We start from the raw sequence: 65,715 nt of genomic DNA on the forward strand, positions 1-65,715 counted from the left end.
TAAAGGATTCTATGATTCTATGAAACCAGTTTAGTCTCTGATAAACGCAACCAACAGCATGGCCTGCAAGGACTTCAGAAACAAGATGATTGTTTCAGAAATGTCTTTTAATATTTTTTAAGAATTAAGAGAACACCCTTTGCTCTCTCGTGTCTCTATGGCTAGGCAAGGAGAAAAATATACAATGTAATTAAGGAAGTCATCAAGTTTGTGCATCTGTAGCTGACGGAAAAGAAACAGATCCACTGTTTCAAGCAAGGGTAAGATTTCCACACCGAATGTGATTAGCCATGTACAATGACATCATAGCATCACTAAGGTAAGAAGAGTTCTATCATTTTGGCAAGAATATCTTTAGTACAGGACCCCACCAATCTGGGCAAATCCATAGCTTCCCCTGTAGATCTACAAGACAAGAAAGTCAGCAGTGCTGGACTGACACAGGTTAAAGTGGTCTCAGAACTGAATCCCACGTTTACCGAACAGCTGGATTTTCAGTCATGAATTCATCCGTGTTCGCCCATAAATCCCTTCTTGGGCTCTAGCTGTATTTTTTAAAACTCTTGATTCAGATTAGTGGGCAACAAATTTGTGGCCCAGAGCTGTATTCAGATTTAACAAACATTTGATCTGGATTTGATTGCCAGATATTTTGCTGGGAAATGGAGGAAAGCTTTGGAAACAGGTGGAAAAATTATGCTGAGATGGTAAGTTTGAACTTGCAATGGGCTTTCTGTTTAGGAACGGTTAAAACCTGATGAAAACCATCCTCTCCACTCATACGCTGTAAAATCTGAAAGGGGAAAAAGAGATGGGCTGTTCAGATGTATTTTTCAGACTGCTCTTCAAGGCTTGCAGAACTGGTGCCAGGATTTTGGAGCTTGCTACCTGGGTGAGACTTGGGGGGAAGGGCCCCCAGTAACCATTCTGAAGTGTGATCTAGATTCTGGGTTCCGAGTCCTAACTTCTCTCAGTGCAATGAAATCTACCAGACATTTATTTCTTTATGAAACACACATTTACATCAGAACTACTAAGAAGTTAAAATAATTGAATTCTCACTGAATTTTACACATAGTAGAAATATTTGGATAATTTAATTTCCAATAGCTGTCAATAAGTAAACATTAAACTTGCATTGCAGTGAACAGACTTACTGCAATACCTGACTCAGCTGACATTTCAGTGATCTTTACATTCATGTATACACATTGTAAATTTAAGTGGTAGGTAAATTCACGTCATTTCTATAAATACTTCTGAAAAACTTTGACAATACAAAGAAAAATCCTCGAGAGTTATTTCACAGGAGGATATTGTATGCCAGTAAGAAAGGTAATTGCTGCTGGTAATTTCACTTTGCATATTCTATAATAACGTTGTTATGTAACCCAATACAAAAAGGCAGTGAGAGAATAACCATCCCTCTCTCCCCTCTTCCATCAAAATGATCCACCAGTTCTTGTTGCTGACCCATGGCACTGTGATTTCTAAAGGCAATACATTCAAGATAAAATGCATAAAGGCATTAAAAATTTTATGTTAAAAGCAGGGAAGACAGAACAATGAAAAAAACTTAGCAAAGTGGTATATGTCATCTTAAAAAAATGGAAAAAAAAACCATAAAATGCAAATGCCTTTCAAGGAGACTGTGCCTTTATGCAGAGCACAAAGCTGTATTTTTCACATCAGTATTAAATTTTAACAATGTCAATAACATGCTGGCACAGGCAGTAGGAGCCAATACTCCATGCAGGTTTCCAAAAATATTAATACTTAGACAACAAGACTTAGACACTCATTTCTTGAAAGCAACTTCAAGACTAACATGAATAAGGACCATCTAGGTGTGGGTCACTCTTCTTCAACTGTACAGCCGTCAGTAGGCAGGGTCAAACTTGATGACTTAGCACACAGACAAAATTTTATTACTCTTGTTTTAAAAGTAGGGCACATCTCCAACGTCATACGACTAGCAAAACTATACTTCAAATTTTAAGACAAAGCTTAGCATGCTTGAATTTAAAAGGAAAGAAACAAGAACAAGCAGAAAGGACAACAGAAGAGCAGCTTCTCATCATCTCTGTCTCTTAGAAGGTCTCCTGCTATGATAGACACAGAAGTTCCAACTTACCACAGCAAAAGAAATGAAAAAAGCCTCCTAAAAAATTAATGCTTTTCCCTGTTTCCCATCAAGTCTGTGTTTCTTCGTACCCCTTCCGCATTCTGTGCTTCCAAAGGCCAAGGAATGTCTGTCTGGTTGTCTGTCTAGACTACCCAAGTGAGCTGTGAACTCCTCACACCCCAGAGTGATTGTCCTCACATGGTGCTCACTGCTAATGAGTGTGGCTGCTCCACATCAGCAGCCCTGTGCCACGTGTCATTACAAAGGTATCCAAAACCCAGCAGCAAACATCTAATAACAGTGTGCATATAACACAGTGCATTCGCAAATGCTCATAGCTTCTCAAGTATCTGCTAGGAATGATAATAATCAGCAGTGAGTAAACCAGTAGCTGTAATAATTAGCTCGCCTATCTAGAAGAAAGATTACAGAGGTAGCCTCTGCTGTCGAACTGAGCAAGGCTAAAATCAAAAGTTATTTCCAACACGATCGCAGATGTTAAGAGGAAAGGTTGCTGTGAAATTGCTTTGTACGTGACAGTGCGAGCAGGCCAGTAATACCATGTCCATTAGCACACTCTTAGTAGTATTTCTGCATTTCTTTCAGACTGTATCCAGGTGTTTTTTTCTTGTCAGAGCATACTCTGAAGGCTCCCTTGAGGTCAGAGAGAGTCTTGCTAAAAGCACATTTAGCACATATGGGAATTTAGTAACGGCTCATTTGTGCCCTTTGAAGGCTATGGTCAGAGGCCTTTGGATCCAAGGCACTGCATCTGTGTGCATTCATAATTGATTATTACATTCAGTGTGCTCCACAATGTGTGGCACAGATAAGCACACATGTGTACCCACACCTTGAAAGACTGGTTTAGATAAATAATACTTCATGCTCTGGGAGGAGATGCAGGTATTGATTGCTGCTACTTGAGGAGCAGACAAACTATTTGTTTAAATGATGTTTTGTCACTTGAAGAACCTAGAAAGAAGTCTTTTGTGAAGGTTAGCAATTGCTTGCAACAGGTTAAAAATTTACTGCACAAAGTTCTCTATGTTGAGAAGGCTAATTCAATCACCTGCAATGACATTGTTTCATCTGACATGCATTATTTTGCAAAAAAAAATCCCTCATTTACTGAAAAAATTAGAAAGGTTCAGCTGTATCAAGGACTACAAAAACTATTCCTTATAGCAAAGTCAAGATATTTTATTTCACTTCTTTCTACTTGGAGTGGGCTGTCCCTGCTGGGACGCTGGGTGCCCAACAGAGCTTCTCTGTCACTCCTTCCTCAGCTGGACAGGGGACAGAAAATAGAACAAAAGGCTTGTGGGTGGAGATAAGGACAGGGAGAGATCACTCACCAGTTACCACCACAGGCTAAACAGATTCAGCTTGGAGAAATTAGTTTAATTTATTACCAATAAAATCATAGTAGGGTAATGAGAGATAAACCAAACCTTAAAGCACCTTCCCCCAACCCCTCCCTTCTTCCCAGGCTTAACTTCACTCCCAGTTTCCTCCCACTGAGTGGCGCAGGGGATGGGACATGGGGGTTGCAGTCGGTTCATCACCGTTGTCTCTGCTGCTCCTCCCTCCTCAGGATGAGGACTCCACACAGGATACAGTCCTCCATGAACTTCTCTAATGTGAGTCCTTCCCACAGACTGCAGTTCTTCATGAACTCCAGCTTGGGTCCCTTCCATGGGGTGTGGTCCTTCAGGAACATACTCATCCACTGTGTGTCCCCCATAGAGTCCCAGGTCCTGCTACCAAACCTGCTCCAGCGTGGGCTCCTCCCTTCATGGGACCACAGGTCCTGTCAGGAGCCTGCTCCAGCATGGGCTTCCCATGGGGTCACAGCCTGCTTAGAGTATCCTCCTGCTCCTGCGTGGGGTCCTCCATGGGCTGCAGGTGGATATCTGCTTGGTGACAGCCTGCCTCACCATGGTCTTCACCATGGGCTGCAGGAGAATCTCTGCTCTACTGCCTGCAGCACCTCTTCCCCCTCCTTCCTCACTGACCTTGGTGTTTGCAGAGTTGTTCCTTTCACATATTCTCACTCATCTCCAGCTACAGTTGTTGTTGCACTGGTTTTTCTTTCCCCCTTCATGAATACATGTCACAGATGTGCTACCACCACTGCCAGCAGAAGGCCCACCTTGGAGCCATCTGGCATTGACGCTGTCAGACACAGGGGAAGCTTGTGGCAGCTTCTCACAGAAGCCACCCTTGTAGCCTCCCACCCACTGCCAAAACCTTGCCACACTAACCCAATACACTACTTAGATATTTTTTTTTTTAAATACAACAAAGTATTTGCCAAGGTTTAAGTATGTCCACATCACTGTCCATTGTCATATCAGGATACTTCACCTGGTTACATTTATAAGGGAAAATCAATTTGGATACCACATTCCCACTTGAAATTAGGATGTGATAACTGCCAATATAAAAAGTAAAAAGCATTTCTGCTTCTTCCAGCTTTACTCTGCATGTGACAGAGCACTGGGGATGCCAGCTGCATGGTCTATACTGCCTGTTTCACCTCATCTTATGATACTCCAACATCATCTGGAGTAAGTCTCTATCCAGACTGTGCCAGAGGGCCAAGATGATGAGGAAAACTGAAGCTGACAAGGAAGCAGGCATGCATGGAAATGAAGAAGAGGGAAAACAAAACACAGTCAATGCATTTTTTTCTGCTACTGCTTTGAGAACTACTTGTTGCACCATCATAGACCTCATCAGTAGGAACAAAAGTCTCCTAATCCAGCCACATAACACACACTTTCTTAAATTCATTGTGCACATAAAATTTCACTGGCTTTGTAGAGCACCCTCTAATTTTAAATGCATTAATACCAGAACAACAACACATGTCTGTTTATGGTATTCATTCCTACCAATTGCCCAGCAGCATAGCACAGTCAAGACTCAGCTACAAAGGAATATGTCATTAGAAATTGAGGTACAATAAAGTTAAAAGACATCACTTTATTTATAAAAGATTTACCTAATAATTTATGAACATAATTTTTCATGTCTTTTAAAGATATTAAAAACCAAATCCAACAAAATCCACATCCTGTGGCAGTAGACATTTTGCAGCTAAGGAAAAGAGCAAAAACACTTCAGGGAAGAAAAGTGGAGGGAGAAAATTACATACAATTATATCACAATGCAGCACCTCTTTATCTTTCCAAAGGCAGAAAAGTGAACTTATGCACCTAGAACTACACCCTGATAGGATCTATTAGTCTCCAGATCTATATTTTGCATCCCCAATATTTTCCTTTGTTAAGCATGATTTCAGGATTAATAACTGTCCTTTCTTTCATCTTCAGGTTCACACATACTTTTCCATTTTTGTAGTTCCTGAGAACCATTTATCTTCCATACTTCAGCAAAGGACTTCAGTTTTTTTCTGCAGGGGGAAAAAATATTAGAGTCAAAATATGGACACATTTTTAAATGAAGCACATCAAACCTTGAAGAGCCCTACAGTCATCTGCAACATTTGATACAGAGTAAAAAATAGCAGTTTGCAGAGCTCAAATGTTATGTGGTCTTTAAACAATTCGTTAACATTTTCCAATGTATGTATCACAGCTCTGGGACAGTCAACAATTTAATTTTATAACTAACTTACAGAAGCGTGGAAAAAATGAAATAAAACACTGAGCAAGAGGAAATTATTAGAGGAAACACATAGCATTGTAGTTTGTACTGTTTAATTTTCAGCACTGAGTTCCTACAAATTTACATTTATAGAACCATGAACAGGTAATGCTTTTTCAAAATAAATGACTCTGCATATCTTTTTTTTTTTTTTTTTTAAATTTAAGAAGGACTCCTAAGAGTTGTGACAAATAACAAGACATTTAAAATGGCTTAACACACATTCCCAATGACAAAGATGTCAAGACTGGATGGAATTATCCAGTGGATTTTCTTAAATAATATGAAAGTGATTTAAAAAAATAAGACAAGGCAGCAGGCCTGGGGATACTGTGACAGCACAAGCATACTGCTAGGAGCAGGTCTGAGTTTGATTCCCAAGACCATAGTATTTTTTTATATCCTACCACAGATATACCATAAAACTTGTTCATGTCTGTTTTAGGAAAAAGGTGTAGAAATTATATTTGATGTTTAGATCACACAATTGCAGTAAGCAAAAATAAATAGGAATGCACAAAAGAAAATATTTCCATAATGACCTACACAGGAGAACTGTAAGAATTAAGAATTACATAAAACCATAAGTTGTGCACTGTGAAATCATCAGACACATCTAATTTTTTTTTTTTCTGACTTGAGCTACAGGTTTATATAGGTATATGATGTTCCCTCCAAAGTCCATGCAGGAGGTCTGTGAGGAAGGAATAGTCAAACCCAGTGAATCAGCAGTGGCTGTGTGGTGGATGTCCCTTGTCCCTGCATAGCACTGCCTCTCATCCAAGGGGGAGGAAAATGTGTCCAACTGCAGAGGGGGTAGGTGGGTTTGGCAGGCAGGGGGGAAGTCCCAAGGTTCCTCTAACAACTGACAGAATCAAAAGCCTTCTCCTCTTGCTCCCACCCCTTCCTTCTTTCCTTACAGCCTCAGTGACAACTCAGGATAAAGGACTCACCACAGCTTTAACCATTTTTTCCTTTTTCTCTTCAAGAATACAAGGAAATTGCATACCAAAAGCTAAAATACAGATCATAGATTACATATTCAAAAGCTGATAAATGGGAGACAATTAAGTCCCATAATTAAGATTGCCCAGTCAGCCCTCACTCTACTTCTCTATAGGCACTGTAAATCAGTCGTTTAACCACATCATCACACACTATTTTTATTGCTTACAGGTTTTGTATGCAGTTAACTCTATTTTTAGCAATAGAGGCATGCTAGAACTCTCCTTCTGCTCTGTCCAAACAATATGCTAGCATTATTTTCTTAGAAAGGAGGATAAACTAAAGGGACAATTATTTCACATCATAATTTATTGTACAGTAGCTCTGGCCTTCCAGCTGATACTGTCACCTTTCTGAACAACATTTTTTTCCTGATTATAGAGCCCCTTGTATCCTATAACAACAGAGTTAAGAAATGGCTAGTAATTTGTTGTTTTACTTTTGTCAGTTATGGACAATTAGTTCCAATTTACATAAGCTACCACATTGTTTTTCCCATAAACTGTCATGTACCTTCAACAGAATGTTTTTATTTTGCTTTCTTAAAAGGAAATAAAAACTGGTGTTAAGCGCTAAGCACCATTAAGTTTCAAAATAACTGCTTGTACCTACAAGTAATTAGTATTTCAAATTTTCTCACATAAAATAATTCTTTCAGGATTAGCTACAGCCATCAGACAGCAAAGATATGATTTATTATATTCCTAAAGGGCTATCTGAATTTTGCTGATAGGACAGGCACTGAAAATAATAACAACAACAACAAAAAATCAGTGGAAATGAATATGAATACTAGCACATAATTATATCTAAACTGTTTACATAATGTTACAGGTCTTATTAAGATGATGCTATTTGAGACAAATGGAAATTTCCATAACTAGTCTAACATTGAAATCCTCAGACTTTCAGTAAATTTTTTTGTTTGGGGGGCCAAAGTATATTATAAAAACATATATTTACATTAAATCAGAAGAAGAGTATCTTCATCCTCTTCCACACTTCCATTGTATTTTGTATGCAAATACAATTTCAAGTTCCAAAGTGAAGAATATACTTTCTAAATTAAACCTGTTCATATTTTCACTATCCCCAGTAAGAACAGAAGTAGGTATTAGAGTGTAGCTATATTTCAAATTCGTCTTCCTGAAAACAGTGAAATACAAACTTTCTACTATTTTCCATAAGAAAATAAAAAATAGTTTATTCCTAATGTTCGCTCAGTGTGCTTTTTATTTTTTCCAATCTTGTTTCAGGTGGCAGCAATTAAACAGTGACATAAGAGCTAATTATAAAATCTAAAGCTTTGATTAAAATAGCACAATTTCCTAATCTTTTTTTCCAAAGTTTTGTTTCACTCTCTGTTCCCTGAAGGGTAGAATGATATCTGAAGTAGTTTTTACTATTCTTTTTAATGCACATTGCATGAAATGCTTTTCAAGTCATAGCTGAAGTTTCACTGGGGGGTCTAAAAAAAAAAACCAAACCAAAACAATCACAATTGCTCTGACCTTTTCATATTCACTGTTCTCTCTAACTCCTTTGATTTGTGAGCTGCCTTCTTCAAGATTTCTTCAGGAATATCTGCCAGTTTGGCAACATTTAGCCCATAACTCCTTGCAGAGACTCCTTTAGTTATTTGATAAAGAAAAGTGATAAATTCAGGTTTCTCTTCATCTCCATATCCTGGAAAAAAAAAAAAAAAAAATAAAATTCATGCTTCTTTGGTGATTTATTCCACTGAAGAAATATGAAATAAAAATCATTCCTTGAGATCACATTTTACTTGCCCATTTTGAGACTGACAAACTCTTTACTATATTTTTACCTGTTGTCTCACAAATATTCTTCTGAAAACTAAGCAGCCACAGTGTAAATAGAAGGCCTTTGCATTTGTAAATAATTGTTTAAATGAGAGGAAACAGACTGTAAGTCATTTTTCACCATGAAGGGTGATCATCACTGCAGCTAGAGCTGCTCAACATAACCATTATCAAACTAGAAAAAGAGCTAAGCAGTAAGCTGATAAAATTTACTGAAAATACTAATTCAGACAAATGGTGGCAAGAAGAAATATTGTAACTCTTCTGCTTGGTAAGACCAGAACTGAATCAGATTGTTATAAACAATAAAGAAAATTAAAACAACCTGCATGGCATAGGAAGGATGAACAAAGATTATTCCTTTACCTCTTCTATTTCAAGCACTGGGACCATCAAGTGAAGCTACATATTGTTTCAAAACAGTTTCAAATTAAACAAGAGGAGGTGGTTCTTCACACAACTGTGTTAGAATTTTGGAGCTCCTTGACATAGTAGGATGAAGATGCTAAAAGTACACAAAGATACTCAGGAGAACTAGACAACCTTGTTGAAATGAAATGTGTCAGAGACAGGAAAACCAGAAAACACATCTAGTTCCTGAGGCCCTCTAAACAGCAAATGTTTGCACAGTGAGATCTTTTAGAAAAAGAGCTGCCATGTGTTTAATCCCTAATCCCTTCTCCCTAATCCTTGGTATTTGGCTTCTGCAAAAATTTGGATGCTGGGCTAGGTGAGCCTTTTATCTTATATTAAAGAGAAATGATGGTTCAGTTTACAGGCCCCCCAGAATGTGTGTATAGGCTGACACTCCAGTGAGTTTGGATGTATTGCTTTCATGCTGAAGTTTAAAGTACCCTAACACTTTTACAATTTCTGCCTGTATCTTTAGTGCCAGAAACTCAGACAGATTTATACACTACCTTTTTGTTGAGCACTTTCCTCCTCATTGACCAAGAAAGCCATGTGGTAATTACCAACTTTTTCTGGATACATCTTCTCTAGCTCACAAACTGAGGGATAGTGAGTGACAAACAGTGTCAGTGACTTCACCTACAACAATGAAATGGACACATATGAATTTTTGGCTTCAATTTTTTTTTTTTTTTAAGCACAGCAACATAGAATTGCTTTGTTAATCTCTTAACTATATCCCGTTGCTCTGAGTTTGGACATGCCACATTTCCATAAAGAAATACACACCATGTCAAAGTCAGCCTACCATCATAGAGGCTTAAAAAGCATTCACAAGCCACGTGCCTCATTGAACACTTACATCCTTAATAAAATGTTCAAGTGTAGCATAAGCAATAGCAATTCCATCGTGTGTGCTGGTTCCTCTTCCCAATTCATCCAAAATTACTAGGGATCTTGAAGTTGCTTTTCTTATGATCTCAGCAGTATCTGTCAGTTCTTCCATAAAAGTACTTCGTCCTTTGTAAATGTTGTCTGCCGCACCCATTCTGCATTCGGACACAAATCAGGTCAATTTATGAAGTTAAAATAAATGCCAGATAATGCTGAAAAACAAATCACCATAATAAAAACATTTTGTTACAAATCTCCTGTTGCTCCAAGAAAAGCAGGAAAACCCAGGCAGAACATTCACCTTTCAGAACAAGCTACTGCTTAGGAAAAAAAATCAAAGTAATTACACAGATACACAATCTTAGCAGCATGCTTAAACATGATTTTCAGAGGAAGATTTCTTTCCTTATCCTTTTATATAACTGTCTGTGAACATACTGCCCTCCACCCAGGTGAGGTTCTCCTCTGCTCCGCAAACATACACAAATTCCTTCCTGTTTCATACAAGCCTTTAACCAGTGTTCCAGTTTCATGCAACCTTCAATCCTCAAATTCTACCTCAAACTGTGAAATTGCAGTTTTCGTCTCAGAAACATGTTAGTAATTCACCCTGCTTTCCTATTCTTCTGCAACTTTCCTTATGTATTCGATAATACACTTTCCACTTTCTGTATTTGCTTTTCAATTACATTAATCACATCACAATATCACTTCTGAGACAGCCTATTGCTTGCAAGTCACTGAATAGGACTGGAAAAATGGATTTTTTCACTCCCATCAGCCAATAATACAGTTACATACAGGCCACACTGATTTAAGGAAAACTGACTCATGGGCTTAGCGTATTATGTTTTGAAGTAGAACAGCTGGCCAGAGCAGCATTTAAAGCCAATCAAACCCTTTAAAGAGAATCCCAATATAGCTTTTATTTTCTCTGTCTTTTCCTGCATCTCTAATATAATTTTGTTGTCTACAGGAGCACTTGCAAGGTATCATTTTATGAGGACCTTATCATTGTCAAGAGTAACTGAGTACCACTATCAAAACCTAGCAGGTCAGACTCAGTACCATTCTAGGGTTCCTGCCCTCCAAATTTGGTATGCTGGCATGCATAACTTCACAATGTGCAAATACTCAACTATAAGTGAGCCAGTTTGTGTTGGAGATGGGTGTTATGATACGATGATCAAACTAAGTGATTTTATTTCATTGAGTGTGTGCTTGCTCACACACACAGCAGGTGTGCTCCCACACACTCTGGAAGAGATTTTGAACATAAGCCAATTAAACTTTACACGAATCCCACTGAATTAAATATATAATTCGGAATATTGAGGCATTGTGAAATTGACATTTTATTAAGCCACTTACTACTGTAATCCTTTTCAATTCCCTTTATCTCAATATTGGGCAGATTTACAAAGAACAATATAACATATCTATTTTTAACACTATTAACAGCAAATAAGTTTACCAAAATGACAAATATTTTTCATGTCTGAACAAGCTCTGGCTCCATAATGGGCAACTTTAACCTTAGTTTCAGACCCTAGGATTATTAGTACTACAATTTTATAATTTTTATTTGGCTTTTCATTACAGAGACACAACAGGCTGTCTGTGCTGCACCTATGATGATTACACTGAGAGTTCTCAGTTCTATTTTTCTCTTGGATTGCATCATTTCCATAGAGCCCTCAAGATCATTTAGTCATTTTGGACCTAATTTGCATTCATGAAAATAATTTTCACAACTTCCTCACTGAATGCTCAAGATACAAACAAAAATGAATATTATCTTTCTCTTGCTGCTAACAACAGCTGCAATAGAAGCCTTTCTTTTCATCATCTTAAAACATTCAAATATGACTCAGGCTTATCTACAGATTAAAAAAAAACCCCAACATGTATTTGTAAATGACATAAAACCCCTTAAATGTCATTGTTCTTTCAGCCTCTGTCCTTGACAATAGAAGAATCTTTTTTTTTAAGCTTACATGATAAGCAATGTTATCCCAGAAAAAAGACTAACTGTTTTGATGTAGATAACTGCATTTATAAAGCCAACAGTTAATATGCAGCAAGGTATTGCTCCCTAACTATATGCTATATTACTCCTGATACAATGAAGTTTTGGAGTCAAAACATGTACTGCTTAAACAATTATTTTTCTTCAAAACAAGGAAGATAAATTCCACTAAACTTCTACAACATCCAGTTGCTTTGAACTTACATTTTAATATACCTTGCCTCCTAAATATTTTTATACATAAAAACATTTAACTTTTTCCTGTAATATTCTGTCCACGAGTAGCGTGCAGACATCCAATGTGAAAAGTGCCTCTTTAGTGCTGTCAAGAGATCCATCACACCTCAGAATATGCAATATGGCTGGAAACCACTTGTTATGTCTCTGACAGCCAACCAAATTTCATAAAATTAAAAGCTCTTCATCTTACAATTTTCAAGACATTTATTATGTAAATTAAAAAAGAAAAAAATTAAAAGGAGGCATTATCTCTTTTCAGTGCTAGGTTTCAGGTGGTAAAGATTCCTGTCAATAGCTTCAGAAAAAAAAATTTGGAATGTTTTCATAAATTAATTTTTGCAGGGTAAGTTAGATGATATGCAGCAGTAGTTAGCTTTATGTAAACCAGCTAGCACTATATGCTTAGCCTACAGGTGACCCTTCAGAGAAAGAGACACAGATTTCCTAATTTTGCCATAGCAGCATCCAAATGGTTGTTTTATAAACGTGCTCTCCAGAGTCAGTCCATGCAGACAGTACCAGCCTTTCTAATGCAACTGTTCATCATCCTGGGAAGGTATCCTATGATATTTTGTCCTATAAAGCTCTATAAAAGTGGTGAAAATTTTTAATGATAGAAGCTTTGATACTACTCAAAACCACTAGAATTAAATAGCATAACTTTTTCCCCTTTATCTCAAGAATTTTTATGTAGTCAGTATCCATTTAAACTTGCTCTCAACAGGCATAAACTAATAGCACTAAACTGTGTGGCCCGATACGTTACCTAGAAGTCTGGTGCTTTCAAGTGTTTGATTAGCTAGTCACATCTGAAGGCTATGACCATGAAAAATGGCCAAACCATGACCATATTTTCATGAACCATGAAAAATCTGTATGTAAGGAGGAAATTCAAATTGAAGCCACCGAACGCTGCTTGGCAACCTGTTATTGCTGCTTTCAAAAAACAGTTTCCTGGAGGAGGGGCCAGACTTGCAGACTTGATGACTAACACTGGTATAAGAACAACAGAATAGTCTAAGACATTGTTTTGGAGTGGAGCAGAGAGGCCTCCAGAAAAACACAGCTCCCCTATGCTGCTAGCAGTGCAGAGGTGAAAGTGATGACATGTAGATTAAAGCAGAAATTGTTCCAGTATGATAGAAAGCAGTGAAAAAAATTCACAAGGAAAACAAAACAACACCACACCCAAACACTGAAATCCAGAAGCTTCTAGATAAAGCTTTTTCCATGCTACCTTTCAAAAGAAGTTATCCAACATGCTGTTAGTTGGGCTGGTTATAAAATTAAGAGCACTGTGTGGACCATAGGTATCTTATTTTTATGTTATTGCGAATCTCTTACGTTGCTTCTGAAAATGATCAAGCAGCCCAAGAGGTATCAAAAAGCAACTACATAGCACCAAATGAATCCTAGAAAACAAAGACTGCAAAACCACTCCCTAAGGCCTTATTTTCACACAGCTGTCAACATCCTGATGTTTTTTATTCATTCCTATTTTTAAAAAAAAACTTAATGTGAAAAAAACTTAAATTTAAGATTTTTCACCTTGATTTTGGAAACATATACTTTACTTTAAAAGTTCACCTCGAATACCTCCCAGAGAAATGAAATCTAGTGCCTGTTACAGAAGAATAAAACTAATTAGTATAGCATCTCTACACACTGCCTTTGTGGTTCTCAAGAGGAGGCATTTAGGTTTCCAGGTATGGTTTGTATTCCCAGGAATTAGAGTTGAAGCCAGACTTCATCTCAGAATGTACTCATAGTGAAATCATTCATTCATCAAGAACAATTAACATTAAAAGAAAATTACTCTCTTCTCTGAGATTATCTTAAACGTCAGTTGTAGAATACCACCCTCTCAACACCAACAGACATTCCTTCTGTGATTCAAAGAGAGCACTGAGAAAAACACAAATAAATTCATAATGTGACTTTACATTTCTACTCATTCCCTCTCACACAAAACCCTTCAAAATGTCATTTCAAAGATCACTGTATTTGAACAGGAGTTATTTAAATTAGTTTACAGAATGAAAGTATTAGATGGGCTCTTGCCTTACAGTTTATCCCTTTTCCTGCACAGGACCCTTCTCTAGAACATTTTTCTTCCATCCACACCATATCATTAATTTTTTTTTAAAGATCTTTGTATTTTTTTAAAAGGTATCTTTTCTTTTTTTTTTTTTTTCCAGAAGACTCTCCTCCCAACTGAAGTCTCATGTGGTTTCTGCAGAGAACCAATAGTTGCAAAAGTCTGAGTATTAACTGAAGATTATGTTAACTAGCACAAGAAAACTTGATATTGATCGTGGCATGTATGGAAAAACACAAGTGTAATTTCTTTTCCACACTTAGGTAAATCTTCTCCCATTGGACTAGGTTATTGACTGTCTTTTAGGTACTTAGCAAACAAGACTTCCTGAGACTTCACAGGTTACAAATCAAAAGCATTTTACAAATTGGAGTGACAGAAAATGAAAACAGGAATCCTAAATGGAGACTTTACAGACTGACTACTGCATGTCCTCTCCTACAGTGGTCCCAGGAACCCAAACACTTTTAACCAGAACAGTCGGTTTTGCCCACAGAAGAGATTTGAAACCCTGTGTATTTTAGGAACACTCCGACTGCTAATAAGAATTTCACAGTGGGTGGCATAAAAGTAGCCCAGCTTGGATGTTTTAACTTCTGGCTACTTCCCAAATACAATGAAAATTTATCAAGTAATTCTTTAGAAGACAGCATCTACAAATTTATAACAGTTCACTGTCAAGAAACTAATGCTTCACACTCCTCCACAGAGATCTGGCAAAGCACTGACTTCACTTCCATCAAGCTCTTACTGATTCAACCCAAAAACTGACAATAAGAAAATTAATTTACAGAAAATGCAATTAGAGAATTTTCAAAATTAACCATTATTATAAGTATGACAAAAAGCATTGTTATCAGCATAGTTGTTATTTTGCATTATTCATGGGCCACTTCTAAGCAGTAAACATGTGCAAAGATACATGGGTGATGATGACAGGAAATCAGATGTTCATCATACTAACCTATTTACAGTCACCATGCATACACATGCTCAACCATTTCTACAACTGCTTATCTGCACATTTTAAATGAAGAAATACGGATGGTATGGCACCCAATTTAGAAGAACAGTTGTCGAAAAGCCTGGCAGAATGCATTACCCATTTAATGTAAAATACACTTTTATTTTGTAAATTATTGTAGACATATGATATTCTCAGTCATGGAGAAATTAATGGAATTAGTAAAATTTAAGGTCACTAGAAATACTTTGCATTATCCTTGAAAAAAAAAAAAAAGCATGTACGAAGCAATTTTAATACTCAGCTTCACAGTGGTTTTTGTTTGTTTGTTTGTTTTCTCTTTTCCTCCATTTTCCGTATCACTAGGTAATTGAAATAGCCAAAACAAGTAATCACTTAAATCCTCATTACCATATAGACTCGGCCAACAGAGGCATGCTGCACACATGAACATCCCAGTATGTTAAAAGAAACATATACAAAAAGATTAGCTTTCAAGATGTGAACTGCATTGATTCTTTGCTGAAAGACAGAATAAAGAAAAACATCCATGGTTTGCAGTGAACATGCAGTATTTTAGAAGCTTCACCTTGACTGACAGAACACATAAGTCCGAGTTCAGAAGATGAAACACCAGTCTAGTCAATACAGTCACTCAGTGGCCAGAAGTTACCAATATCCTCTCATTCCTGAAGCTTTATATGGCAACAAATTCAGTTGTTCTTCCAGAGGCTTATGTTACATTGCCCAGTGAAGAACACCTGAGAAAGTTCTTTTCTGAAATTTAGCAATGTAACATAAGAACTCCTTAAAAATACTTGCCATGTCACATAGGGCAAATACATTGCTCACTGTTAAAATAATCCAGCGGATTTCTGGTTTATTCTAAAATTTCCCATTGTATTTTAAAACTGGACCTGCTCAAGTTCAAGTTCCAGTTCTTCCCTCCTGTGCTACTCAGAACCCTATAGCAGCTGGCTGTCAGGGCACGAGGGCTGAGCTCTCAGAGGAGCAGGAGAAGGACAACCCCTTAAATTCTGTGTTCAAACATGCAAAGGTTTTTATAATTAATGTATTAGTAGATTGCCTTCCACACGTCCCTCAGCTTTTACATTTATTCAAAACGAAGAACTAAGCATTTCTTTTTGTTGCCCTCAATGAGAAAGCTCTGATTTGTTCTTGTACAGAGGCACCAGACTGAGGTTTCTATTGCAGCCTCTCCTGACCAAGAGGTCTGACAAAATAGGCAATGCACACCAGAAGGCCAGTACTCGAGGAAGTTTATGAAGGGTCCATTAGGCAACTGAAACTCCAAACACATTTTCACCCTGATTTCACTGCAAGAAACCATTAACACTGTATAAATGTTATTGATCATGAAGAGAAAAAAATGATTATGAGTACAATCATTTTGCTGAGGGATAAATTATAAACTATCTAGGGTGTTCATGTGCAAGCCATCAATATTAGCCAGAAGAAGCTGAAAAAAATTAAGACAAAGAAAAACCCAACCCTAAAACATGTACAGGTCTACACTTACTACTCTTGGATTTCAGCGAGGGAACTCAAGGTAATTAAGTTAATGTGCATATGTAGCTGAAGGATTGAGGCCAAGGAGGATTAAGGAGCAGAAACTATAGCAACAGACTAGGGACAATAGCTGAAGCATTCAGCGCAAGTGAACTTTTCCCCTTTAAACCTGTGGATGCTACAGAAAATCCAATTCAAACTGTGACTAGGTTAAATCATAGCATGGAAGAGTTTTAGAAAGGTGAATACCACCATTCAGTGTCAGAGTTTCAACTTTGCTATAAAATAGCTGACAGGCAAATTTTCTTCCCCCACCATACATCAGTATGATGAAAGTCTTCCAATCCCTTTCAGGAGTACTGCAATACGCAGCAGAAACTGTTTCACAGATCTCACTGTATATATATAACAGTGACTTTTATTGACTTTTAAAGTCATGAATCCATTTATTAATTTTTAATTTTACTCATTGATTCATTTATGATTTAAGTCTGTTTTAAATCTCTGCAAACAGCTGTCCATACATACAGATTTTATCAAATAACATGTATATAAACCAAAGACTGTTTTGTTCAATAGTACATTATTACATGCATATGAGATACAAACCTAACACTGCACATGCATGTTACTCTGAAATGAACGAAGACATAGAAATAAAGTAGCTACAAATATATACAAGGCATAGTTTAACTGATATCTACAGAGCTACGTAACACTGTCAGAAATAGTTGCAGTTCAAAATGCATCGTGATATGTCCAAACTTTTGTAGAAAAACAGAACAAAATAATTTTCAATTTAACAACACTAATTACAAACTTTTACTTATTCTCTTCTTTTTCAAAAAGATCTCCATGTGATAAAAAATAGAATTTAATGCAATTAATTTAATACATCACCCTATTTCCCCCTGAAAGCTGGCATTAATTTACACCCACAGATGTAATTATAAGACTGAAAGCATAAATTAAAGGCTTAACTATTTTTTTTTTATTCTAGCAATAAACAAAAATACAATTAAGGAAGAACAAAATGAACAGATTATTGTGCCATAAAGAAGTTACATTTCTGAAAATTACATTTGGATTTTTGACAATTAACAAGTTCTGTTTGTTTGACTGTTGCTGCATTCCAGAGCAATACAAACATCCCTCATTTAGTGTATCCATATATGAAGTTCTTATGTGGACTTGGCAGTCACTTGGGAATGCTTTGTATGAATGGTTCCTTACTTTTCTGCACAATACATAAATTAATGTGTACAGTAAAACCAGCAAGCATTACTATATATGTATGAAATAAACATAATGTTAAAAAGTGCCGTTACTTTTAAATTTTCTGACTAACTTTCAGCCTACCAGCAGAGGCAAACTGAGAGAATCCAGTTTTTTTTTTTTTTTTCCAAAGGAAAACCTAAATTACTTAAAAGTAAACATTTATTTTCAGATATAAGTAACTAAAAAAGCCTCAACCTAACAAGGAATCAACCAAAGTTTTATCCAAAGCCAGGTGATGTATAGACAAGTCGCTCTGCTAAAATAAACTCCTCCACAGTTTCTGTTCAGCACTCAATCTCCCTGTGGTTTCTGTACTACACAGGACGCCTGCAGACTGCCCTGACAAACACTGCTGTCACCTCAAGACTAGAATTTCATAGCCTAGATTCTCGTGATAAAGGTATGAAGAAGCTGGCTAGCTGAATCTTCATGCAGGTTTTCTGATTTAACTGGTATTTCTAGGACAGACAGGAAGACTAATCTTCATAATCCTATCCTGTAAGCCTCAAAGAAATCAATAAAGCTTACTAAAGCAATAAATGGAAGGAAGGAATTTTGTTTGATAACTGGTCTTTTGAGTTATGAACAACAAAGTTTGATTGTGATATAAAAATGAGAGGCTAGATGCTATTCTGGCAAAATACTTTGTTATTCTTTGTCATAAAAGACAATTACTTACTAAGTACGTGAATGCACAAAACCTGTGCCAGTCCAGCCCAATGATCTAAACTGATTTTGAAGGTTGTGGTCAGCACAAGAATTCTGGAAAATGCACGGAAACCCTAAAACGGTAATGATGCAGTAACTTCAGGGAAAGATTCTTCAGTAGATTTTAAAAAAAAAAAAAAAAAAAAAAAAAGTTGGTGATTATGTAATCTGTCATGTATAATTCCAATTAACTTACATTTTGTTTAAGATTTATTATGAAACAAAATCAATGTAGATCTCCTCAAGGGGTGAAAAGCAATGCTATCACACCCAACCCATGAAACACAAGACTAACAATAAGATGTGACAGACCCAGTATAAAAGCTCTTCAAGTCCCTTCTGCACACTAGTAACCATCTTGAAGTATCATCAGCATGCTGCCCGCTCAGCAACCAAGGTTATATACACTGAGTAGCTTTGGATGGAGGATGTCTGTTTCTTTATTGTGCTTGGTGAAATGACTACATAGGAAGAGACTTCTAATGATGAACTCTTCTAAACCATTTTCAGACAAGTGAGTTCCTGGGCAGCATCTTTACAAATACAGCTTCTCTGTGAACTGAGCAAGGTGTAAGTAGTAAAGAATAGAACAAGCTGCATTGTGGTCATAAACTGCCCTCTTTTTCAACTTGAGCTCACATACTGCTGTGCAAATAGCACTGTTTCTGCAGTGAAGCTCTGAAGTAATAGTGCTTGTTACTTACTGTCTCAATACAAATGTTTTCCTGCTCTGTCCTGCTCTTGTGCAGTTCCCTTCTACCAACCATTTGCTAAAACTGGAATGAAACTATGTGCAATATTATTTGCCTACTACAAAAAGCTGAGAAGTTTTTTGCCACCAGCAGTTATATCAATGGAACATTAATTGCCATTAATATTTATGAGCACTACCTTGTTTTTATTCTTAAGATTTCAGATTTCAATTTATTGTGAAAAGCACTTGGAAAACATCTTTCACTCAACTTCCACTCTGATAGAAACATTCTCTTTTTCCCACTTTACATATCCATCCTGTGCTTTCTGATTTTCTCAAGATTTCTTACTAAACGCACTCTAAGAAGGCTTGGAATATTTTAATTTGCTAAAGTAAACTATGCAATTTTAAATACATTTCAAATTTGAATGATGGTGACATTCCAGTGAAACAAAGAAAAAAAACAAACACCCAAAATTGAGTGCCCAAATGTTTGCAGGTATTAACACAATATTTGCTTTCCATCATGATTTTTAATCATGGTGAAATTTGTAATGATGCCATAAATATGTACATTTTATCCAGTTAAAAAAAAACCACTGTGTTTGCCTTGAAAGAAAATGGTGTGGTTTGTCTACTAGTTCCTTTCGGCTCCACACACTCTTAAAAAACAGTAATATCATTTTGTCAAGTTGTCAGAATTAAATTGCTATTGAAGCACTTGGGGAGGTAACATCAGCAATCTAGTGTGAGATGCAATCTTTTTAAAAATCAACTCCACCATTTAGTGATCAGATAATCAGACATTTTGAATAAAACATACAGAAAAAAACCATTGTGGTATGTCTGATGCACAGCCTTTAAAGAAACACAGGTTAATAAGGGCTGAGTTCTGAGGGTTTTTAGTTTACTTTGAAGAAATCCTTCATCCCTAAATTGTCCTCTAAGCTTTAAGAGCATTTCTTTCCAGATTATCATCTCACATCTTCTAGACCATACCAAAACACAAGGTAAGCATTAGTGACCTTAGAGCAACTTCAGGTATTCCTAAAGGTCCCTTGTATCAAATGTAAGAATTTGCCACAATTAGTCATAGTTCTGCCTTTGTGATATATACTGGTAGTATAAACTTGTTCTTTTATACAGGAGAGGAATATGCCGGTGAGAAGCTGACCTGTTAGTGTTTCCACCTTGGCAGAGGAATAACCATGCTCTGCTGTGCACAGTAAGAGGACTTCACAGGAAGACCATATTATGTACACACTCTCCTCAGTCCTCTGCATCTCCAGTTTGTGCTCTGCAGCTGGTCATCATGCCATTGACAGTACAAGAGATTTTTTTCTGGCATAAGGAAAACAAAATAAATGAAAAAGTAGAGTACACCAATGGGAAAAAGATCTCTTGCACACCCCCTGCAGAAACAGAGATACCTGCAGTCCTTGCAGGGGTTATGGGAAACAGGCCAAGGGCTCCATGCATCCTGCATTCTTGTACAAGCCTAGAGAGGCACAGCAACAAACTTTCCCCTCTGTGTGAAAATGACCTTATAGGCCACAAACTTTCTGGCCCATGAATCCTGTCAGGTGACAACAACCAAGACAGAAATAACATGAGTGAAAGGATCCATGACAGCTGTGATAATTTAGTATAAGAAATGTGACTTTGGGATATGTAAATGCCCTTTCCTCTTCCATCTTCGTGGAGCTGATTGCACATGACTGATGTGGGTCTTTCTGCTCACAGGACAGTGGAAATAAGGAGTGCCAGTCAGATCAGTCAAGCAGGCATTAAAATACTGGGGGTTTTTTTGATAGAACATCAACCTCTCTCCCCATGTAAGTGTGCAGCTCTCACAAGTGGAACGGACCACACTGGATTTGTGCATTTCAGGATCAGATGAAGATAACACCTGAACAATGGCAGAGCAGATGCTAAGAGGCAGCAAGGGGAGTACAGCCACCAGCTGGCAGAACAGCATGATGTTACCCACTCAGAGGGACTCTATGATGAAATGCCTTGGCCTTGAAAGCAGCTTCCTACTGACAAAAAGAGACAATCTCACCAGTCTCATCACATTAAGCCAGGTATATGTATAAATAATGCCATCTCTTCTTTAAACTGGAATGCATAAGTTGACTGTCTGCCCTGTGCACAGGGTTGAAAATACACATGGTCACTTTGTCTGATGAACTGAGAAGATAGAATAAGCTTCCTTTCTATTTCATCTATTCTCCTTCTTCAAAGAGAAGGAAGAATTATCCAGTGGGCACTAGCAGGGTGCCTTGAAGACAGAGTGCCACTCTGTCAGAAGAAAGCGGGCTCAACCAGAATAAAAAAGCAAGGGTGGAGTGACATGCTGATCTGAGACTGATGGGTGGAACCTTGCTCACTGACACCCCCATGGCAAACTGAGTAATGGATGCACCTGTGAAGTCTTCTCAAGGGTAGATACAGTTTGTTTGTAGGTGTTTTGCTAGACTCCAGAAATGGGCATGTGAAGGGGTAAGCAGGGTCCAGTCTACTGCATCACCACAAGCAACAGCCATGAGGACACAGCTGATGGTCACATGGGTAGGCCCTGAAATGCAATTTTCAACAGTAGGAGCTGATTGTCAGTTGGCAGGTCTCTCAGTAGCACTGTCATCCCCTGTAGCAATCAAAATTCCTTCCCTTTACTGAACCATTGCTAACTCAGAGTCACCACTCCTTGGCAAGGTTCATGGCTGGAACTGGGTCTTGGCTGCTGGTCTTGAAACAAAATCACCTAAGGCCAGTGGCAAGGAGGATGAAAATCCCTCATTATTTCAGTGCTGGATGAGGCTGGCAGCTCTCAAACAATGCAGAAAACACCCTTTCCTTTCCTCTGCCTCCTCCCTCCCCTTATACACCTAAAGATCACAAAAGCTGAATTTAATTTCCTGTGTATGAAAGGCAATGAGGTAGGTCTTTGTGCTGGGATCTGAAGACTGTCTTCAGAGACACCTTTAAGAAGCACAGGCTGAACCTGATGCACTCTTTCAGTTTCCACATCTGGGAATACAAGCAGACCACATGCACACCAGGGACACGTGCAAGTATCTCAGCAGGACACGCAGCTTATGCTGAATCAACCAGAAGCATCAGGTCAGTGCATGATGGGAACAACTTAAAATCAGAGGGCCTAATTTGTACAGCTCTACAACTTTGTTACGTCAAACACACCTGTAAGGATCAGCTGCCTGAAGATTTTTGCTCTCTCGTTTTAATTGAATAAGAACTATTACTTATGTTGAAACTCATGATAGAAGGAAGACAGACAAGAAAATACTAAAGCAGCTATGTAACTTGAACTCTGAAAGAGATAAATTCAGGATTCCACTTGTGGCCAGGTCTGTCTGAAAGACCCTATATATAGACATCTAATACAAGCTTGTAATACAAAAACTATAGACTCTGCAGTTAGGACTGCCCTCCATGTTAAAAGTACATTAAAATCATCTGTTATCAAGATAATATGTAGGACAAAATTCTGTACACCTAAACACAGACCATGCAATGTGCAGAGACTATACCAAGACAATTGCCTTGAAGGGCAGGGAACTGCATGTCTTACATGAAGTGAAAGAATCAAACTTAGAATTTATACTAAGAAACCATAAACAGCAAGGTAACTCTTTCAAGAGAGATGAAGTGCGTAAGAAGATAACCTACACGTATTTACTGGTGTTTCTATTTATTCCTTCAACCTTTAAGCACGTGGCATGCTCAGCGTACTGTATTAGTTCGGACAACTGAACCTGCACCACACTATTGTATACCAAATTTGTTTGAAGGTGTAAGACCTCACTGGAAGTTCCATATCACCATATTGTGACTGTGCATAGTAATGTCTGACCACTGAAGTGGAACAGCTTTTATTGCAGCACAAGAGAAAGTCAGGCAGGTAAGTGCTCTAGGAAGTAAATTCTTCATCTCTTTGTTATTACCTGGAGTTGATAGGAATAGGTTCCTTCACAGTATTCTTTCTAAGGGTAGCTTGTGATTTGAACAATTTCATTCTTAACATCTTGAATACAAGGCATTCAGTAATTTGAACTACTAATTAGCTGTTTATTTGAACATATTTTACCTTCTGGTTGTTCTAATATTGTCTCTCTCTATCTCAAGTTTAAAAATTGATCTTCCTGAAGAGCTACTGGTGACCTACAGGAAGAAGGCTGAAGTCTTCTACCTGTAAGAAATTATATCAATAATTGATTTTAAGTGGGACTTCTTTAAAGATCAGCAGTCCTGAGCCACTAAACATCACCTCTTCTGAACACATGATCAGATCAAGAGCATTTCTTTCATAGTTCCTCCATATGTGTGTCCACACTTGCTTTGTCTTTCTGCACAAACACAAAGGGAAACTTTATATTCACCTCAATGTCTGAATATCTGTATTAGAAGAAATAGCAGAAACAGAAGTTTAACTGAAAGAAAAAATCGAACCCCTTTACTGCAAGGAATAACTTAGACAGAAATTTTCAAACATCAGATAATTACTCAAATTCCCATTAAACATCAATACAGATTGGGTGCTGACCTTTCCAAAACTCTCTTAAAATTCTTAAGTATAATGACACTAAGTTAAATTCTCTAAGCACAAGTTGCATGACAATGTTATCCCCTACTGAAGAAGGAACAAAAAAAAAAAAAAAAAAAAGATGAAAATATCAACCAGCAGAACATCCTCAAAATATTGTGTACTCCCATGACTTTACACAGACATCCCTTAATTAACGGGCAAAGCATACAGTCTCAAAAGTAGTTACTATTTTTTGTACAAAAATGTTTTATACATACACTGACTCAAAAAAAAAGAACTTAAGTATGGAATTTCAAGTGAGAAATTTAAAATACATTAATAATACAATATAGAAATCTACTCACAAAATGATCTTAAATAAATATACAGAAATACAGAGAATGATTTAATATCATTTTAGCTGATATGAAGCTGGCACCACCTAACAATAAATCAAACTTTTTACTTATTTCACAACTTCTAGCACACCCTTCCCAGGATTGGGAACAAAGAATAGCAATGGAAATAGCAAGGTAGTTATTACACATCATAAATGGTGAGACTGGGAGAGTCCACAGGAGCATTCAGAGACTTCCTTAAGAAGTGATTAAAACAAGAAGCATACTGTAGGAAGTTACTCTTGCTTCTTCCTCCTCCCTCCCAAGTTTTCCATTTACAGACTTGTAACAGAGTATCTGGGCTTTGGGGCATTATTTAATGCAAGATTCTCTGCCTTTCCCCCTCTTTAAGGTGAGGTCATCACCACTACTCTGAAATGTCTGGATTAGCTTTAGCACTGTATTGTGTCTATACACACAGTAATAAAGATGAATCATTCCTATTTTTACTGTACCTGTAAACCAAACAACTGCACCTTTAAAAATGTTCTAATATAATGTAGTATTTAAAGTCAATTTAGATAAGCTATAATACACAAATACTAAATATATCCAAAGGAATAACCACAGTAGCAACCTTTCAATTTCCATGGAAACCCTACTCAGAACACCAGATACAAACCCTAGACAAACCTTAATGTCTTAAACCTATATAAATTCACACTTCAAAGATGCAGTCTACAAACAAAAAAGAGACTGCAGTATGAAGTACCAATATTTAAAAAAATTTAGCAAGCAACAGAACTGCTGATGCTCCTGATGCACAGAACTCTTCACAGAGTCAGCCCATAAAGCATCCCTCACAGCAGGGTTGCTATGCTAATAGCAGCATACAGAAAACAACACACCATGGCAGTGATGAAAATAACTTGGAAACTGACATCTTCCCATAGAATGTTTTTAAAAGGTTAAAAATATACCAAAGCTCCCAACAACAAAAAAATGACAAAATTTAAAAATTGCTTTTTCCAGCAAGACACTTGTGGCCTGGTGTGATGGTGCAGAAAGGACATCTGCACAGCTGTTATCCTATTAAAAAAAAAAAAAGCATAACAACCCACAAAAAAAGCCCCCCAGACAAAATACAGAGGAAGAAAACCCAACAAAAAGGCAAAATAGAGGGCCAGTTAAGGGACAATCTCTGATCTCTTCAAGCTCACTCCCTATCAGAAGGAAGTTCTTGGCCAAAGGTTAGACTTTAGAAATGCACATTCAGCCAAGAAGAGCATTAAAGAACAACGTAAGACATGCCATGCGGCAGCTGATTTTATTGTTTTTCTCCTCCAAACAGGCATTAAAAAACTGTTACAAAGGTAACTTCCTAGGACTAAGAAATACCCTGCCTATAACACCACATTAACCTGACTACCTGGATTTGGTACTTTAAGACCTTTTCCAGAACCCTGAAAAAAAAACACAAGCCCATAAACCCCTAACACTACTTCCTGGACAGTCTCTGTACACCTTGAACCTCTGAGTTGCAGAATCTTGTAAGTCACTCCTCTTCTCATTGGAGAGGGTGAAGTTCATGATTTGTAGAAGGTGAAAATGAAGCAGGAACTAGGTGGAGGCCAGGCTGGGTAGTAAAGACCACTTTGTGGCTACTGCCAATCAAACAGCAGGACAGAAAAGAGCACTGACAACTCACCCACTCGGGGAGCATGGGTGTCATTACTTGGATGTGTAGATTAAGGAAAGCCCCAGTGTTCCACAGGTTGAAGCAAAATCATGATGCAAGTATTCTGCTAAACATTTATGAGGAAAGCTATGACTGGGTCAAGATCCAATATCCTGTAACCACATCACAAACAGCTAATGCCTGTTCCAACAGTACAATCCAGTCCCTCAAATTACACTGCACAGAAGACAGTTTACAGACAGGATGCACAGAAAAGCAGTTCCACTGACACTCTCCTACAAATTGAAGGGGCCATCCTGGATTTCTGAAGGAATGCAATACATAAACTCAGGGATTTTTGGTTCCCGTCAACCTTTTAACTAATGCGTGACTGCTTCTATCTCAAGAACATATTTTCCTTTTCTCCTGGAATAATATTGAGCCAATTAGTTGACTCTTAGTTGCCACTGCACTCACATGAATTTAAGTAATTCTTTAGTATATCCACCTTGTGTTTGACACATTTCATATCAAATGAACTATCACAGAACGGTTTGGGTTGGAAGGGACTTTAAAAATACTCTAGTACCAAAACCCTTGCCACAGGCAGGGACACCTCCAAATAGACCAGGTTGTACAAAGCCCCATCCAATCTGGCCTTAATACTTCCAGGGAGGAGGCATCAACATTTCCTCTGAGCTTCAAAATCTTACTCAGATTGGGTAGGGGGGCATAGGAGGGAAGAAATCAGTCCTCTCTGTTAGAATGTGACTGGGCTGCAAATTAAGTGGTCTAAAAACTGACAGCCAGTTAATACTGTAGACATAATCTACATCTGTCTAGCTTGAAATCTAAAAGTCTAAGTTTCACCTTCAACCACACTACCTTAGCAGAACAGATGTGAAAAGAAGCCATAATGTGGAGAAAAGCTAAATGGAATCAGAGATATCCACTGATGAGCAGGTGGAACTCAGATACATCAGTTTCTGTTTTCACACTATGGAGGACAGAAACCAACTGGTTCACTTTCTAGGGGGCACACAATAAATTGGCACTCCCATTGACCGTGTCACTCCATTTTCTTTACCAAAAAAAAAAAAATCCTGTTGCAATGACAGTCAAATAATAGCTGAGGAAAGCGGGTACTAAGCTTGAGGGTAACAGACTTATATGTGCATGGTTATCAAGTCAGTGTGGACACAACTGAAGTACTCTTCAGTTCACCTACAAAACACAGAGGAATACAGAAATAATCTTCAAATTGTCAGTAACACTGTAAAGGGTTTTTTTTTTTATGTAAAGTAAATCAGGTCTTGTATATCTCCATGTCCCCTGGAGAAATGCTCATCCAATCAGCCAGTCAATTACTTTCAACACAGGGTAGTCAGCTCCAATTAATTTTGGAAAGATAATACAAATTGTTTTCTAATTTGTTCAACTGCTTAGCACTGAAGTGCATCAAAGCACGATTTCATTCGTTCCTGTCCTGACAGTGAGGCATAAGAACACAACGTCTTTGTATGACAAAGCAATCTCTGATGAGCAATATTCAGATTCTCAGCTAAAAGTTAACTCTGAAATGCACACTGCCATCACAGAACTAGAATTACAGGAAAGACAGTTCTACCATGGGTACATTACTGTTGTGGAAATCATTATAATCATGAATAATTATCCTTCTCAAAAGCTACCCGGAACACAGAACTTTCACTGATCAAAAAACAGATTAAAGAAAAAGGGGAAAAAACAGCTGGAAAATCCTTGGTAATATTAGATCACAAAATACAAAAGTTTTGACTGTTGATAATCTTGTTGATAGTGCACTATCAGCACTATCTTAAAAATGAGACTACATGAAATGAAATGCCATTATTCATTCTTTAAAAGCCATCGAGTAAAGTGTTTTCAAGATTGATAGTACAGGAAGGATAGTAAACAGAATATATGCAGCCCCAAATTCTTGGTCTCAGACATTCTGAGTATACACAACTGCACTGCACATCAGAAACAGTAACATGATTTTTAGAAGTGACAGCACTCATTTTAAGGGAAGTATAATTTCACTATCACCCAGCAGAATAAATTTGGCTGAGATGTCCATTCAGGCAGATGGACTTGGATATCTGGATCTTAATCAAGACAGACACATTAACATTCTTATCCTTTAAAGATTCAAAGATTCCAAACCAAGTCCTACAGCTTACCAGAAAAATAAGAATCAAAACCTAACCACCAATGCATGTGTTTAAAGTGAAAAAGGAAACTTCAAGTATAAATTTTAAAGTCCTACATGAAAACTGAAATTATATTTTGATACACACACACACTCTGCCCAATAATATTTTTGCAAACACACAGCAAGCTTTGAAAGGTTACCTGGTAAAAATACCATCCACAATACCAATTGTTGACTCCTCTGCAGGAACGTAAGAGCCAATTTGTGCCATGACTGTGATCAATGCAACTTGCTTTATATAGGAGCTCTTTCCTCCCATGTTGGGTCCAGTTATTATCATCACCCTTTCACCATCTCCCTGGAAACAAAACAGTTGTCAAATACGTTGTCCCACACATAGTGCTTTTGTAAGACAGTCAGGTATGTGTATGTGTTTAGAGGGATATAGGACATGTCCTCAGGACTAAACATTGTGTTTCTATGTGAACAGCTTCCTTCATTCTTGGAGTTCATTGTGTTCACTTGACATTATGAAGACTCAGATGTAAATCTTCCCAATACCTCTCCAGGTTGGTGAGAGAGAAGCAACACAATCCGGACAGGGTGAGGGAGAACCTTCCCTTTCCTCCTTCAAGGAGCCAAGAAAACACTCCAAGAACTTTCTGTTCAATTTTATTTGGAAAAAGGGAGAAGTTTATAAGCTTTCAACATAGCCAGTACTGTCTTTAGTTTGGTTGTGATACAGATTCCTCTCCAGTTGGAGTTTTCACTGCCAAATGAGGAGAAGATTTGGCAGACAAAGACCTGACCTAGATTTTATATCTATTCAAAATTGCTTGCCTTGGTACAGCATACGCACATTCGAAGAGACTGGCTACAACAAGAAATTAAGACATTGCTGAGTCTGGCCATACCTGACTGCAGCACAGATACTGCAAGCACACTGTATCCAGCCTCTAATCAGTGCATCTAACCACTGAAAGCATATGGAAAATGAAATCAGATGTGAGAGCTCGTCTCTGCTCTAAGACCCTCTATGGTACTGCTACAAGTCTATGGCTCCAGAATAAAACTGTTCCTCTGGTGCAAGACAACTACTAACACAAAATTAAAACTCATCAGTGAATCTATAAAGCTTCCCCATAGCCTGAATCAAGACTAGGAAATTAAGTTATGCAACGACTTCAGGCAACTAGACTTCTTTCTACTGGGTACAATACAGTGAAATTCAACAACTGATGAACTACCCAGAAGTCAGCATATTGCACTGCCCCATGGGAGGGGCATGAAAGAAAAGATAAATTGTACATAATGAACACTAGCCATGCTACTTAGGAAACCTGGAACTGATGAGGCACTGTGACAACACCACCAACAAAAAAATCTCCACAGAACAAACCTCACGATCTTTAAATATTCATTTTTCCACTGGGCTTTCATTGTGTTAACAGGGAGGCAACTAAAATTCAGATAGGACTGTCACACGCCATAATCCAGATCATATAGAACACACATGCCATCAGTATTTACTATATGTAAAAAGCTGTTTAGCTTCTGCCAAGATACATCTGCAGCAACCCTGGCCATAAGAAAATCATAATAAAGGCAAAATCCAGAAAATGCCAGTATCAGGAATAAAGGATGGATGTAATAAAATGAGTACGATTATATGGTAACAAAATTCATAACATTCTGGTCCCACAGGTATAGTTTCAATACTGCTACTAAAACCTTATCAGGACCACCATTTGGCTCAACACAACAGAATTTATAGATACTTTAAACCAGAATGAATTAACCTGTTAAAATTCACAAATTTCTTGCATGTGTTGAGGTTCCCTCCAGGGTCCCTCCAACCATGCTGTTAGACTGGTGGCTCGTTTGCAAAGCCAGCTTTCAGAAAGAACATATGCTGTAACATCAGACCAAAGAACCCATCTGCCTTCACAATTGCATGCAACCATAAGCTAACATCTTACTGGAATTCATGGCTGAAGTTAAAAGTACTAAAAGAATCCATGAATATTTGCAGAGGAGAGAGGGAATGAAAGAATAAGGCATTTATTTCAGGGCACTGCAAGAAAGCTTTTCCTAAAGTTAGATATGCAACAACATTTCAGCTGAAAACATGACAGGAAATGCATTTTCCAGCTGATTCAAACATATCACTTTAATACTGGAGGCATTTTAATAAACTGGGTTCCCATCCACTTCTCAAAAAAGAGCTAACTCAAACCAGCAGTAGATGCAAAAGTGATTCTACCATGACTACTTGGTTTTGTAATATTCAGTATTTAGAAAGTCAGCATAAGAATGGGACTAGCAAAGGAAAGTGCATGGTGATTACTGAATGAAATGCTGAATTTTTTGCAAATGCCATCTGTCACTTGTTTGGAGTTGACAAACAATTTTGAAAACATTCCCTGAAATATTGCACAATATCTGTATCATTGTTCAGTATAGAACAACACTTAAAAATATCTCCCCCAAAATAAAATTTGAATAGTGCTTATCACAGCAATGCTCCACACTGACATCTGTTTCAGATCTTTCCTCTATTTACTGTATGAAAAGGCAGTTAAATATTTCAGGTTGCAAAGCTGCAAACGTGTCTTTTATATCCATTAAGAACAGATGTGTAGTATTTAAAAACATATCATAGAATCACAGAGCATTTTGGGTTGGAAGGGACCACTGAAGGGCATCTAGTCCAACCCTCATACAATGGACATCTTCAGATGGGTAGAGCAGGCTGCTTAGAACCCTCTCCAGCCTACCCTAGAATGTTTCCAGGGATGGGGCATCTACCACCTCTCTGGGCAACCTGTGCAAGTGTTTTAAAACCCTTAGTGTAAAACATTTATACCTCATATATTAGTCTAAATTTTCCCTATTTTAGTCTAAAACCATCACCCCATATCCTATCGCAAGAGGTCCTGCTAAAAAGATTGTGCCCACCTTTCTTACAGGTCTCCTTTAAGTACTGAAAGGCCACAATAAGGTGTCCCCAGAGCCTCTTCTCTGGGCTGAATGACCCCAAATCTCTTCTCAACTCTTTTTCATAGCAGAGGTGTTCCATTCCTCTGATCATTTTTATGGCCCACCTCTGGACCTGCTCCAAGGGTCCATCCATGTCTTTCCTGCACTGAGGACTCCAAAGCTGGACACAGGACTCCAAGTGGGGTCTCACCAGAGCAGAGGGTCAGAATCACCTCCCTTGGCCTGTTGGCCACATGTTTTTTGATGCAGCCCAGCATGTGGTTGGTCTGTGTTCTGGGCTGTGAACACCTGTTGCCGGCTCGTGTCCAGCTTCTCACCCCCGAGGCTCCCCAAGGCCTTCACTGCAGGGCTGCTCTCAACTCCTTCATCCTCCAGCCTGTATTGGTATTGGGTATTGCCCGAACACAGATGCAGGACCTTGCACTTGGCCTTGTTGAACCTCATGAGGTTCATACAGGCCCAGTTCTCGAGCTTGTCCAGGTCCCTCTAGATGGTATCCTGTCCCTCAAGTATGTCAAACACTCAGCTTAGTGTCATCTGCAGACTTGCTGAAGGTGCACTTGATCTCACTGTCTGTGCTATTGGTGAAGATATTAAACTTTAACACTGGTCCTAGTATGAACTCCTGAGGGACATCACTTGTCACCAGCCTCCATCTGGACATTGAGCCATTGACTGCTACACCCTGGATGTGACCACCCAAACAATTCCTTATTCACTGAACAGTCCACCCATCATATTGATCTCCCTTCAATTTAGACAGAAGGATGCTGTGGGGGAGAGTGTCAAAGGCCTTACAGATGTCTAGATAGATGACACCCATAGCTCTTCCCTCGTCCACTGATGCAGTCACGTCATCACAGAAGGCTACTAAATAGGCATCAGGTAGATAGACTGGTAGAATCAGAATCCTTTTGGATGGAGGAGACCTTTAAGATGATCAAGTCCAACCACTTACTCAGCACTGCAAAGCCACTCTAAACCAAGTCCCTCAGCACAGATGTCTAGATAGATGACACCCATAGCTCTTCCCTCGTCCACTGATGCAGTCACGTCATCACAGAAGGCTACTAAATAGGCATCAGGTAGATAGACTGGTAGAATCAGAATCCTTTTGGATGGAGGAGACCTTTAAGATGATCAAGTCCAACCACTTACTCAGCACTGCAAAGCCACTCTAAACCAAGTCCCTCAGCACCACATCTACACATCTTTTAAATACTTCCAGGAATGGTGACTCCACCATTTTCATGGGCAGCCTGCTCCAGGGCTTGACAGACCTTTCTGTGAAGAAATTTCTCCTAATATCCAACCTCTGCCTCCCCTGGCACAACTAAAGCATATTTCCTCTTGTGCTATCACTTGTTAATCAGAAACAGAGACCGACCCCCACCTGGCTCCAACCTCCTTTAACGAAGTTGTAGAGGGTGATAAAGTCTCCACTCAGCCTCCTTTTCTCCACACTAAACAACCCCTATCCCCTCAGCTGCTCCTTGAAAAACTTATTCTTTAAACCCTTCACCATCTTCACTGCCCTTCTCTGGACATACTCCAGCACCTCAATGTCCTTCCTGGAGTGAGTGGTCCAAAACCCAACTCAGTTCTGAGATGTGGCCTCATGTATTTAACACAAAATGCCTAAAGGACATTAATTTAATGGAAAGATTTTAGTTCTTCAGGAAAAAAAAAAAGGAGGAAACAAAAAAAAATATGCTAAATGCCCAATATATTTAACAGAAATAAAGCTGCCTCCAAGTCTGTTTTGTCAGATTATGGAAGGCTGCATGAAATTAATACTTCCAGAAAGAAAGGAGACTACACAGTAGAGAAATACCTGAATAAAATCTGAGCTATCCTAGAATTAATCTGAAAAACTCATTTTGTAGCATGTTACACAGAAAATTAAGTTGTTGCTATTTTGTACATTAAAAAACCTCCACAAATCTGAGACAAAGTTATGACAAAATACTACTCCTTCTGATGACACTGTTAAAAAAATCCTTTACTTATTAATTTGTTTTTCAAAATTAGCCATTTAAGTTTCATGTTCCTAATTTTGGGATCACTTCTATTTTTTATGCCACAAAGAGAACATCTGGCTGCAAGGTATCAGAAAAAGGACAATACCAACATGGTCACATTGAGCAACAGCTCTTTGAAATGCAATCAAGCAGACAGTTGTATCATTAAATTATTTATTTTAACTTCCTGGCCAAGAAACAAATGCCAGATTCCTCCTCTTGAATTATTTTGAAGCTCAAATAGTATCTCAATACTTACTGAAAGGTTAGTGGTATTTGGAACATACTGATCCTGCTCCCCCAGCAGTACATCAATCACAGGGTGCCTCCCATTTTTTATAATTATTTCTTGACGACTATCTTGCAGAATCGGTCTGCGAAAAGAGACATTCATTTAAATGTTTAAACTCTTTAAGAACTACAAAATGAACAAACAATACAAAACTCCCAAACTGGAGGGGGTAGCAGAATGTGCACCACTGTACCAACTTCTGCAAAGTGCCACCTTTCAAAGATACATTTCATATTCTCAAAATGATCTTGCTGGCAAACTGCCCCACGCTGTTACTGCATTAAGTGTTAACTGGAGCATGGGGAGTACAGAACATTGTCCAACTAAGTATATTACAACTGGTGACACATTAAACCACACAAACCAAAGACTACAGTATGACAGAGCTGTAACTCTCCTATTAACTTTAGCAGCTCTCATGACCTGACAGCCACTCCCAAACATATGTTACAGCCAAACAGATACAAAGCTCCTTCTATAGACAGTTACTAAGTTGAAACACTGAAAGGACAGCACCTTTTCAAAAATTACTATGTAAACCAGATCAATACTACTTACTTACTTCTCTCACCTCCAAACTATGTAAAAAGTTTTGTCTCAAATGCTTCCACCTTAGCTACAAACTTGTTTACGTATCTACTAATATAACATGTATAATTCTGTGCTACATATCTCCATGTCTGAAAAGCTCCATCTCAAAGAGCTGTATTTTTTTCACAGAATAACAAAATGCAGAAAGAGCATGTTCCACTGAATTATGGCTATGGTTTCTTTTTGTTCTATGCAACCTAGGTTTGCTTTTTCACCATAAACTGCAGTGCAGCATTCAATGGAGAGGTAAATGTTGTTTCACATCTCAGCAACATTTTCCTACACTAGCAGTACAATCACTGAAGTAAGAGCAGCAACTTAAGAAAGTGGCAGCAGCTGAGCAAAAGACAATACTGGAATAAAGCCACTGAATTTTTTGACTGGAAATTAACTAGCACATTGTGTGGACTTTAGTGGGAAAACAAGATGTGAGGATTGTGATTTTTCTTGGGCTGAAGAATGAGGATGCAATTTGAAAGGAAAATGGAGAAAAAATTAAATGGCCTATTAGGAATACAAGACACTGGGGGAACCAATGCAAGCTGATAATGGTGTGGGTTTTTTAGCATTAAGGGTATTTCCATCAGTAGTACAGCTGAAATGAAACTAATAGAGACAGAGATTTAGGCCTTGGGGACAAAGAAAATAAACTTCACTCTCCACCTGCTGGATGGGAAAGTTGTTTGGAGCTGTAATACGATGGTCCATAAAGGGAGGAGCACATACCTAGAAGCACTTCCTCCTCCACCTCTCTACTTTGCATGCAAGAGAGGGAGATGACAGCTGAACTGTCCTTTTGCTATTTTATAATTCTGCCCTCCTCTTTGGAAATAATTCCCTTTTTCTAACTGCTTAAGCCTCCTTTCACTTAACTGTAAGACAGGATGTGGCTTCAGGATGCCATGAGCTTTGCTGACCAACTGACCTGTTTTCAGACAATGGGGCCCACAAAAGGAGGGCCTCAGCCACACTCATTCAAAAGGTCTTCTCTGCCCTTTGTTCCCAGAATCAGACAATCATCTGTCATGCAGTAGGAGAATAATAATTTTTTACAAAATCTAAATTGCCCTGGAATGCATAACATGTCCTTTAGTCAGGTACTACCTTTTCAACAGCATTCCTAAAACAAACTCACAGTCTGCCAAGTAGATACTCAAACGTCAGGTAATGATCTCTGGATTACCTAACCATCATCTTTAGGTATCTAACTGCTGCCTGAAAGCCCTGATGTTGTGCACCTTCCATGTAAAGGATGTGTCTCCCAATACAGGGGTCCTGAGACACCTCCAAACTGTAAGAAGTGCTTACCTCTCTTCAACAACTGTGTGGAGCACCTGTTCTCCTGACTTCATGACTCATTTACATGCTTCAGGTAGGGTGGTATAAAACAATCCTCACTTCATCAAGAAACATTAATCTGAATTACTTAAATTAGTAACATTGCAGTCTCATCTTTCCTTTAGTAGCCCACCAAAATTAATTATTGACATCTTACTTGCAGCTGAAGATTCACTGAGAAGCCTCTTCCCTGCCAGTTTATAAGCTCTAAGCCACTCTTTAGAATTCAGCAAATTATTTAAACACTGCACAGTGATTTAATCAGATTTCAATTTGTTTCTCATCTGAGTATAGAGAAATAAGTGAGCAATTACATTCAAAGAGATCTTGGTACAGGCACACAAGATCCCAAGAGTCAAGAAGTGATCAATATTATCTTTAATGCTGTATAAAAACAGAAGCACATGTAAGTTGATTTCCCTTCATCTATACAGATTTAATACACGTCTTGCCTTATTTCCACAGCTTCCAAATGTTACTGATTCATATGGTTATTCCTAATCAATTGTCTGAGCACTTACAGTCTGACCCCACAATGACAACATTTAAAAAGTTACACACAGCACTTTTCAAAAGAGAGTATGTGGACTGTTTGGCAGTGGGAATGGCTGAGGACTGAAAATCAACAGCCCTTGCATGGGTGCCTACCTTAGACATCAGAAACAGTAAGTGGTGGCCCTTGGACAGCACTTAGCAAGCTCAAGAAGTGGCTCAGTGAGTGTCCAGCTCCCCTGGGGACAGAGGTATGGAGGAAGGTACCCAGTGAGACTGACTGTGTGGGTGCAAGAGACATGGTCTCGTAAGGGGAGGAAGACCTGAGTTGCAGGGTGTAGAGGGTCAGGAGCTAGCTATGGATCACCCTCTGGCAAGGCAGGATTTGGTGGTTCATGTCTCTCCAACAAAGACAGCAGGGGTAACAGCCTCAGCACCACCAGAGTCTCAGGCAGTGGTGCCCAGTGTGCACGTGTGGGTCTTGGCAGAGGGAGATGCCCAGCTCATCAGATCCAACACATGATCCTAGGTGAGGCATCATCACTGTCCTGGAAGCTGGCACTAACAGTTACCTATTATTTACCTGAAATACATCTTTGAAACATACCTCATGCATCTTAGAATCCTAGATATTAAAAAATACAAATTCAGACCTTTCTGAAGAAAGAAAGGAAAAAAAAAAAAGAGGAGAAAAAGAATTTCCACGCAAAGTCTAGCATAGTTTACATATATGTGAGGTATCACATACTAGACTCAGGTCAAACAATAGATAAACTTAATGTGTCCAATCTGAACTGCAATGTTTACAGATTTGCATCAGACAGAAGTGTTGCTTTGGAAAATCAGATTAAGTTGAAACTACTGTAAACAGTTTTAATAATGCATTTTATCATAACAGACATTAAAATCAAATTTACTTTAAATACTCTCTTACGATTCCCTATAAAATCCTAAGTAAAAATTAAGAATTTATTACCTGCAATAGTCTCCTTGTTTGGCCACCTGGGCCAATGAGAACAGACAGTCGACAGTTGCTAGGTGACCGATTGCTTTAGACACAGGGTGATAATGTTCACTAAAATGGCTATAGAAAAACAGGGAAAAATAATAGGAGGAAGAAAAAAAGAATAATTTCATACAGATACAAATGTACTGTCAAAATATACCCCATGAATGTTTCTTACAGGGCTCCAATGGTCTTTAAATTACTCTGAATTCAAACCTCCCAGTAGTGCATTAAGTTTCAATAGGAGGACGCCATCGTAATCAACATGGACTTCATGCTCCCACTGTAACAGTGAATTATTTTTAAGCACAAAAAAAGCCGTCAAAATTAAATTCATTAGGTAGTACATAAAGGGTCTACAGTTGATACCTGCTGCCTAAATGAGGTCTATAAAAATGCCACTGTTTATCACAGTGGCAACTGCATCCCAACTTCCAATTCACTTCAACTGTAAGTTACAGTAAAAAACAAAAAAACACACAAAAACCTAAAATGTGGTATCTACAACAGAAAATTCAAGAATTCATTTCCCATTTTTAGTATTGCTTCCCCCAGTACAACAATGACATTACCCAATTTTCCGTAGAATCCTTGAGAATTAATTTTTTTCCTCTCCCTCAAAGATACAACACAGAATATAAAACCAGCAGGGGACCAAAATTTAACAAATAAAAAGATAGATGAACTGATGAAGAAAAAAAGCACTTCCTTCCTACACAGGTCTTTCCCTGTTGTATGCTGCTACCCTACAACACTACTGAAAACAGCAAAGTGAACAGGAAAAGCAGCATATCTAAGTGAAGAAAAGTTAAAATAGGTCTGCTCAAAACTTCATAGCTCGTATAGGGATAACAAATTATTTAACAGAACTATTTTTAGAGTATTGCAAAGGCACCACATCTGCAGAAGCGTGAGCTGGAATACTTCTCTAGTTTCTACCAAATACACAGAATTGCTGGATTCCTACTAAAAGTCAAACCTTGGCATCAGGTATGTCCAGTGACACAACTTCAGAAGAAACGTTTTAAGTTTTTGTAGAGGGAGGAAAGGCATAAGTGAAATGGAGCCAAATACAATTGTGTGACATGGAGGACAATTTCAGTAGGTTTGTAACTCATGGAAATAAAATAACCAGATACCTGAAAAATTAAAGGTATTCAGAAATTTGAGTAGTATTTTTTTTTAAACTCCCTTTTTAAAGATTCTTTGGCTAAACAGTCAAATAACTCCATTCAAAACTCTGATCTGAGACAAAGAAATCTCCCATGCCTGTTGTAAGGGACAATAACATTCCCATTACTTTCTAGCAGACTCACAGTCAGTCACAGGGTTAGCATATAAAATACAAGGCTGTGGAGAATCATACTCAAGTGTGATTCTCCACAGCACCCTGAAAATTCCTCACTCAAAAACTGTAAGTTAGACTGCAGTTGTGCTTAATTTATTAGTATGTAGTAATGGCACACTTAACAGTAAAGCCATACTCTATTTCAATTAATGTGAAAAGTGAATTTGTTTAGCTTGTATAATTTTTTTTTTTTCATTTCACTTATATTGTACTTCAATAACAAAACTACTAGATTCAGTTTCACCCATTTGCAGTCAGTCGTACTTTCAGGTTGTTAATGATGTGAAAATTTCAAATTCTGAGAGCTACTGTATATATTTATTAGTGTATTTTCATCAGAATTTTAACATCTAGAGGAATCACTGCTGGTCTCAGGACAGTCTGCAAAGGTCTTGCCTTCAAGTGCTTTAAACTGAAGAACAGTATTTTAACGGATTATCTTTACAGTTGTGGGCAACTGAATTAGAAACTTTTTTTTTTAAGAGAAACATCTTTTTTTTGTTCCATTCTTATAGCAAAAAAAAAAAAAAAAATCAATGACAAACCAAACAGACCAAACAATGATAAAAACTGACTCTCTTTTCTAAACTCACTCTAAAAAGTTTAGCCATTCAGCACTGCAGTCAAGGACTAGCTGCTCCCGGAGCTGATTCAGATGTCTGTAATTTTCTATAATAAAAGGAGCGTGGAAACGGCTGACAGCTTTTGTGCTGGAAGAGAGAGAAAAGCCAAATAGGAAATCAAGGTTACTAAGCAATCAGTTACACCATGTACATGCAAAATTGAATTAGTTTTCTTACTCTCTATAAGTCTTGAAAATGGATGTTAAAAAACATATGTTCTTTTAATGTGTTATCAAACTCTGTTGATACCAATGATCTTTATTGTGAGTAGAGTGATTGGTGACTGCACCACTGCTCATTCAGAAGACTTTTGAAATGTTTTTCACAATGTAGCATATATGACTGAAGTTTATATATTTCTCAAAATTCTGTTCAGCAATATGCTGCACAAATGGATGACTTTTCTGCGACTGATTACATATACAATGGACTCCAAGAAAAAATTTTCACTTTAAACAGAAAAACTTCATGATAAGACTGAGATAAATTTAGTAAGCACAGACTATCTTGCTTGTTTCCATTTGAGGCATTTTCATTAAAGGCTCACTTTGGCACTCCAAGGCATTCTTTTACAAAATCCAGATTAGCTGTAATTTGCTTTTTATTATCTTAACTCTGTGTCTAATCTGTACACTTTTAGTATCAAATTCTTGCATAGGGGAATAGAACATCACTTCAGAGTTCACCTTGATTATGCCTGTTTCTGGTGTGAGGTATCTGTGCTCATGCATTTTACACAGGGCCTTGTAAAGGACACAGCATTTACATGGACTCTACACACTGTAATATTAAGATATCCAACTCACTTAATAACAAGACACATGATTGAAAAGAAAAAAGAGCCCACTATGTAAATCAGTCCATCTCTGTTCACCTACTGGAAAAGTATTCAAAACTGTCTAAAATCATATAGCACTAAGTACCAAAGCAAGCAACACTTGTTGGTATAAGTAAATAAAATGACATTTTAAATACACCAAGTTTATTGATGAGTACAAACAGATATCTGTACAGCTACCTTTACCCTTCTGAATAAAATAAGAACAGTCAAAATTCTGCAAAAGATTTGCATGTACCAACTATAGGCACAACTGAATCAAGACCACAGTTTTGACACCAGTACACCTACTTTGAAAGATTAAGCAAGTAATACAGTGCATCAAGTATCTAAGACATAAAAAACCAAAATACTTTATGATATCAACTTTTTTTTCAGTTAGATTTTGTTTGCTTTTAAATAAAACTTCTTATGGCAATAAATCAGCATAATAATTTCGGTTCATTGGCTTTCAGTTTAAAAAAAATGAACACCAACACATGATGCAATAAGTATACATAATTATTTGTAATATAAAAATTCTCTCTTTTTTTTTCCTTACATATTAAAATAAAACAAACTTCAAAGACATTTTACATACCTACTAATCATGACCCAGTCAGATGGCACAGATGATTTATGGGAATTCTTGACTTCAATCAGAAACTAAAATAAACAGAAATGCGATATTACACATCATGGGAAGTTAGGCAGACCACAGAACAATAAACACCAGGTATCAACAAATCTTTATACATCAGAGGAAAATGATATTCAGCCTAAAGAGACTGAGCAGACCAGAAACTAATGCCCTTTTTCCCCCAGAAATGAGGATTATGGCTTACGTGTTTTCCATCAAAAGAGCAACTCCTATCCTGAGCTGTTCTTGTGCCTTACCATGTTGCTGCCCTATCTCTTCTCTTCTATTCCTCCATGCACTAACACTCTCTCCTCAGCTCCTTCTTATCAAGCCACAACCAGACTAAGGACATAGCACTGCAGTTCTTAATTCACCTAAGATGCTTTTCAAATATTTGGTACTGCAGAAACCCTGAAATAGTATAGCAACACACGAAATGAGATGATGTCTTAAACTGGGTAGAAGCAGAGATCTGCAAAGATTTGAAAGGAAGCCATCTGCTGCTGCCGCTACTGGTATTGATGATGTGTTGGTATTACAGTTTTTTCTGAAGTTCAGCTCAAAACAATTAAACATGCTGTGTTTATGAAAGGAAGATACAAAATAGTACCACATTTGTGTCTATGCTGGATACCCAACTGAGCTCAAAACAGTCTAGATTAACACAGCCAGTTCAGTTTCTTGGTTTGTTTGCGTGGTTAGTGAGAAACAAGCAGAGAGGGTGCAATCTTCTTCAGAACAACAAAAGCATTTGTTTTTCCAGATCTTAGCCCTAATAGATAAATAATTGCAGTATTAAATAATCTAGGACTAAAGTACTGTTTATGCAATGCAAGAAGCAAATATTTACCAAACATAGCAATTTCTCTCTAAATCTTGACTGCAATGCTATTATTACATGGACAGCTTTCTGTCCTGTTTAGCGCACACTATGAATTACATGAGAGGTCTGGAAACAAAAGACAAGATACATCCGGGTGTAACCTCACATTTTGGGAGGGATACATGTCAACTGGATCTTCACCAGAACTCTTAATAGGAATTTAATAAATTTAAGTTAACAAACTACAGGGTGAGTCTGAAAATCCAACCACATATTCAGAATCATGGGTTTAGGGCACACACAGAGGATCAAGTAGTTTTGGGGGGGTTTTTTTGTTGTTGTTTTTTTTTTTTTTTTCCTTGAAGAGTTTTCTGGCAGCTTCCTTCTCTTTCAGAACTAGCAAACCATAAACGTGCTTCTGCTTAGGTCTGTTGTAGTATTCAAACACTTCTTCACAACTACCAGAGCACTTGAGGAACATAAGAAGAATATACCACACAGATCTGAGGAAGAGCTGAACTCAAAGAGACTCTTGTTACGACTCTGCTCTGGTCTTCCCACACAATTCCCTTTCCATTACTTCCATTCCTTTAGAGCCTTCCTTTCCTCACTGATCATCTTCTCTGACCCCTCTTTGCACTGCCTCTTTTAATGACTCTGAGACACCCATATCAGATGTAATTAAATTACAGCTGTCCCTGACCTCTGCAGCTACTTTCACAAATATACCAAAATAGATCTCTCTGCCTCCAATGGTTTCCAAGCCATTCCCTGCTACAAAGGCTTCCTCTCTTAAAAGCATGTGAAGTGACTGCTGGTTTCTAAAACTCTCCTGTCCAGTTCACATCTGACTACTTCCTCAGATGCTTTCCTCTCTTGGATCAGTTCTGTTCTCCTTTGTTTCACACAGGCATCATCATCCACCTCTTACTCCAGCCTCTGTAAGAGAAACCTTTCAAGTCATGGTTCTTCCCTTTCTGACACACTACTCAAGCACACACTTCCATGTTTCCTCTCGTATTTCAGCATCCAAGTTAACAGCCTGCCCAACACTTTAGCCACGTTTCCTCTTCTCAGCTTCACCATCAAAAGAAGTATCTTCCTGACAGCAAATGCTGCTACCTCTAATTCACCCCTTCTCACGTTCTCTCTCACTTTCAGCATTGCCCGTCTGTTCCCTGCCGTGTCTTTTGGGTCTTTCTTAGCTTCCTAAGTCCTCAATGTGACAGTGACCTGCTTCCAGATCTTTCACTCCCTGTCCTCGCTGATACATCTCTATTACTCTCAACTCTCATTCAGTTTCCTGACTCCTTTCTTTTCCAAATTTTCAATAGAGTTTTTCCTGGGCTTCCTACTCTCAGTTCCCAAAGGACAATGCTAAACAATGATACCTCACTGCTCTTTTCAATTCCCCCACAAATCTGGCAGGACCTGTCATGTGCTGGTTTTTTTGCACTAAACTTCTCAGCTTGCTGGAGTATGGCCTGCCCACACTTTCACAGCATCCAGCAAACAAAAGCTCCACTCTGCAGTTACCGTTTCTGAGAATTAAAAGTAAAATAACATCTATCACTCTTTAATGCTGTTCCTTTTCTCTCCCATCTTTCAAATTACAGTCTTAATCAGTACTTACAAATCATTTTACCATCCTTTAAATTAATCTAATGCTATGCTTCCTGGTTCTCTGAGAGTATTACAGCACTTAAAAGCCACATAATTAACCTTGGAAGCATGCGGTTGTTTTTACATATACAAAAAAGCAAAGCATTACTGAACCAAATTCAACTGCACTAATGCATTTTTATTATTTAAATCACCAATATAATAGACTTAACAAAAAAAAAAGTGACACTGTCACAAAATTGTTCTTTAAAGTTGTACAAAAGATGGTAGTCAAGATGCGTCAATGACCTCATCAAGTATCATACTAAGCAAAGCGAGTTCTGGTTAAGCCCAGCCTCCAAGCTACCTTGTAGACAAGCAAAGGTACAGTCATACACAACAGATAGCATATTACCTCTTGTCCAGAAACTGTCACATACTCTGCTGAAGGATTCTTAATCTCTTTACGAATATCTGGCAGATGCAATTGGATTTTAGAAAGCACATCCTGGATCTCCTCCTTTTTCTTTCTGATAACAGGGAAGTCGGTAAGGTCCTTGAACAACTGGGTTTTGTCTCCAGTCCTGCCCATGAGAAGCATAAGACAAAATAACTGTAAGACTAAAGATACATTCTCCAATTCTACAGTCTGCATTCGTATTTTTATTTGTTATTCTCATTTAACACCAGCTTTATTCTCCTCTAAATACAACTTTTCTGTTACTTGGTCATAGTACAGTGCATTTACTGAAAGCTGTCATACACACTACAAAAATAGAAAGGCACTTTGTATATGAACTCTAAGAGGCTACACCAAGACAAAAGCCCCTCTCTAATGTGCTCAAAACCAATCTACTCCTGTTCTTTTCCACCCTATCACATCACACTCATTCTTTTATACCAAGCCCTGCTGACTTTTTTTTTTGTCATCTCTGAATGTGCATCCTGCAGCCCTGTTTGTTCTCCCTTGGTTGAGTAGAACAAGAAAAGGAAGCACAGGAAAGACCATTCCCTTCTGTCTCAATTCATATTTCTGAAATGTAATTAATGCCCCAACCTGGAGCAACTTGAGTGCCAACATCATTTTTATCACGAGCTTTACATCATTTTTGCAAAACATGGACACAGATTGTACAATTTTTTCACATATTTAGAATTTGGGCAGATTTTCACAAGGACTGCAAAGAAAAATCTCTTCCACAAGGCCTTCATCAAAGCAGAATGTCATCAGGCATAAAAGATGCCTCAGAGTAGCTTCCTTCTTTTATCAAGAAAAGATAAACCAGAGCATTTTTTAATACATGCAAAACAATGCTCTTTTCTAGTCTCTATGTCAGACAATGACAATATTGTTTTGGCTGCACTATCACAGCTCAGGATTGAAACCTGAAACAGACTTTAAAATGTTTAAAATTGAGGAGCTGAAAAAACTATTAAAAATATGGTTGTCATCAAAAATAACAAAAATTTGGCTTATCCTAATAAGTATCAGGCAAACAATAAAAAGTAGTGCAATCAGCCCTAAGGTAATAGGAATATACATTTGTATTTTAGATAAAATACAAACCTACCAGTTAATTACATAATTACCCTGAAATCTAATATTTGTAGAGCAAGTAATTAGCAAACTGAAAGTAATAAAACATGGAAGTAATAAAAAGTCTAATATTCTATCTACTCCAATACCCCTTTGCCGGAGAATAAAACTACAACTGGAGCCAGTGACCAGACAGGTGACACAAAGCTGTGTTTTGATTTTGCTTTACATGGATATAGTTCTTATGTAAGTGGCAGTAAAGATGCCATTTTAAAATACAATATTAATTTTTAGAAACGATTTTGTGCTAATTAGACCTGTTTCCATGGGAATGCAAGGAAAAAAAGATCGCTAGTAGCCAGCAGCTGACTGTGAAGACTGTCACTGCTATGTGATGCCTACCAAAAATTTTAAAGTTGACAGTTTTTAGAAAAAAAAATAAATCTCAAAGTCCCCTGGAGCAGAGGGATACTTTTGAAAATCACTACAGGATTTTATCCATATCACATAATAAAACTAACACATGATGCAGGATACGTATCTGTGCACAAGTGTATGTGTGCACGTATGTATGCGAGTAGTTGTCGTGATTTCTATTAAAGAAAGGTTTTAGAGTACAAACAATGTTGCCACACAACTCTGAGATACATAAAGGCCAAAATGGAAGCTATTTTAGTCATCCTGAATAAATACAAATAAAACATATATATTCTACAGATCAGTGATGGTATCTTCTACTTATAGTATCATATCTTATTTTATTTACTATTCTAGCCATCAACACAGTGACAGAAAAAAAATATAAATCTGTATTTTAAACCTGCCTACAGTATATTTGATATAATTGAGCTACAGTCTGTTTTGTCATAACTTGCCACAATTATAATTGTATACCATGTGTCAGTACAAATCTCATAATCCCACCTGTAGGATTATGGGCATAGTGAACTTTTTTACCATTCACAGTGTCTAAATTTATACACCTTGCATCTGTCTCTAACTTAAACACAAATAAAGTTCTAGGCTTTAATTTGTAAATTTTTAAAATTTTATATCTCAGCTGGAGAAATAAATTTATAAATAAATTGTATGTTTATTTTCAGTCTGATTTGGAAATAAAAGACCAAGACTATGCTGCCCCAAAATAACCTAACGTTAAACTACATACCACATCTTTCATCGAAGAATCTCTAGGTATATGACAGTCAATTATATCTCATAATGTTACAAGAGGAAATGTTGAAAGTTAAATGAAACTTGTTCCAATCAGGGAACTTTAAGATGATTGATACTGATACTGACTGATACTGATTTGGTGTTCAGGATGTCCTTTCAACATGTTGTGTATTAAATTACACTGAAAGGACCCAAAAAATCTGCAAAGTCCTCAGAAAAGTTGGCTGTGCAAGCTAAACTGTCTCTATGCCTACTACCATGAGGGAGTCTTTTTTAGAAGATTTTATACTCCTTTTCCAGTGTAAGAGAGTGACTTTTCCTGGCCACAAGGTATTATTCTAAATCCTGTCCCAAAAGTGTTTTACATATCTGTCCCTTACTGAACTTATGTTTTTGCTATACTATGCTGCATCTTAAGCCTCCTGTCCCCTCTTCCTCCATTTAAAGCTAGGGATAACAATGGGAGCAGAAGTTCTTCAGAAAAAACTGTACACAACAAATTATTTAAAGACATTCTCCCTTACAGTGCATATATAGTTCCAATTTAGCATCTTCTTTCACCTACCTTTTTTTTTCTAAGGAAAAGGATAGAATTTTTTTTGAAGGAAGGGATAGAATTAAGATAAAAAAGGGCAGATGGCTACCATACTTTCAGCTCTCCATGACTGCAGGAAGGCAATTGCAAAGAAAACCATGATCACACACACAGCCTTAAGTGGGTGCTCATTTAGTCATTCTCTAAAGGGAGTCCATGAACAGGGCCACTAACCCTGGAAATGCTCTGATGGGGTACAAATCACACAGTCTACATAGAATCTTCAAAGCTATTAAGCATCTTATTCTCTCTCATTAGTGAACACATAAAAAGTTTTTTCTTGACAAGGGTGGGGGCTCTTAAAGCTTTGATTAAGTTTCAGAAAGACAGTAAAAGGCATACTCCTGAAAACAAAGCAGCCACTCTGCTAAAGGTCAAGTCTCTCTTCAAAAAGAATAGCTTGTCTGTTTAAAAAAATCAAAAAGCTGTTAAACAAATTAACATGAGCAAAACGTATTTTGCTCTACATTCATTCTCCAAAAGAGCTGAAAAATCTTCAAAAAAATTATTCAGCCTGAGGCAGAAACTCACTAGGCAAAATACTTGCTTTCCTAGTTTAACTTTAAAAAAAGAATATAAGCTGCAGAAAACAACCATCTCTGCTTTAACTATAAGCCACCTATACATCCCTAAATATAATACTAAGATGTATTAGAACAAATCACACAATTTGGATAACTAAGTTTGTTTAGACAGCCTATGAGGCACAGAAGATTAATCAGTTTCCACTACTTACTTGGCTGCTTCTTCATTAAGGATCTTTAAATAATGTTTTACTGGGGAGAGAAGTTCTGGGATTTCCAACAGTGCATTTTGTAATAGAGGAGTTTTCACATGAGAATGTATGGCTGGAACAAGAGCTTGAATTTCCGAGTGCAGGCGAGACAAGGTGCTGACTATCAAGAAGAACTCTTGGGTTGAGCACTGAGAAGGGAAGCAGTGTCTAAATTATGACAATGTATAATATTTTCATTAAATCCTACAGTCTTTTTTGCTTTTTGAAAATGCAACAAAACACAGTCAAAATGTATGGCATGTAACACAACTGCATGATTTCATCACACTGACAAGGTTAATAAAGCATACTAATTGTTTTAACCATTGCTGTTAGGCATCAGTTGAGACCTGATCTCCAATATCCCTGTTGCTGGATAAAAAACACGTGCAGTAGACAAACAGCAGAACAAAAATGGGCTAATAATGTGCAAACAGCAAAACTGCATGTCGAGTAACTTTATGCGTTCCACAACTTGTCCATACAAGCCTGTGCATCTGTGTGCTGTTACCTGAATCCCCAGGCTGCTGTTTTGGCAAGAAAGGGTTTGAAAAGACAAGGTCAGGCACAGAAAGGGAGAGTCTTGGAACAAGAACACAGGAAAGAAAAGGAAAAAAAAACACCAAACCACAACCCACAGGAACAGAAAATCAGCAGTCACTGCTTAAACTGCTCGTAACTACTGCCAGCTTCAGCCTTTGGCTGGTTACCCCCGAGGCCTGTGTGATGAGGAGACTAAAAAGAAAACACTAACGTGGTCTTTGTCTTTCATCCTCTCCTCACTACTACAGCATAATGAAAGAGATTTTTCTATCTCTTTTAGGTAGTTAGCCAGGGTATCATTGAAAGGGAACCTCACAGATTAGAGCCAACAGCACACAGAGCTTTTAGAGCTTGCTTCATGAAATCCACAGAGAAGAAGCATATTAGTTCCCTTAAGGCAGCTTCTCACCAATGACTTGTAAAAGAATCTCTTCTTTCTTTTCTAACTTTTCTGATTTTTTTTAATTTTTCCATTAATACTACTTCTGATGTGGCTCAAGTATTTTCCTGTTAGATTCTATACATTCTCCTGCATTAGGAAGGTGTGTTACCTTAGATCATTTTAAAGAATTAGGACTTTGCAAGCAGTTAACCACCTAACAAAACAATCCACCTCCTGCCACACTCCTAGTCCCCTCCTCTCAGCTGACCCATTCAACTCTCAGCTACCTAAAGCACTCACAGCCCATCTATAAATTCGGTAGTACCAATTCTCTCTGAAATGGTCCTAACAGAAATAAGTTTGTGCTAAGCATATTAGCACACCAAATGGAAACCCAGTCCTATGAGACACTTCATGCCTTCAAATGCTGCTGGATTCAGTGGCACTCTAGGACATTTCCATTTCAGAAGGTTTGATAAAATCTACCTATAAATAATTATGCTGATATTTTTTCATATTTTACTGATCTGTAGAAACATTCCTTCCTTAGTTTTCTGAAATTCTCCTATTGGTCAACTGTCAGCACTGAAAAAAAACAGTTCATTTTCTTCATCTGAGGATGCCATGAGGTGGGTATGATATACTGAATGATTTTACTATCATATCATGTTCTTTGTATTTTATTTCATAAAATACATCTACACTTTAATTGTGTCATGCCTTCTCTTTCAGTTTCTCCCCAGCAGTAAATTTGTTTCTCTTTACTTCCCACACCCTTATGCAAGAACTAAGACAATTCTCTCATCTATTGCGCTGCAGTTATTTCTCCCAAATAAATTCTGTACCTGAACACAGAAACAAGTATTAATGAAAATGCTGGGATCAGAAAGGAACATTTTCTCTCCCCACATATGTAAATTCCAAATTGAGTTCACCCTGTAATGCCTACTAACCCTTCAGAACATGAAGATTGTCGAAATGCAACCTTCTGAAAATCATAAAAATTAAATTAAGGTACACTCCAGGTACAGCCTCATCCCTCTCCTCATTAAATATGCCACTACTGTGACCAGGGGTGGAAGGGTGGCCTCCACACTGTGGGAACACAAAGTATAACAAAGACACATCAACTCCTGCAGCCTTGGCAGGGTACTACAGACACAGGAAGTTCTAAGTTACTGACAAGAATAAGGCTAAAAAGAAAATATTTTATGTTAATCATTGTGTTCACTGATTTGCTCTACCATAAAGGCTACATTAACAAAAATCTAAGAAAAATCATTCCTTGCTGTTGAAAATGCATTCAATAACAAGTAAATGTAATTGAGGTGTCACAAAGCCAGTATCTGTTACACACTCTCCAACTAACCTGAAGCATGTCTGTGTACTGAAGAACTGAACTTGTAACACCAAAGAGGCGAGGCTGGTAGATACTTGGCTAAAGCAATATGCAACTTCACCACGGTACTTCATGGGATTCAGGAAAGCCAGCGAGATTATATTCTGAATGTGTCCGGACAACCTAAGTTCATCTTTGTTTCAGATCCATGTAAGTTAGGAATAGAAGACACCCACTAGGTTGTTTCTCTGCAAATGCTTGATATTTCTGCCTGAATTCTCTTTTTTCTACTCTCAGGACCTTATATTTCAAGAAACTATGTGCTCACCACTTCCTTTCAGAAACTAATGCATAATGCAAAATCCCCATGTTAAAGTTTTTTTCAGAGAGCTTAAATTTCCCTTCCATTAAATTTATACAGAAATCTCTAGTGTCACTGTTTTACACTAACTCAACTCCTCCTTTACTGTTAACACTCTTCAAACATCTCTAAACCTCCTGTTCTCCTTTAATAATCAATTTAACCAAACTATAATCTTTTAATCTTTCTTGATAAACAATGCATTATTCAGCCTCATAAAAACTTTTTTTCTCCTATGCACTTATTGCAATTTATCAACTTCTCTATGAGAATCTGGAACTTACTCTGTCTTGTAAAAGTTCTGACAACAAAGTAAAACAAAATAATAAGGCAGTAAATCTGTCAATGGCATTTGAAGTCAAAACACAAAAGAAAGGTCCGAAAGACCAAATAAATGATAATCCATCATTTTGACTCAATGTCAAAGTAAAATACAGTATGACTGACTGCATCATCATCATCATCAACCTTGATGCAGATAAAGGACAGAATTCTGCAAGACTTCCCTTGACTACAAATGTACTCAGGGAGGCACAGGCTGAGGACCTGCCACATGAAATTGCAAAGTAGGTTCCTGACAGACAGCATTAAGCAATTAATAGGAAAACCATGTCCAGAAAAGAAGAATGTGCAAATATAGACAGTAAGAAACACATCAGTTGAACACGTGGTGTTAAAAGAACAATTTCTAAAAACTGTTCTATAAAAAAGAAACCAAATAGGGACCTAATTAGTACACTATGTATCTGAGTGTGGGAACAGGAAAACGTTTTAAGAATATGTAAGCACATCTGTCTGAGTTGTTCTTTAGTAAGGGTGGTGAGGCTGGTGAAGGTGAGGCACACATGACACCCAAGCAGGCTTGGGCATGAACAAAAGATGCTGTGAACAACCATGAAAGTTACCATGAGATTTCTCAAAGGATGCTTAATGAACATGCTGAAGCTTCTCACAGCAACTGATAGCCTACACAGCACAGTAGTCATATAATGAGTTAAAACCTATTTGATTCTACTATGAGCTACAGTCTACAGTACCTCTGGAGAACAGGGAATTCAGTGTGCTCTATTGCAAACAACTTTGTTAAACACAGCATTCCCAAGAAAGAGGGGAAGCATACCCTTTTTGTGCTTATTCAGAATATTAGACTTTCCCCTGGTTTGATTTCTGTACCACTGTAGGACTTTGCATCTAAAATTTAATGGCTCCACCACAAAAATTATTTACTAAGCAAACAGATAACTTGGAACAGATGCATAAAAATAACTCTGAAACTCTGGGCTCCATTAAAGTGGGACTAATTCCATTTAAATCCTAAGTAACCTGACAAAAGATATGTAACTGTGCTATAAATTAGAAGCTTTTAAAATACAGTAGAAATTGTTTACACAGAGCAGGATTAATTGTCTCGTGTTCACAGCAGATTCTCACAAGCTTATTCAATGCTATATATGAAGTCTAATTTTGAAATGCCATCAACGACAGCTACAGCTTCTCTGGCACTAGAAAAATAACCTCAGAGTTGACAACAATGCCAAACAATAGTTTCAACCAGCAGTTTATCAAACTGTATTGAAAATGGTAAGGCAGACACTGAGAAGAATGCACAAAGATTCAGGTCTTTATGGCAGATCTAACACCCTTTCAAACAACACTGAAAGCAACTTAACCTTGTTTCCATTAGTGAAATTCGTTCCAGGAGATCTGAATGGGAGCCACACAGAACCACAGCTGACAGGCATTGACTGCTCCAAGTTAAAAGCATTTAAAATTTAAAAAGAAAAGAGAGTTGTAAAGGAGCATACATTTATCACTCCTTTCAACTGTAATAGTTACCTTTATGTTTTCAGTATAGTCAGCATACTATTTTTGATTTAGGAAAAATGAGGTATGTAAGGTTACTATGTCCCCTTGTTATGACATTACTTACATTAATCAGCTTAGCAGGGAACAATTTGCCCAAATCAGCATTTAGTGTTGCAAATCTAAAAATATCTGTGATGCAAATTCTTTGAAAGATTAAAAGTATAGTATATGTAAGTAGGAAAGAATATGTAAGTATTAAAAGTATGGCATATATGCAAGAAGTACATACTGCTATCATAGAAGAAAAATATATATAAATAAAGATTGGTGTTAGCTGAAGTCAGAAATGTATTCTGCTATGGGGAGAATTTATTTTAAACATTCTATACAAACAGTAACTGATTTCCTGAGCATATAATACAGATACTGATTTAACAAGAGAAAAAAACAAAAAGCAGAAATATAACATTTTTCTCCAAATCTTCTGAAAATTGCATCATGTTCAGTGAAGTATCAAACATACTTTCCAGGTAAGGGCACGTTTGCAGTGTCTTTCTGGTTGACAAGCTCATGTGAAAGATTTTAAGCACTTCACACTCAGCTGAGCAGTACCCTTCTCTGAGGAGTCTGAGCAGGACAATGAAACACTCACTGGAAAACTGAAAGGCAAATCCCATAACACCCTCTTTGAAGCAACTGCCAGCTTTATTTTGCACAGGTAAGCAGCCTGGTAACTGGGCAGCACAGTTTTAGAGACTCATCCAGAACTGAACAGTTTTTCTCAACTGCAGTAATTTGTGAGGAACTCTGAACAACAGAGAGCCCATGGCTGAAGTCAGGAGAAGAACAAACTGAAATGACATTTTACTACATGCCCTGGTAAGGTTTGATTATTGATCTCTCTCCTTGTGTAGAAGTTCAGTTAAAAAGCTTCACTTTAATCTGTTCTGTAAATTTGATGGCCATTTGTTATGATGATTCCTGCCCACTTTGGTGACTGAGCTTTAGTAAAAAAATAATGTTTATTGATCAAAGGGTACAAATAAGATAAACATTTATGGATTGAACCTGTATAAATATTTATCTTCTGAAACACACTGCATGAAACCAGGCATAAAACCAGCCAGCAACATCAGCATAGCCCTGCAGGACATGTTTCTGAAAGTACTGATGGCATGTTTACTCTGTGCTAGTGTTTAGACCTATTCAGGCATAAGTCTCTTGACTGCTCTCTTGCCATTCTGTGCACTCCAAGGCAAGGCTAAGCAGTCAGCACTTTAACCAATACAAAAAAAGTAAGGTACTGCCATTCATATTTCCCACTGTACTGAGAAGCAGATTACAGAAGGAAATGCATGTGGCTTAAATTTTGATCTATTATTTAGTGGCTCTTCCAGGGGCTAGATGGCATGGTTGAACTGGTTATGGAAAGCATTGAGTCAATGTGTGTCCCAACAAGATCTCACTCTGCATCACTATTAAGAAAAAACTCTTGACAGTTCCCTGCCTCTCAGCTTCCTTTTGAGGTCAGCTTCTGAAACTACTAAGAAGTCTTCAAACAGCTCATCTCCAGCCATAGTGAAGAGTGAGGCTATTCTGCTGTTGACAACATTTCTGCCTGGCACAGTACCAGGTGCTGGAGCTGCAAGATCTGAGAAGAACAACAACTATTCCTTGTATTAATTTCACTTTCCATAGCAACAGTAACATTGCTCTTGTCTCAACCATTCCCATAATCCTTTATCAGGCCAGGGCAAACTCAGAGATGGAAATACGACCTCCAAGGTAATACCTAATTCCCACCACAAGAATGGTGCTCTAATTCCAGCTTGCTTGTACCTGGGGGTAGAACAGCAATGATTTTTATTGGCTTGGCTTTGGGGAAATGGGAACTTATGGAGGGTCAGATTAAAAACTGCCAATCTGAATGATGCTGCCAATTAAGACTCAATAGCAAACCTACTGGGGAAAAAAAAAAAAACAAACCGAACCATACACAACCACAAACCACACACAACCCACAAGAATTAACAGTCAGACCAGGAAAAGAAACAATGATAATATTTACCAGAAAAGTTCCCACAAGGATAATTTACCTTGCAAAGTCAGTTTCAAAACAGAGCAGTTTTTTGCCTTAATTTTTTCTACTCCTCTAGAGGTTACTGATGCAAAGTGCATTGCACAACAGAAGTTCTGCAGTGGCTGATCTGAATGAAAGATGTTCAGAACAACTGAGGCAATCCAGCCACCTCTGTGCAGTTCAGAGGTTTCACTTCATGAAAGTTACCTCCTCAAATACTAATATCACTGAAATCTAAAGGGCCTGAAGAATGAAATCCTTGATGCCTTCACGAATTACTCCTGTGGCTGACACTAAAGCACACTCCTTTACTTAAGCCATCAGTATGGTCCACTCGGAGTTTTGGATCCCTTAATGTAAATGAAATTGCAAGGAACCTCATTTTGAACATGTGGGAGATGAACATCTGGAATTAAACAGAACTGGAAAAGCTTCTAAAGTGAGAACTGAAATCGTGGGATTCACTGTATATTCTAAAAAAATAAATATTCATGAAAAACAGGTAATCCATGTTCTTGAACATTTATTTGCTTTGCAGGGAGCTCTCTCTTCAGGTTCCATATTCCCTATCTGTCCAGACTGAAGAGTATGTCTCCCACAGTTTGCTTTCAATTCTCTATTTAAAACAGCCCTGTCTTTCAGGGGCACTATTATCTCCAAGTCCTAGAGGCCTTTAGGGATTACTCACTGCTTTGGGTACTCTCCAGAGTGTTCTGCAATGGATGATAAACTAATTTTTTCCAGGGGAAGCTAATTCATCAAAAGGTAAGTGTATGCTTGCAGCTTTTCCTCCTCATTTACCTTTCTTAAGGATTTTGCTGCAGTACTACTCTCCTGCAACTGCTTTCCAACATCGGGTTCACTAAACATATATCTTAAAAGTACCATGGCTTTTGTTAAGACAAACTATGTTGTCATCACATTTTAAAAATCACATGAAAATCCAGGGTCTCTGAATGTTTCCAATTAAATGCCAAATTTAAGGCTGAAAAAGGTAAGCAGTCCTACAACAGGAACACTTGAAGAAACAGACACACAGTGCCAAAAGGAAAAAAAAAAAAAAAAAAAAGAAGCACAGGATTGCCAGGACGTTGTGAAATAGAGATGTATCCCTACAGCCTTTATTACATATTCCTCAACCTGAAATGAGTCAAGCCATTAAAAAGTGAATTATCTAATTCCTGGACAGTTGTTTTGGCCAAACAATTGTATCATGTGGATATGATACCTTTTAGAAGATGGGGAAGTTTGTGCACATTTCCTCTTTTTATAAACTTCACTATGGCTGGACCTCTGTATTAGTTCTCTCTGAAATAGCAAGTCCTTCCATGTGCCTAGCACTGCAACACATTAGGGCTTCAAAAATTATACATTAATAGAGTTTCATATTTTCAGACAGAGGAAACCTCTGTGCTGTGCCATCCAAAGAAATTACAACTTTTCTCTCCTCCTACCCACCTATTCCTTTATCTAAAACAAACTGTCAAAACCTCTAAATATAACAGTGAAATAGAAGAACATGAAGTACTGCACAGGTGCTATTAGCACATTAATCTGCTTCAACTAAGAACTGTCAGTGCCTCATTACAAGTAATTCTTATTAAAATGTGCAAGTGAGATCCAAATTACAGAATTTATAAACAAATTAACATTCATTTGAAAACAGATAACTACAGCCAAGTGGATTCTCTTGCAAGGGTGGTTTTAGATAAGTGTACAGAATACAATGTTTTGTTTTCAAGGGAAACAATTTATGGCACAAGGACCTATTGCACCATTCCATCTCACTGAATCCAGCCACTAAATCATGAGTGCCATAGATGTTCCTCCTGTTAACATTAGCAATACAACGTACATATTCTAGAACCCTTCTCAGAAATTTCTGCTGTCAGTACATCACTGGTAACAAGTAAAAGAAGATTATACCATAAGACAAAAACCATTTTTACCAACTGGCATCCCTTTATTATGTCAGGCTCGGTCTTGCTAAGAATATAATATTTTTAAATAAACATCCAAAAGGTACGTTAAGACAGAACAATGCTATTTAAAAAAATAATAAATTAGGGTAAATATGGGTATACCTTTTTGTGAAAAACACTGCAGAGGCCTCTCTCTATGTCTGGTAGCTTACAAAGAAGATTTCGAATCTGATCAAACACACTGGATTCTGACAGGAGAATTTCAGAAACAGCATCAAGCCGGGCATTTATTTCACTGTAAAAGAATAATCAGAAGATCAATAAATAAAACTTGTATTTCTCTGGAGGAGAAGGCATGTATCTAGTGAACTTTTTCCGTTAGTTTATTTTGGGTTTGTTGTGGGTTTTTTTTGGTTTTGTTTTTTTAAACTTTGACTAAGGACACATTGTTATGAGTAGGTAGGTAGAAGAATTAAGAAACGCAGAGTCTTGGGCTTTCATTCAAGATGCAAGCATGATCCTGGATATAAGCTCTTTATCCCACCTCTATGCTCAAAACAGCCAATTACACATTTCAGTGTCCATGTCTACATGTTTTTCTAGTGACACGTAATATAAGCAACGTTGAATCCTGAATATCCAACCCTAAATTTGCAGACAAGTACCTGGAGGAGGATGCAATGTACTTTATTCCATCACAGTATAGATATTGGTCACCATTTTGCCCTTCTACTTTTGAATCAGAATCATGTTGGGGTTGTGGCTTTTTTTTTATTCCTCCTCAAAACCTGTAACATTACTGTCTGTATTTCAGAGCTGAATTCAATCAATGATGAAACACTTTTTATGTGAAGAAACAACTCCATAGTTATTTACACCTTCCTTACCACCATATTGTTACACTGTCAGAAAAGAGCTATAGAATGGAGAACCTACTATCAAGATTCACCTTGAACTACACTGCTGCTAACAGCACAGCTACAACTTCCAACACATCCCTGAACAGGCTGTAGATTGCAGGGCTAAGGAAAACTCAATTTCTGGTATTTGTGCAACCAAATTGTGTCAATGCTGCATCTTAAGAAAAGACTGAGGTTAGGGGTAGCTCTGTGGGTGTATCCATATAGGCTAGAAGTTTATCCTCAGCAGCTAGTGAACTAGTCACCAGCATGAACTAGGCATGAACTGTCAGTGCATGCAGCCCAAAGGAAACAGAGCAGAAGGGAGCTAGCCCACTGTGAGACAGCTACGAAAGAGACCTGTCGAAGCTGAACACCACAACTGCTCTGAATGTAGTTTTTCCATGTTCAGGCTTTATCTCTGAGCTAACTGTGCACGACAAAATAGAGTTAAGGAGGTTAAAGTCGTGCTAAGGTCTGCTGAGGCTTCACAACAAAAAACATCTGTTCCAGATGATGTTTCCCCAGAGTCCCTCATGAATGTCCTTCTGGGAACAGTGCATGGGTACCTGGCACACTGGAAGGCTTTAGCCAGCATTCAGGTAGTTTTGGGCAAGTAAGGCTGAATCCAAAACATAATGTTCCAACTTTAAAAATCCTCAAGACGCCCCAGTGCTTAAAAATGCCTGTGTTTTCTCCCAGAATGACAACTAAGCCTTACCACAGCCTTCTCATCTTGAGACAAGAAAGTTCAGAAATCCCCACACTGTGCATGTTTATCCACCCTTGCCGGGTAAGAATAAAGCAATCTTTGCTACTGACTCTTGAAACACCAGCCAAGTGCGTGCAAGACAAGTAACAGCCCAGCCCACGTCTGTTCTCACGGGCCTGCAAGATGCTTAGAGATCAGCCAGCACAGAGGGATAAAAAGTAAGGATGCAACCAAAATCTAAGATTTCAGGGAAGACTGACTGCCTGGCTTTTATTGCAGAACTGCCGTGCCACTCGCCGTGGTAGTTGCTAACAAATACTACCTGTGAGGAAATCAATAAAATTAGGCAGCTCCACAGGCTGCAGACATTACAACAGACAGAGGTCTCTGGCCCTGAAGACAGCTAAACTTAAGAGGCCTTGAAATTTTATTACATCTCACATGAAAGGGAGAACGTTATGACTAGATGTGCACTTGGATAAACATAAATCTAATGATGCTTAAGTGCTAGGATTTTTTTCAGTGACATACTGTTTTATACTGAAACAGTATAACCATTCTCTCATCTGGCATAAATGACACACATTCATTCCCATAAATGACACAGCAGCCTAACTGCACATACAACAGCAGGATTTGCTGTATCCCACCTGCCACCATCTACCTGGAGCACAGGTAGATGCAGTCCTCCACAGCCACCATATGAACTGGGAAGAGACTCTGCTGTCTTGATCCCAGGGCACCCTGGGAACTCAGTTATGTCTGACCTGGACAGCAGGCTCTTTGATCACACCAGAGCACCCAAAATATTCTAGTACCCTAAAATACTGTTTTTTCCCCAGCCTTGAGGAAAACAGAAATGTCAGACTTTGCAGGCTCTGCTTAGCAGCCCTGTTGCAGGTCACAAGAATACCACCTTCTTCCCCACCACTGCTCCATTCCTCCAGCAATGCACAATAGACAAAATTAAACATTTCCCCCATTCATCCGGGCATCCAGTCAACCTGCAAGCAGCCGCAGCAGAGAGCAGCTGCCATCAGTGCAACTGCAGCACAGAACACATCCAAGCTGTAAATCCGATTCCCGAGAGCCACAATCACGTCTCTGGTGTAGACTGGCAGGGTTTCTGAAAGTTATGCAACCAAATAACCAAAGAGAAAGCTGTTGGCATCCACACAGTGTATTCAAGACAGCAGAGATTTAAGCTGTGTACATCTATTAGTGAGACACTCTAAACTACAGCTGGATAACGGAAAGGAAATTGAGAAGGGTTCTATCAGTGACAAAGTCATAAAATACCCTGTGTACGCAGCTCTGGAGCTAGCAAACAGTTGCACTGACATTCTGAACAGGCAGTATCATCAGCCACAATTACATTTTCATGGAGAATTCTTAAAATTCACTCTACTTGAGACCCTGGAATGCTCCTCTGCGTGGAGGAGTAGTTAACTGTTAAATTATAAGCACATGTACCTTAAAGAAGACAATATGTGCATTATAAAAATCAGGTGTAATCATGTTCCAAAACACTGTCACTTAATTTAAATAGCACGACTACATCTATGTGGTCAATTGAAAACATACAGTCATATGCAAAATAGATGCAGATATTAAAAAAACTCCTCCCTTTCAAAGCTTAATCTGCACTTTAATCATCCTCACATATGGCTATGTAACTGCAGCTCCAGTAATCTAAAACTAAGCATCCATACAGTTTTTCTGCTTTAATCCTACAAATAAGAAAAGGTCAGGAAAACAGCATCCTGTATCAAATGACCCATTTTCTCTACCTGTAAACAAAACATAGTGGGATTCCTATTCCAAAAGCCAGCACAGTGAATAATTACGTAAAACTCCATGTGTATTGAGGAAGGTAGGACAGGGAAGAGATACATTAAAAACAGCTAGATGATGAATTTCAAAGTGTGCTTTAAACTTCAAATGTTTATGCTTAAACCAACAAACATTTAATTGAGCACCGATATATTATACTGATTAGTTGTTAAACCACCTCAAAAGAAATTTGTTCTACACTGCACAGTTATTCAGCATACCTGATGTACAGTTTGGGGTTTCTAATCTCTGAGTGATCTAGAAAACTTGAATCTAATGTTACACAAAGGAACTCAACAGCTTATGCTAAGAAAGTAACTGACATTTCATAAACTGGCTACTACTTTGTTCCCTATTTAGGTGCAGTATTAGCCTTTTCTTTCCCACCTGTATACACCATGGCAGCAATCTCAGCTCTGTCTGATTTTCCAAACAATCCCCAGTAAGTCAGTTGACTAAAAGCAATATGCTTACTTCTGCTGTACTCTCCATCTACTAATAGCATCGTTAATATAATACTAATGTATTTAAACATAACAAAAATTTAGCTGCAGAAATTTTTATTCTAGTAATTTAAAACAACTACTTGAAATCAAATAATGATATGCCCCTGTATTATTCTGCTGCTACATTTGTGAACTATATGGAAAATGAGCAAATACAAAAATATTTGAACCCTCAACTAAGAATTATTTTGACAAAGCAGAAGGCTGCAGATATGAAAGAAATGCACTGAATTACCACCTGAATGTTTCAGCAATCTGAACAGGGTTGCTGGTTGGCTAACAGATCTGCTGATCTCTCATACAGTGAGGCAAACCTAGCATTTTCAGATGTGATAATACATGATTACATTTAAAGCAGAGGGAAACTGATAATGTAACTGCTACATAAGAACTGTCATACAAGATATTATTTTTCAGTGTTATACAAGGTATTATATGTAATGCATACAAGGTATTATTTTCAGTCATATGAGGTATTATTTTTCTAAAAGGTAAATAACTACAAATTTGTCAGAAATCTTTGGGCCTACGATAAATGTTGAGTGTGAGTTCATTCATCAGGGTAAGGACATAGCTCAATCACAGTGAATGCATAAAACTGAAATTCAGTTTATTGAAGCTGTTTAGAGACCACAGCAATATGAAAAACTACCAGTCACATGAATTCAATACCTGAAAGGATATAATGAAGGGTATGAAACAACAAAGGTTGTTTTCCATGAACTGCATTATCTAGATCAAAGCCTAGCAGCTTCCCGCCTAACCACAGCATTTCAAAGAAAATTTATTACTTTGGGAAAACATTGGGAAAATGCAAGATACACACAGTTACCAGTTATGCCTGAGTAAGTCCCTGAACTGCAAATTGTTGAAAGCTGGGACAGTGCTCTAAGGAGCTAACATCACCCAGCTGCCCTGTTCCCATACTCTCCTCTTACACTGGCTACTTTCAAACACAAGGTGAAGGCTATTCTGACTTTTGTTGGTTTATATGTTGTCTCACTTAGACATTTTGCTGTTTTCTTAACCTTCTTTCAAAACACATTTTATAAAGGAAGACTTTATAGCAGTTAAGTTAAAGACCCTGTTAAATAGTACAGAGTCTTTTCTGCTTTAGACCACTGGTCTTTGGTAACAAGCCATTAATGCCATCAAAACACAAAGCCATGGTAGAATTAACACTATGCAATAAATACACTGTTTATGTCTTTCAGTCTTTCTTTTTATCTATCAGCTTTTTTACTGAAGTGGTTGAGTTAGATTCTGGCTAACTTTATGGGGTAAATGCTGAACTGTTAACTTGTGCTGTGACTGCTGTAGTTCTAGGCATTAGCAAGAGTGAATAAAAGTACAAAGGAGGGTAATGATATCATAATTACTATGGTGAAATTTAAGTGAAACCTAAAATAAAATTAACATCCTTCTGGATCCATTCACTTGTTTTTCTATATTTAGGAGGAACAGAGTCATTTACTCTCAAAACTCCTACAGTGTCATACCCCTCCAGAGGGGCCCAATGTTCCCCTAAATAAACATGCAGCCATGAGAAGACAATATTCCTGAATGGATCTCAAATGCTTCACAGCAATATACAAGTACTATAAACTTTGCCTTCACATCTGTTAAAAGAATGTATAAAATATGCAAATGGTAATCAAACACTTTTGTTTATGTTCACACCCAATATATTTCAGCTATTTGTGCCAAAAATGGGAACCGTTAGCTACTTTAGCCAACATGAATGAATGCTTGATTACCACATTTGTAAGGAGTTAGACACAGCATTCAACAGTACCAAAACACAGCTAACAAAAAAGAATGAATGCATGTGATGATGCCTCAATCTTCTTCTCTACTGCAATAATTTTGAGAGATCAGGCACATGCTGTAACTAGCATTTGTGCGTTTTATACTGGCAATGATGCTGTAAAATTTCTGTTGCTGGGAGGAAAATTTATCTCATGGAATTCTGATGTAGGATGGATGGATTTTATTCCTAAATCAGCACAGCAAAAGAAGATTTTAATGCTGCTCTGGACGATGACAGTATCAAACAGTAACCAGTTTAACTCTGAATTAAGATGAGTTTCTTTAAAGACCTTTAGATAGTTTGTTTCACTGCTCAGATATCTTAACTGTGGGAACTAAGATACAAAGTTATGAAAGGCTCCCCTGTAGGATGATATTTTCTGTATAGAAGTGTAAGTAAAACCGTACTCAATACATTCAAAGTGAGATGACTTAGAACAAGTTATTTTTATATTAGGAAAGATTGTTGCCAACATCACTATAAAGGAACCCTGTTCTTCACAGTTCTGCAGTACATGTGCTCCAAATAAAAGTCACGTTGCATTAGTAATCCCAATTTACACTCCTTCTCTTCTTCAATGGTAGATAAGGAACTGCATGCAGTTCTGAACTTGCTAAAGCTGTGGTCATTCTGTGCTCTTGCAGGCAAAGTATACTCAGACTAATAGTAATTATTAATGCCCTCCTACAAAGCTTTGATTCAGCCTCAGTAAAAGTATCATCTCAACTGGAACAAATGGGTCACAACGGCCACTAAAGTCACAGGGAAAAAAAAAGGAAATCCTGTTTTTAAGGGATAATTAAAATTTTGGTTTTCTAGCTAGCAAAACAAACGTTAAAAATGTTTTTTTGGTAATTCTCTAAATATATTCAACTTTTCTCCCTCCTTGAGATTTAAACATCAGCTTTAACTAGAAGGAAATCAAATGAGTATAAATCAATTACAAATAAATGCAGGGAAGAAACTACAGAGAGTTCTAACCATTGAAGTCCCATATTAATTTCTGGCAAACAGTGTGCCTTGGAGATAAGAATATGAACCTCATCACAGTAAAGCTGAAATGTGCTGGGACCACTGAGCCTTGTGCCAGCTACACCCTGCCACTGGCCCAGGGCACAGAGAAAGAGGGTAGAGAGACCCTGGGCCTCCAGGTGAGGTGGAGACTGCCCACTTCCATCTCATGAGTTCTCTGTTACAGCAGAGGCCCAAGACGCTGATGAAACCTTTGATCACCACTCTTCTCCCACGGGTACACTATGGTATGTTAGAGGCTTCCTATTTTTTGCTCTGCACTTACTCCAGTACACTACCCATATTCTATACACCAGCACTGACATGTATATCCCCAAAACATAAGTGTGAAGTTGTATGCATGGGAGAGGGGGTTGATTTTTTTTTCCTGTTTCAACACAGGCTGACAAAGGCAAAGCCTATTCACCCCAAAGCCCTGAGCAAGCTTTATGTGCTGGAAGTTGCATGACTTCTGAACTCCATGTTTAGGGCATTCTGCACTCATAATCTTATCATTAACCTCATTAAAGTAGCTCCTGCATAACATATTAACATATTTCATAAGTTAAAAAACTAAAAGTCAACAGAATATGCAAGAAATACAACCTAGCTACTTGTGGATCCCTCAAGTCTGTTTAAGCCACTTCAAATGACAAACACCTCAAAGAACAGTACACACTACCCTCCAGAGAGAAGCCATTGTACACCTAAAATTTTCATGTCACACACAGCAAACATTTTGTTGCTTCCAGTTACCCAACACACTTAAGCTTTTAAAATTTTGCACTAGATACTCTTTTAACTCAAACTAAGCACTTTTGCAACAAAGGCAAATACCAGATTTTCCATGTTATCTTCCACTGAGATAGCAAAGTCTCTAACTTCTCCTTGGCTACAGCACTAGAAATGACACTTCATGATGTCCACCCACTGATACTTAAAAGATATTCTGCCTCTCCAGGAATAGACTGGGGGGGAAATAATCTGTTTTATGCAATGCTTTCTATACACACAGGCCACAGAGTTCCCTGCACATCTTTAAACTGTTCAGTATGATAAACTTACCATCTATCTCAAGTTCTACTTTAAGTGCTTAGTCACAGCTTTATTAGCTTTATAGCTTGTTCTAATATGGAAATAATAAATGTCCATATAATCATTCTACTCATCTGCCTTTTTCAGTTTGGAACCCTTTGCTCAATTCCAGCCAACCTTGACAAGGTCAAGGAAGGTGTTTGCTTGCTCTGAAGGAAACAAATATCCTGCAAGAATCATACAAGAATTAACAGCTGGGCAAGGCACAGACACAAATTAATATTCAATGAGGAAAAGAATGCAACATTTGTTCCACAGCTGTCTCTTTTGTTTGGACTCCAGACTGGACAAGCAGCATCGCTACAGCTTGGAGCCAGTTGTAACACTTAGGAAAGGAAGGCGGAAAGATGAGGATGGGAAGGAGTAACCATGAATGTAACAGAGACAACAAAGGACACATTTTGCAGAGATGATGCTTCAGATTGTCCACCTGCAGGGCAACAAGTTCTTTGCACTTTGTTTTACACCATCAACGTAGGACAACGTATCCATAACATACAACAACAAAGCAAGAAAGATGCAAATCAGATCCGGGTTTGCTGAACTAGGCCTTGTTAAACTTATCTTTCTCATCTTCCTATAGCCATTGGAAAAGCAACAACTGTTTTATGTCAGCTTCAGAAGTTCGAGATCAATTTTGGACTAGGGAAGAAATTATTTTTAAATGCTGCACACCTACAAAGATCCCCCTGAATTACAACACTATATCCTGAGACCAGTCGTTGCCACTGAGTATGATAATACACAGCTCTACTCCTCCTCCTGCTGGAACTGCACTGCCTGACAGGGAAACAGCATGTTTCATCCAGTTAAAAATGCTTCAGCTAACTCAGCTTGCTGTGTCCTTTTCTCTCTGCTCCCCCTTACAGTTAGGAGAAACCCTTAGAAGTTAGGTGAGAAAGGCAATGGATGGAACTTACATCTCAAAGGCAAGATAGGCAAGGTTAAACACTTCTTTAACACACAAAGACTTAACTCCAACAAAAAACCAATACTTTCCTTACCCATCCTAAAAACTCAGTCCTCAATGACTCATATAGTCTTAACATCTTGTATACCTAAGTGAATATGTGAAGACATTACACCTTCCTTGGTTAAGCATTTCTTTTTCTTTTTTCAAAACTGCAAGTCTAATGCTTAAAACCTTTTATTCTAAGTTTTTAAATGTATTACATCACTAATGACCTCATGGATAACTCCAAGTTTGCCCACATGAACTGTCTGTATACATTCTACCTTATTCAACCTTCTCCCCTGGAAATTTAGTCATCATACCAAGTGACTTTCAACTATAAGGCACATAAAGCAGTAATTACCCTCTCACTTTTTGATACACCATGGAAAATGCACCTACCCGGCGACTGGAAAAGATGCAGTATGGAAAACTTACTTCATTTGAAAATGTCACTGTAGGAGTCACAGGTGAATTACAATTACAATTACAGATTGTTCTCTAAGTGCATTTGTGTGCATGATTGGAAACAATACTGTTGAATGTCTGATGTACTAAGTATGTGAAATTACAACTTAAGACTCAGTAAGGGAGGAATACAGAGACATGAAATAGCTTTTTTAGTCCTCTCTAACCAGGGAATTTCCTTCCATACTGAGAAAGAATGATGAAAAAGGGACACATCTGTCTCTGAAAACAGCAAAAAGCAGAGAAGGAGAAGAAACCAAAACTGCAAGCTTGTAAAGCTGGTTTTGCAACGAGACAAGGGAGAATTTAAACCAAATTCACTGGTTAAGAAAGAAGGCCAGAAGTCCACAGGCAAGCAGTTTTCCATCCTCTCTGTCTGGGTAAGAATTCTTGTCTATTTTACTGTTAAACAGTATTTCACCTGCTGCAACTCATACATGATGATTTGGGAGCAAAATGGTTAGAGGCACTTCCTTTCAGGTCCCCATCCTCAGTGCTGCCACCACACCACACCAGAGCCTGTGCTCTGGCTCCCCCCTCTGACAGCTTCATAAACAATTCCCAAGAGGTCCTAAGGTGGCTCAAGAGCAGGAAAAAAAATAAACTAATTTATTTCAATTTATTCCTGTCAAGTGGCCCAGAAATTCTACCTATATACTTTTAAGGTGAACATCAGGCACATAATCAAATTCTATAAACTGTAATACTTTTTAGGATGGCTACATCAAAAGTCTTTTTGAAGTGTGTAAGATATATAAAAGCTATTATCAGAAGACTTTTTTAAAAATGCACACAGAAATCAAATTATTAAATCCCTATTAGAAACTGCAATGTGAAACACTAACCAGTATGGCTCCAGTAAATTAAATGTGTCTCTAATTAACAAAATAGGAGGAAAAAAAATATTCTTTATGGTCTTTTTCTTATAGTACTGATAAAAGATCCTTACAAAAAAGCTAATAAAAACATTAAGCAGTGATGCTTCAGAATTACAATGCTTTAACATGTTAAAAATCAGCCAAGACAAAAAAATGTTCCATAGAAATGTCTGTAAATTACCAACAACAGCAAGAAGCTAAAAAACACTGTGCCCCACAACATCCTGGTC

General features: G+C 37.8%; 1 protein-coding gene across 1 annotated transcript; it reads right to left on the minus strand.

Annotated features, from left to right (window-relative positions):
* Positions 1 to 5,292: 5,292 nt before the first annotated feature.
* On the minus strand, positions 5,293 to 55,616 carry LOC103772756 (DNA mismatch repair protein Msh3-like; the record flags this gene model as incomplete). Its single annotated transcript, XM_008940099.1, has 12 exons — positions 5,293 to 5,546; positions 8,317 to 8,491; positions 9,549 to 9,678; positions 9,902 to 10,088; positions 28,413 to 28,570; positions 33,493 to 33,607; positions 36,923 to 37,030; positions 38,894 to 39,010; positions 40,342 to 40,406; positions 43,221 to 43,389; positions 46,850 to 47,037; positions 55,484 to 55,616. Coding segments are annotated over 12 exons (1,654 nt in total), but the record flags the coding sequence as incomplete, so codon positions are not given.
* Between the last annotated feature and the right edge of the window lie 10,099 nt (positions 55,617 to 65,715).

Source organism: Merops nubicus, unplaced genomic scaffold, assembly GCF_000691845.1.
Source record: "Merops nubicus isolate BGI_N331 unplaced genomic scaffold, ASM69184v1 scaffold19715, whole genome shotgun sequence".
NCBI classification, from domain to species: domain Eukaryota; kingdom Metazoa; phylum Chordata; class Aves; order Coraciiformes; family Meropidae; genus Merops; species Merops nubicus.